General features: G+C 43.0%; 1 protein-coding gene across 1 annotated transcript; it reads left to right on the top strand.

Annotated features, from left to right (window-relative positions):
* Window positions 1-35665: 35665 nt before the first annotated feature.
* LOC140896201 (galanin receptor type 1) lies at window positions 35666-70466 on the top strand. The gene is made up of 3 exons (XM_073307578.1): window positions 35666-36367; window positions 38170-38235; window positions 70103-70466. The coding sequence occupies exons 1-3, from the start codon at window positions 35666-35668 to the stop codon at window positions 70418-70420; spliced, it is 1086 nt and encodes a 361-aa protein (XP_073163679.1). The 3' UTR covers window positions 70421-70466.
* The last annotated feature ends 540 nt before the right edge of the window (window positions 70467-71006 follow it).

Genomic DNA, 71006 nt, shown 5'->3' with positions numbered 1-71006 from the left:
TGTCAGCAACCCAAAAGGATCAAAGTTTAGAGATTAGGGTTTAAGAACTGGTAGGAAAATACTAATACAATGAACTAACTTACTGAGAGCAACTCACCACTCTGCTGTTCAGGCCCTGATCCCATTTAGAGACTTGTGTTTGTTAATGAAAATTTTCCTTCAAAATGAATAGAAGGTGATATAGGACAATATGCATTTTAAAATCAGTTGATTAATCTGTGGTGTCAACTTTAACGGTCTCACTGATTTTCAGATTGAATTGGGCTATGTAGCCAAAGGGTGTCATCATATTACTTTGAGAGGAGCCAGGAGACATTTTTACTGGACCTGACAGTTACCCTACTATAGATTGAGTAATTTACAAACAAAATTAGGCTCTTTGGGTAACCCTTAGCTTCTCTTTGGGACAGGGCCTGTGCCTACCTGTGTGAAGCCTATGGCACAATGTTGTAGTCTGTCATGTTAATTTAGAGTTTGAAGCAACTTCTTAGGTAAAGCCCTTGTTACTGTATGTACTATGTTTTTAAGCCAAATGTACAGCACATGCTCGTAACTGTCAAAATCCTTAAACTAAACGGCCAGAGTTTTAAAGGTATTTGGGCATGTAAAGATTGAGATTAACCCCCAAGTAGGATTTTTTAAAAGCTCCCGAGCACCTAACTTTCATTTTGGAGAGTTAGGTATCTTGGTGCTTCTGAAAAATCTTACTAGGCACCTATCTGCATCTTTTTTCATCTAAATGCCTTAAAAATCTGGCCTTTAAATCTCATTGAAAGTCAATTTAAGGTTCAAATGTTCTAATGACACAGGCTTTCTTTGACTGCAATAGCTCTTCATTTTGAGTTTATATTTAATAATGCCTGTAATGTAGCAAGATGTACTTCTTGTCTACAAGCTCCTCTGTCTGGCAGAGCTCTGCTCTTTTTTAAAATAAATTACAATTGAAAAGATATCTGCACAGCTGCGCCCAATCAAAGCAATCCCCACTGGTATTATTTTCTGGAAATTTCCAAGCAAGTTGAGAAGATGTAAACTGACCGCTGCAATTGTATCACATAACTATAATCACTTGCTTTCAGGACACAGATTCTGATGTAACAGCAGACATTTAGACTTTGTTTATGCTACAAAAGCCTGTACCTGTAATTCAGCTATCTTCAGCACACAGCAGCTACACTGGTTTTAGTAAAAGTATTAGTGTAGCCAGCATTCAAGCATTTTTAACCACTGTACCATAAAACTGGGTTTAGTGCCAGAGTTCAAGCATTTTTACCACTGACTTCACTAGCACCTAGGGCAAGTTCAATTGCACCATTATTAGAATATAGGTCCAAGTTTTTCTTATAGAAATGCACCCAATGACAGCAGTTTTAAACTTCGCATTTACTCAACTTCTGTAATAACCCTATGCTTTGCCAGCTTAATGTATCCTCCACCCTGCTCACTAGTACTTCAACATTCTGTTATCAGGTCAGTCAGGCTTAGGCCCCTGTGGCTATGAAGGAACTTAAGATTGAAGCACATTTGTATAGTGTTATGAAGTCTGCGTTGTTGCTGCCTGGACTGCATGTTCTGTGAAAGGATTTCTGACTCTAGGGCTGTCAATCCAGTGCTGAAGCCAACTTTTAAAAAATGTGAATCATTGCATGCAAAGACTGGATTGAGGAAAACAGATTTACAAAAGTTGAACACGTAATGTAAGAAATACAGTGATATTGGCAGTCTACAAAAAGCTGTTGTTCATTGCTGTTTGGTGGAACATCAAAGCTACAAGCAATTCCTTTTACTGAGCTCCAAGTCATTTCTAATTCATGAAATGAAATTGACTTTGTTTAGACTCACTTGCCAAGTCTATAAACGCCAAGTTCTGGACACTATAGATAATTCAAGCATTAAAGTTTTTCCACTTCTCCCAGTGTTCTTAAAGAATTGCATTATTCCTTTAAAAAAAGGAAATAGAACTCCATTTTCCTGATGCTCTTACTAGGTGTTGCAGTGAAACTTTTGATACTTTAAGGCTTCTACGTTTTTCATATAAATATCCCATTTCAATGGTACATTCTTTGAGCTCCCAAAGGAGATGTTCAACCATTTCCTGGACCTTGCACATCCTACATAATCCATCTGTATGCTTATTAGAAACAAATTACTATTTAAACTGCAATGGCCAGTTAAAATTCTAGATAGAGCCACTTCACTCTCTCTCTCAGGGCCTTGGAGTATATCAGCACTTCGGACTATGATATATTTCATGGAATCTTCCCCCCACCCCCTCGTTTCTTTTGCCCGTATTTATTCCTGCCATTCCTCTCTCACATTCTTAGATTTTTAAACTCCAGTTTACTTAAAGAAATTTTGAAATCAACTTGCTCATTTTTAACAGCATCTTTTGCCTGTTTGTCTGCCAACTCATTGCCCACTACCCCTACATGAGCTGGGATCCGTGCAATGAGCTTTTCAGTGGAGGTCTCCCATTTAAGTATTGGCCAAGTCTCATGAAATCCAAACAGACCATGAACCAAGTTAGTCAAACGCTTTGTCTACAGAGTTAGCCTTGATTCCCCAATCCGTGTAACTGCAACAATTAGCATGACTCCAAGTTGACAGGAGTAAGCTCAGCTAGTGTAATTTCCTATTTTCTTTGTCTACTTGTGGTACAGTATAGTCACAGTTTCGCTGGCAGCAGGCCACCAACTGCTGAAGATAAACAGGAAAAAAGGCTGAAGCTAGGTATTTCTTATCTCCTACATAATCAGAAGCACGCAGCTGTTTTTATTTTTCTTGTTCTGAACACAATATCTTTGTGGAACATCTTAAAGTGCCACAGAACCTTTGCCGTCAACAGAAAGAAAGTGACAATTGAGTCAAAATAAATCACACTTAACTTCTAGGCTTCTGCCATGGTATTCAATCATGGCATCTGTTGAAGGAACAGCATGGAGATCTGAAAAGATAAAATGGGTTGATACAGATGGTGCTTCCTCTTTCTGAAATAGGCTTTCTGCCAATATTTATCTGTTGAGGCTGATCACATCCAAGTGCTGAAGCAAACCTGACAAAGGTGCTGCTCCTCCATGATTTTTGTTCGCTTAATTATAAATGTGGTCTACAACGGACAATTCTGACACTAAAAAGCAAAACGTGACATTGCTATTTAAATGTTTGAGATCGTTTCTAAAGTTTTTTCTGCTTCTTATACTTAAGAATATGGAGTGTCCAGCCTGGTCTTCCCTGTTTTCTAGAGATCCTCCTGGATGTCTCAGAGTATGCATGTCATGAGCTCTCCCTCCTCAAAGGGTCAGGAGTATTGAATCTTCAGCAAATACATTTTCTCTTTACAATGTTTTAATCACTGAAGTTAAAAGGTTAAAAACAGAAAAGTTTTAAACTCAGTCTTTCCCTCAGCTTTCGCGAGGCCAGAGTTTTCTTGTGAAGGCAAAACCTGAATTTCCAATGCAAACATTAAGCAAGAAGAGCTTTTTAAAAACTTGAGCTGTTCTTTGTTCATTATAAATCATCAAAAAATGTACATAACTAATTCCTCCACATAACATCCTTTTACAGGGGAATTCATTTGCTTAGTGCAATGTTCAAAGGGTAAGCAGATAGTGTGTCATCACAAATTGAATTACATTTGACACTAAGCCAAGCAATTGAATATTTCATGGAAGCAACCATAATCCTGAAAGGTTTCAGAGTAACAGCCGTGTTAGTCTGTATTTGCAAAAAGAAAGGAGTACTTGTGGCTCACGAAAGCTGATGCTCAAATAAATTGGTTAGTCTCTAAGGTGCCACAAGTACTCCTTTTCTTTTTGCAATCCTGAAAGTGACTTCAATAGCAATACAGACACAGTGAAAGGTCAGAGGTATTAAGCCAGTTTCCATAATGCTTTAGCTGTGGTTCTGCTCTGAGGAACTGTTTCTGGAATCGAATACTTTATTCAACAGAGTACTTTATGCAACAACATACAAAATAAAAACAAGAGAGTTGTGCAGTCAGTAAAAGTTGCCACAAGGTGGAAGTAGCTTCCCAGTTAGAAGCTTGATCTAGCAAGATGATTTTATTTTTTTAAAACCTCTTAAGGAATTATGCACCCTTCTTATCAGCCTATAAAAATACATGTGTGAACGGAGTAAGAATTTTTATTTTTGTAAACCTAATCATTAAGCAATGCAAAATATTTGCTGTTCTGCATAATATGTGTATTTAAGTCAATAATATGTAAAATCAGGAATAATGGAATTAAAGGTCAGATCTACTCTGAAATGTCATTAAGAGGGGCATAACAAAGTTCACTATTTCAATGCAGGAAGAGGTTTTTGTTTTATTGCCAGCCCTGCAAATTCACCCTAGGATTAGAAAAATCAAAGGATTTTGTTGTGGTTGTTCTGGATACTAAGTCATCACCAGTAAGAAAAATTTGGTTGGATACATGTCATCTGTGTCTATCTAGGTACTTTGATGGGCTTCATCAGTATAGTGTCCGAGTGCTTCAGTTTGTGGATTCTGTCCTCACAACACCCATGTGAGGTAGGGAAGTATTACCTCATTTTATAGACAGGAAATGGAGGCACAGGGTAGATTAAATCAAGTGCTTAAGGCCACACTGAATCTATGGCAGAGTCAAGAACTGGACCCAGGTATTCCAAGTCCCAGTCCAGTGCCTTAACCATGAGGCTATTTTTTGCTTTTAGTTATAGCAGGGGAGAGGTGTGCACAGCTACCCCACTCACCCACCCCCCAATGCCTTCAATGGGCTGGGGAAGTGTAGCCAAGCACGCAATTTGCTTATCAATTCTCTTTCTGAAGTGAGACCAAATAGAATGTAGCTCCCCCTCCTACAGGTGTGATGGCTCTGCAGTGTTAACAGGCATACATGGAATTGCGTCACTGAAGATAGTCCCGAATACACATAGGTGATTAAAGGTGACATTTTTACACAGTCACTTTGCAGAGTAATCCTGTACTTTGGAACATTGTACCTCTTGTGAAGTTTCTGAAAACTGTTTGGCCACTTGCTAGAAATTCAACAGATATTTAACAGTTTCTCTTTGTGAGGTGTCTTTGGCAAATAACACTCAGCTGTTTCGAGACAGAACGGCGGGTTGTAAATTGAGACATACAAATGGAAAAGAAATGCACACCACACTTGCATGTGCGGTTACTGCAAGTCCAGAACATTTAAACATTCAAAACCCATACCTGGTGTGTACACCTATGCTTCTCAAAAGTCAAGTCCAGAGCAACAGTTCACTACTAAAGGGACCATCAGCTTCACATGAAAAAGTAGTTTTGAATACTAACCAAAAATTGGCTGCTCAGTGGAACGGTGATGGGATTCAATGTGTCTCACCCTTTGGTCACTGCTTCAAATCCAACCTGTGTCGATACTGTGCACAAACAGCTAACATACCTGGTAGTTAATGAAAGAGAAGATGGCCTCCGTCTCAGTGGACAGGTATCATCCCCACCATCACAGCTAGTGCTCACCGTTAGTGCATGGAGGAAAATGAACTCCATTTCAGAGAAGGCATATCTCAGAATGAGGACACGCCTGTATTCATGGGACATGCTCTACCTGTTCTATGATGAGAGGATTCCAATATAGCATCTTTCAACAACAACATTAAATTTACTTTTAAAAAGATAACGCGGCTTCTTTGCAAGTATCACTGGATGGCTGTGGCAGGCTTCTCCCTTCACTTTCAATCTTCGGATGCGATCAAGAGTAAGAAACCAAGTGGAGAAGGGAAGAGATCAGCACACACATTTTCCTTTTCAGAGTAGGAGTGGAGCAGAATATTGAGCGTACCATGAATCAATGGCTCTCTGTCCGCTGTCCTTGATAAGATGCCCTGCTGTTTCTTCAGAAAACAATTTGAAGTGGTATGTGATTTCATGCATGAGACCTCTCGCATCTCATTCTGAACACACTGGACAGGGCTAGTTTTCAGAGACTTATTTTAACTAGTGTGTTTCTGGCATGTGGGAGTTTTAACATATTGAAGTGTATTTAAGGCCACATTTTCAGAAGAGCTCAGTGTCCACAATAGGGGTCAGGTTTGAAGGAGTGCTCAGCACCTGGCGGTTCACATGGTGACACATAAGCCCAGACTGGTAGACGAGCTCAGAACCCAACATGATGAGCCTCTTGAAAAGTCTTACCACTTATTTTAGTACCTAAAAGGGTCCCAGGCTTCCCATTCCGGGCTCTTCAGGTCTCCTTATCCACAAGGAAGGTAAACGCAGGTGGGCAGCGCAAAATACTGCTCTGCCTCTAAATGTCAATCCAGCCTTAAGTGGCTGCCATTATGGATGAAATGGCAGTTTAGCCTTTGTGTATGCTCAGTTTTGATTCATCTGCTGAGATTACCAGCATGGGTGCCAGTGACAGCCATGGCTGGAGGAAGCCTTACAGAAGGCATGTTGCCAGGAGGAAGACATTTAGGCTATATAGGGTTTATTAATGAGCTGTAGACCTGCAGCCCTCCTCCCCCAGTAAACTAATTCCAATCCATGGCTGGCAGGGCTTAAAAAAGGGAAAAAAAAGTTTAAGTATATTAGGAACAAAGAAGAAGAAGCAGGATGATCTACTTGTACCACCTGATGATGACAAAGTACTTGCAAGTCTATTAAACATCCTCTATTAAACATCCTCTGTTTATCGGACTAAAATCCTGTTAGCTCAGAGACTACTTTACTATTTGCAGCCAAGTGTCTTACAATTTCTCTAGTTCTGTTTTGTAACTGGGCTTGTTGTAAAGGGCTGGTATTAGGCTAGAGCTAGGTGTCACCCCACTTTTTCCTCTACACATCTTCTTACCCTCTCCATGCTGAAGAATCCGAGAAAGAATTGAAAACTGTGGTTCAATTCACACTGAAATCTATAAAAAACATTCAGACTTAAAAACACAAAAGAATCTGAGTACATCAGAATGAGTGAGATTTGAGTTTCAATGCGACATTGCAAAATCCACCATCCCAAAGAGGGAGGAAGAGCCTTTTAAAATCTATGTTCAATGAATCCAAAATGAGCAAGACTTATAGATCATTGTCTCATAGAAACAGCCTCACCTAAGTGTTTTTCCTTTTAGTTTTCCAGATTAGAAACTAAACTTTTGCAAGAAACCTTAAATAACCCTGTGCTGTACAACAAGCATCTCTCAAAACAAATGTACATGTTGTTCAATGCTAAGTAGAGTCTGTGAGGACTAAATGTAACCTCACAGCATTACCCTGGCTTCCAAGGGGTCCAAGAATTTGGTCTTATAAAGCAGACTGGTTCCAGGGTAGTAGAGAAGTGAATAGACAGATGGTATCTGCACTTGATTTGCAAGGACACAGTTTTACACATTACCTGAGCATCTTTTGGGTGCTACTTCAAGTATACAGCTAATGTTCTCAACTGAAGGGTTAACCTTTAAACTAATAGAGAATTGTTGGGGAAGATGCATGGGCAGCGGAAGCTTTTCTGCTGGCTTGGAATTTCCTTCAAACTATAAGTATCACTTCTATACTCTCCTAGCTGGCTGTCCAATTCAGTTGGTACACTAATAAGTGGAGAATAAGATTATTACCACTAAGAATGCAGAGACTATCAGTGAAACAGTCTTTCGAGTTGTTCAGGGTCATTGGCATTTTAGCTCAACACACACCCCATTTCTTTTTGGTTTCATGTGAAATTTGTTTGGCATTTTCACTTGAAGTCTATGGCCAAACTGATTTACCTGCGAGTTTCTGATTTGTTAGCATCTAATCTCTGATAATATGGTTAATGGCAGAAAGTTTATCATCTAAATAGTTGATAGTGAAATACGCCAAATGAGACCATAACAAGTTCTGCACTGAGCAGGCTCAGATCAGTTTCTATAAACTCTTTGAAATACTGCATTCAAAGCTTAGGACATGTCTACATGGAGACTTGGTGTAGATTTACCCTTAGTGTGCAACAAGCCAGGTGTGAATCTACAGTGTACCAGCTTGCTGCACGCTAAGGGCTTGTCTATCACTTATACCACAGGAAGCTTGGGTGTGAAGCTATCCTACTCTAGTCTCCCACGCTCTAAGTGCCCCTGGGCACCCTGCCGACACACATTAACAATTCACTAATGCACTTCGAGCCAGTCCTGTTTCAAAGAGGACTAGCTCAAAGCGCATTAACAAACAGTTAATGTACGTCAGTAGGGCACACAGGGACGGTAACAGTACAGCAGGCTGGTCAGGGGTAGATTTACACCCTAGCTTGCCACAGGGCAACTGTTCATGTAGACAAGCCCGAAGTCACCACAGGGACCCTGGAACCGTGAACTAAAAGTTCCCCTAGTGTGCTTTGAAGTACTTCTGTTTCAAACACAGCCAGTTAGCACGTGGCAGGCTGGCGAGCTATAGATTCACACCTAGCTTGCTGACCCTAAGGGTACATTTACACTACAAAAAAGGCCCACAGCAGTGATTCTTGGAGCACAGGTCAATTGACTCAGGCTTGCACCACAGGGCTAAAAATAGTAGTCTAGACATTTCCACTCTGACTGGAACCTGGGCTCTCAGACCTGGCAGTGGAGGACAGTTCTCAGAGCCCAGGTTCCAGCCTAAGTGGGAACGTCTACACTGATCTGATCCTGGTCAATGTCTACACTGCTATTTTTAGCCCCATAGCGAAAGACCAAGTCAGCTGATCTGGGCTCAGACTCTCTGCTATGTGTTCTGAAACTCCATCCCACTACAAAGGAACATTTCGCTCTCTTTGAAGTGCCATTCTACTCTGGAAAAGAAAAAAAAAGTGTGAAAATGACATGGTCTTCCCCAAGGAACTGGTTCCCTGCTGGTATTCGGAATCTGATCTGCAGACTTTAGTAACAAAGAGTACATTTGTACTAGTCCTTGTGTTGGATCTGGGTGCACTAGGATTCAGGGAGCTGAATTTTATTCTTCCATGTATGTCAGATTAGGTTTATGAAGTTGCAGTTGCCTGTGCAAACCAATTGAAAGGCAATGGCATTAAAAGGGTGTATTTTTCAGTGAGGTGCTGGTTTTAGCAAGTTGCTCCACTAATAAATCAGGGAGATGAAATTAAAGAGGACTTTGAAATGGTTGAGAAACTGAGACAAATTAATTGCTCATGAGCAAAAGGATTAATAGATTCCAAGGCCAGAAGGGACCATTGTGATCTAGTCTGACCTCCTGTATAACACAGGCCATAGAACTTCCCCCAAATAATTTCTAGAGCAGATCTTTTAGAAAAACCTCCAATCTTGATTTAAAAATGGCCAATTATGAAGAATCCACCACAGCCCCACATAAACTGTTCCAGTGATTAACTACCCTACTGTTCAAAATGTATGCCTTATTTCCAGCCTAAATTTGTCTAGCTTCAACTTCCAGCCATTCGTTCATGTTAGCTCTTTATCGGCCATAATGAAGAGCTCATTATTAAATATTTGTTCTCAATGTAGGTTCTTGTAGAGTGTGTTCAATTCACCCCTTAACCTACCCTTTGTTAAGGTAAATAAATTGAGCTCCTTGAGACAATCACAATCAGGTACAGACACATATATGTTTGACAATGAGGAAGTAATGAAAACCTCTAACCAAAGCTATGGATAAAGAGCAGGTAAGGGAATTCTGGAAAATGTGAACATAAGCAAATTAGCAAACATACATGACATGCATCTTAATCTATTAAGCAAATTGGCAAACAAACTTACCAAATCACAGGCAATTGTTTTGAATGATGTAGTAGAAGAATAGATAAAGACAAACATGGTACCAGTTTTCAAAGAAGCAAGAGTGATGTTTACCAGGCATCAACACTAGTGAAATAATGGAATAAAACATTAAGAACATCATCATCAAGCATCTGAAGGATAAAGGAACCACGAGCAATAAGCAGCAAGCGTTTAATCAATAATGGATCATCAAGGACAAAATAGGGGAGCTCACCGAGAAGAAGAATGTGGAGTCACAATTCATATTACTTTCACACACGTTGGATTTTCTTGGCATAATGCTGGAGAAGGTCTCAGTGGAACTGTTGGCTGTGGCAATGGCTTGTTAGCATCCTTGACTTTCCTGCTCTGAGCTTCTCTGCCAGTTACAGGACTGGAGATTCTGACATGTCAGAGGCAATGAATGCAGCTCATTGAATTCTACCAAGCTCTGCTCTAGGTCAACTTACGTTGCTAGTGAAGACATGCCGTAAGTGAGCTCATTTCATGAGACACCCACAGACTTAGGCAAGCCAGTAATATGTCCCTAAATTTAAAAAACAACATCAACTTCTAACAGTTTGGGTGCTCTTCTAGCGCTTGTAATTTGTGTATATTAATATTAGTGTAAAATAACTTGTTACGAGGTGTATGAACTGGATGGAATGCCAGGGCTGTTTTCCTGTGATCTGTCTTTTTATGGTTTGGAACTGTGCTGAGGTCAACGACACACAGTTCTGGGGAGCACGATGTCCAGGAACAAGCTCCAGCAGTGGGGCGAGTGCAGCCTCTGTGAGTTGATGATGACAAAAGTTTTAAGAAAATGCATCATCTTAAAATAGCACCTGGGTCTGTAACACTATCACAGAAAATGCATTCAAATCCATTTCCATCAAAGAGCTTCTCAGAATTGTGGATGGTCCAGTTATTATCACCTTGAAATCGATATCTGGTTTCGGTTGTTCATACTAAGCAAGTTATTACAATACGCCATCTAGGTCTGGCTGCTCACAAGACTGGCAAATTGAATGTGCACAACCTTTGATATTATTATATTATTTTTCTGCATGGAAGTGTATTTAAGAACTGTAATTTTTACACATAGGGAAAAAACTTTAGAGACTGCATCCAGGAATTACTGTACTACAGGGGGTGAAATAATCATACCAACCCTTCCCCAAATTTGTTGAATTTGAGAGACAAGTCGGGCTTAGACAGGAAGGTTAAAGACAAAGATGCCATATGAGAAGACACTGCAGTATTTCTAACCCAGCAAGAAAGAAGAATTAGAATGAGAGACTTTTCAAATGAGACTTCTAGCCTACTTTTAGGATCAAAACTTGCTCAGTATATATCCCATACTTAACCGATGTTTTCTGTAGTTTTCCTTCAGTAACTGGCAGCATAAAGATTGATTTCACAGAGATGGTCATGCAAGCTGCACTTTAAGATGCTGGTTGTCAAGACATGAAGACAAAAATGACTGTTCTATTCAAGTAACAGTTCTTTATGTAAAAAGCAAAACAAAAAACAAAAATCCAGAACACTTCTACAAATCTTTCACATTATGCCAACTAAAATTTCTGTTCTTAATGTGGCAAGTTGAAGAAACTTGTTTAATATGTAGAAGTGTTTAATATGTATAAAAACAGCTGTTTGGGGGGAGTAAACATATTCATTTCCATTAAGTGCTTAGTCTCGGTAAGCTATGAAATGATGGTAATAGACAGGACTGGCAAATAAGTTGTATGCACAACAGGAAATCAGCACCGATTATGTAGGTGCAAAAAAGTTGGCAGAGTAATCAGAATACCTTTGATATAAATCATCCAGTTGAGAAAAGGACACAATTATTACAACATGAGACTTAACTAAGTTATGAGTGCACAATTCTTAGTGGATAAAGGTGATTGCTATGAAATACCAGCCTTGATGTAAAAAAAGGATTGTACTTAATTTAAGTGTGGTAAAACATTTTGGGGTTTTCAGGTGTCTATCCCTTTAGTCCCTACTACTCAAAAGTGGGCCATGTCTATCGTTTTTGACTGGTTGTCACTCATGGGTCACCAGTGAGAATACAAAATTCAGGACAAAATGCTCACAAATAAGGCTGATACATCCCCAAACTGGTGGTTATTCTCCCATAAGATATAACAAACCAGCAACAAAAGCAAACTTCTGTTTCACCACACTGGCTAACAAGAAATCAGAAAAGCAGGTTCCTTAGGTATTCCAGTCCTTGTATCACCACCAAAAACACTAGACTTAAAGATAAGTGGTTCTTTAAAACCAATTTAGTCAAATAAAAGGTTCTTCTGATGCCAAAGGACAAGAAGCACACCCAGATCAATATACAACTCAGATCCTACCCAATAATCATGCTGTTGCCAATCCTTTAGTGAAAGACAGAAAGACAGGTAGCAAGATGGTTTGCTGCCGCTATTCCTACCTACCTGCCTCCAGCTTTCATCCAGACCACACCACACGATCCATTGTCTACAGCCAAGCTCTACAATACAACCGCATTTGCTCCAACCCCTCAGACAGAGACAAACACCTTCAAGATCTCTATCAAGTGTTCTCACAACTACAATACCTACCTGCTGAAGTGAAGAAACAGATTGGATCTACAACCTATCCTGAAGGATGACCCATCACTCTCACAGATCTTGGGAGACAGACCAGTCCTTGCTTACAGACAGACCCCCAACCTGAAGCAAATATTCACCATCAACCACACACCACATAACAAAAACACTAACCCAGGAACCTATATTTGCAACAAAGCCCGTTGCCAACTGTGTCCACATATCTATTCAGGGGACACCATCATAGGGCCTAATCACATCAGCCATACCATCAGAGGCTCGTTCACCTGCACATCCACCAATGTGATATATGCCATCATGTGCCAGCAATGCCCCTCTGCCATGTACATTGGCCAAACTGGACAGTCTCTACGTAAAAGAATAAATGGACACAAATCAGACGTCAAGAATTATAACATTCAAAAACCAGTCGGAGAACACTTCAATCTCTTTGGTCACTCGATTACAGACCTAAAAGTGGCAATTCTTCAACAAAAAAACTTCAAAAACAGACTCCAACGAGAGACTGCTGAATGCATCCGATGAAGTGAGCTGTAGCTCACAGAAGCTTATGCTCAAATACATTTGTTAGTCTCTAAGGTGCCAAAAGTACTCCTTTTCTTTTTACGGATACAGACTAAACACAGCTGCTACTCTGAACTCTAATCCTAATAAAAAGAAAAGGAGTACTTGTGGCACCTTAGAGACGAACAAATGTATTTGTGCATAAGCTTTCGTGAGCTACAGGTCGCTTCATCGGATGGATTCAGTGGAAAATACAGTGGGGAGATTTATATACACAGAGAACATGAAACAATGGGTGTTACCATAGAGACTGTAACGAGAGTGATCAGGTAAGGTGAACTATTACCAGCAGGAGAGCGGGGCGGGGGTGGGAGGGACCTTTTGTAGTGATAATCAAGGTGGGCCATTTCCAGCACTTTACAAGAACAGTAGGAGGGGAAATAAACAAGGGGAAATAGTTTTACTTTGTGTAATGACACATCCACTCCCAGTCTTTATTCAACCCTATCCAGTTTGCAAATTAATTCCAATTCAGCAGTTTCTCGTTGAAGTCTCGCTGGTTTTTGAATGTTATAATTCTTGACGTCTGATTTGTGTCCATTTATTCTTTTACGTAGAGACTGTCCAGTTTGGCCAATGTACATGGCAGAGGGGCATTGCTGGCACATGATGGGTTCCTGGGTTAGTGTTTTTGTTGTGTGGTGTCTGGTTGATGGTGAGTATTTGCTTCAGGTTGAGGGGCTGTCTGTAAGCAAGACTGGCCTGTCTCCCAAGATCTGTGAGAGTGATGGGTCATCCTTCAGGATAGGTTGTAGATCCTTGATGATGCGCTGGAGAGGTTTTAGTTGGGGGCTGAAGGTGACGGCTAGTGGCGTTCTGTTATTTTCTTTGTTGGGCCTGTCCTGTGTATTAGGTGACTTCTGGGTACTCTTCTGGCTCTGTCAATCTGTTTCTTCACTTCAGCAGGTGGGTATTGTAGTTGTGAGAGTGCTTGATAGAGATCTTGTAGGTGTTTGTCTCTGTCTGAGGGGTTGGGGCAAATGCGGTTGTATCTTAGAGCTTGGCTGTAGACAATGGATCGTGTGGTGTACTCTGGATGAAAGCTGGAGGCAAGTAGGTAAGTATAGCGGTCAGTAGGTTTCCGGTATAGGGTGGTGGTTATGTGACCATTGCTTATTAGCACAGTAGTGTCCAGGAAGTGGATCTCTTGTGTGGACTGGTCCAGGCTGAGGTTGATGGTGGGATGGAAATTGTTGAAATCATGGTGGAATTCCTCAAGGGCTTCTTTTACATGGGTCCAGATGATGAAGATGTCATCAATGTAGCACAAGTAGAGTAGGGGCATTAGGGGATGAGAGCTGAGGAAGCGTTGTTCTAAGTCAGCCATAAAAATGTTGGAATACTGTGGGGCCATGCGGGTACCCATAGCAGTGCCGCTGACTTGAAGGTACACGTTGTTCCCAAATGTGAAATAGTTATGGGTGAGGACAAAGTCACAAAGTTCAGCCACCAGGTTTGCCATGACATTATTGGGGATAGTGTTCCTGACAGCTTGTAGTCCATCTTTGTGTGGAATGTTGGTGTAGAGGGCTTCTACATCCATAGTGGCCAGGATGGTGTTTTCAGGAAGATCACCGATGGATTGTAGTTTCCTCAGGAAGTCAGTGGTGTCTTGAAGATAGTTGGGAGTGCTGGTAGCGTAGGGCCTGTGGAGGGAATCTACATAGCCAGACAGACAATCCTGCTGTCAGGCTGCCAATGCCAGAGATGATGGGGAATCCAGGATTTCCAGGTTTATGGATCTTGGGTAGCAGATAGAATACCCCTGGTCGGGGTTCTAGGGGTGTGTCTGTGCAGATTTGTTCTTGTGCTTTTTCAGGAAGTTTCTTGAGCAGATGGTGTAGTTTCTTTTGGTAACCCTCAGTGGGATCAGAAGGTAATGGCTTGTAGAAAGTGGTGTTGGAGAGCTGCCTAGCAGCCTCTTGTTCATATTCTGACCTATTCATGATGAAGACAGCACCTCCTTTGTCAGCCTTTTTGATTATGATGTCAGAGTTGTTTCTGAGGCTGTGGATGGCATTGTGTTCTGCACGGCTGAGGTAATGGGGCAAGTGATATTGCTTTTCCACGATTTCAGCCCGTGCACATCGGCAGAAGCACTCTATATAGAAGTCCAGTCTGTTGTTTCGACCTCCAGGAGGAGTCCACCCATAATTCTTCTTTTTGTAGTGTTGGTAGGAAGGTCTCTGTGGGTTAGTATGTTGTTCAGAGGTGTGTTGGAAATATTCCTTGACGTGCACGGGCTGTAAAGTGCTGGAAATGGCCCACCTTGATTATCACTACAAAAGGTTCCACCCACCCCAAGCCCCGGCTCCCCTGCTGGTAATAGATCATCTTTCCTGGTCACTCTTGTTCCAGTCTGTATGGTAACACCCATTGTTTCATGTTCTCTGTGTATATAAAATCTCCCCACTATATTTTCCACTGTATGCATCCGATGAAGTGAGCTGTAGCTCACGAAAGCTTATGCTGTACTAAATTTGTTCGTCTCTGAGGTGCCACAAGTCCTCCTGTTCTTTTTAGGATTAGAGTGTTTACTTATAACGGCTGCAATGGTGTTTCAAAACTCACTACCATATGCTGTTTCACAGCATATACGACTAACTCTGAAGCCTGATTCACATTGGAAGCAGAGTAATAAAAACAGTAATGAAAAAATACAAACCTGAATAATTTGCCTTTTTCATTCTCCACCTAGGCAGAGACATTCAGCACATTCACTATGCCTGCAAAACACGGCTTGAGGAAACCTGCTGCATTTAGTTAAGTGAAACTGAACATTATCCATAAGCCCTAAAACCAAGAACTGGATAATGAGATGAAGTATGGTGACAGAAAACACTCACCTCCTCAAGACCAGGAACGGAAGCCAATCAATACTTTATTTGCAACAACCCAGAGGCCTCTCAGCAACTCAAGTGAATCAAAATTGAAAAGTCACACACATCCCAGTGAACACAATCTGTTTAGTTTTGCACAGGTCTAGCTGAGGACCCAAAAATGATGGAACTGAACAACATTACAAATATATTTGCAAAGTTCAAGATTTCATTTAGCATGTTTTACTGTACTCAGAGCTATACACAGAAGCTCAACCCCTTGAATGATTTGTAATAGTTAATGAGTGTCTCAATTATCTACTACTTGTACCTTGTTTTGAAGCTGTAAAGCACTGTAAATGCTAAAATTTAGGGATTGACTACACTAGAAAGTTTTGATGCTTTAACTATACTGATACAGCTAAAGCAGCAAAACCCTTCTTGCGTGGACATTGCTAGTTTAGACATAGCCTGAGTTTTTGCGCTCTCGGTTTCAACGGTGATAGCGAGCCAGTGAAAGAAAAGCGCTGGTTTGTGTACGCACTTACTTCCACAGGCGTCAGAGAGAGTTTACATTAGCAGCACTTCCATCCTGGATGAGAGCAGTGCTCTAGAGCAGCTATCCCACGGTGCAGCTCTCTCCAGTTTGATGATGGGTCTTGTGGGAAGGGGGGGGGTGTGTGTGATCACAGGGCACCCTGGGTCCCTGCACAGCCTCCTCTCCCCAAACACTGATCAGCTCCAGTAGCTCAGCATTGCTCCAAGCAGGGGATCCTTTGCTCCGTGGAGGAACCATTGTCACCTGGCCAGATGATAAGTGAGCACTTGCCAAGAAAACAGGAAGGGGAGTTTCAAAGTTGCTGGGGCTTTACAGGGGGCAGGGTGTATGTCTGTTTACTTGGCATCAGAGCAGCAGAGCTGCTGGCCAGAGTGGTCACCTCGGCACTGTGGGAGATCCTGCGGAAGCTAAAAACTCTGTAAACAGGAAGAACGTGTCTTCACTTGCACATCACTGCAAAGCATTACCGGTAAGAGCTGTACGCCTCTTGTGGAGGTGGTTTTCTTTTTGAAGTGAAACTTCTGAGTTTCACTGCAAAAAGTTATTGGCAAGTATAGACGCTCCCATGGTTTTTGCGCAAAAAAGGGATTTTTTTTCTGCTTTAAATGGCAAGTGTAGACATGTCCACAGTTATACTGATATAAGAGTGCTTATAGCACTATAGTTCATTCCAGTACAGGAACCAAAACAATTCTGGTACAATATAACTACATCCACACTGCGGCTTTTACTGGTATAACCATACTAACAAATAAATTATTAATATACATCTCTAACAGAGAGGTATATTGGTAAAACTTCTAAGTATAGACTAGCCTTTATTTCCCTTGGTGGGCTTGCAGTTCTTACTGCTGCAAAATTCTACATCACAGGACTATGTTGGCTACTGCTTGCCATTGCTTTTATTTTACTAGGTCAGACTGAACTGTTCTGGTGTGAAGAGGTACATGAAGGCCCACATGAGCCCCTTGGGCAACACATTGTGATAACAAGCCAACAAACAATCTGTTAGCTTTCAGAGCCATAAGTTCCGTTTCCTCGTCTGGGTCCTCAAGGATGTTGAGTTGCCAAAAGCCACAGGCCATGCAGCTGCCAAGAACCATCTTCACTTTGCTCTGAAACCCAGACAGGCCAGTAGGCATGTTGCTCCTGGCTACTGCCCTTTCCACAGTGCTCTGAAACTCCTGAGAGGTGAAGAGCAGAGTATGTGGGGCAGTTAATGCCCTTCAAGCATCTTGAACCTTCCACAGCTTCTTAGCCCTGGTCTACACTAGGACTTTAGGTTGAATTTAGCAGCGTTAAATCGATGTAAACCTGCACCTGTCCACACGATGAAGCCCTTTATTTCGACTTAAAGGGCTCTTAAAATCGATTTCCTTACTCCACCCCTGACAAGTGGATTAGCGCTTAAATCGGCCTTGCTGGGTTGAATTTGGGGTACTGTGGACACAATTTGACAGTATTGGCCTCCGGGAGCTATCCCAGAGTGCTCCATTGTGACTGCTCTGGACAGCACTCTCAACTCAGATGCACGATTGTTTGCCGTTCCTCTGACGCAGGGAGGGGCGACTGATGACACAGCTTACAGGGTTGGCTTACAGGGAGCTAAAATCAACAAAGGGGGTGGCTTTACATCAAGGAGTATTTCAGGCAGGACTTCACAGAGGGTTCCAATAAGAAATGGTGCACCTAAGTTATTGTTCTTATTGGAACAAGGAGGTTAGTCTGGCTCTGATTGATACATGGCTAGATTTACCTCATTGCACCTTCTCTGTGAGTGACTGCAGTGTGACCTAGAGGAATGAGTCCCCTAGACGGGGGAGAGGGGGTTTGCAAATGAGTACAAAACAAATCTGGTCTATTTCTTGTTTTGATACACTCCATCTACCTTTTACATCTTTGGCTGGCAGCAGACGGTGCAGAAGGACTGCATGCCATCCACATCTAATGGCTGCTCGGCAGAAGATGGTACAATAGGACTGCTAGCCATCCTCATCTCTTGCCTGCCCGGCAGAAGATGATGCAATAGGACTGCTAGCAATCCGTATCACCTGCCTGCTCACCATAAGATGGTTCGATAGGACTGACTGCAGGACTAAAGAGAATGACTTGATCAAGTCACTCCAAATTTAGTCCCTGCGCCCATGTCTGCCCAGGTGCTCCTGATCGACCTCACACAGGCAACCAGGAGCACTTCGGACATGACGATGATGGCTACCAGTCCTATTGCACCGTCTGCTGCCACAAGGCAATGGGTTGCTGCTGCTGTGTAGCAATGCAGTACCGCATCTGCCAGTACCCAGGAGACATACGGTGACGGTTACCTGAGTGGGCTCCATGCTTGCCGTGGTATGGCGTCTGCACAGGTAACTCAGGAAAAAAGGCACGAAACGGTTGTCTGCCCTTGCTTTCATGGAGGGAGGGAGGGAGGGAACGGGGGCCTGACGATATGTACCCAAAACCACCCGCGACAATGTTTTAGCCCCATCAGGCATTGGGATCTCAACCCAGAATTCCAATGGGCAGCAGAGACTGCGGGAACTGTGGGATAGCTACCCACAGTGCAACGCTCCAGAAATCGACTCTAGCCTCGGTACTGTGGACACACTCTGCCGAGTTAATGCACTTAGAGCATTTTCTGTGGGGACACACACACTCGAATATATAAAACCGATTTCTAAAAAAACGACTTCTATAAATTCAACCTAATTTCGTAGTGTAGACATACCCTTACACTCATTCTTCCACAGTTCTTGAGAGAGAGCCTTTCGCTTAGAGCAGCTCCTTTTCTCCATCCCACCTTGGCAGTGCCCTGTTTCACCCAGCCATGGGTTGCTTTTTTGTGGAGAAAGAAAATACATCTGCTCAGACAGCATACTGTGTTATCATTCCCCTCATCTTCCAGACCCCCAAATGACCGTCTGATGTTATGCATCCTTTCACACTACCTGGTGCCAGCAATGGTCCCTGCAGCTTTCAGTTAAGAGAAAGAGCCAGACAAACGGGATGAAGTTTTGAAAGTCAGTAGACAAAAGACAGACAGAGATAATCTCCTTATGGTTCTCCAGATTGCATTTAATGCCAAAAAGTCAGTCACTCTTCCAACAATGGGAGACAGACAGAAAGCAATGAGCCATTTCCTTTAGCTTCCCTCCAGAAGAGAATTCTTACGCAATCTCTCAATTCCATGCCTCCTCTAGCACCTTGACAGAAGTGGATCTGAGACTTGTACCTACACCAATCAAGACAATCACGTATGAGCTGGCAACCAGGCCTCAAGTCTTTACAAATGTGCAGCCTCAGATGCAAGGATCCTCAAGTGGTAAGACAGGAATTTGTTTTTAATCTTGACCTTGATAAAGAGAAAATATTTCCAAAGCGTAAGGGTTTTGTTGTTGTTGTTTGGGTTTTTTTGCAGCCTTCCCAGTAATCTTCTCCAAACGTCTGATTTTAAATGTATTTTTGTTACTTGCAAAGAAGTCCTACATGCTTGCTATGCAATCAGTTAACAGTGAGCAAAGAGGGTTCCTTTGGTAGGATTCTTCCCCGTAGGAAAGAAAGAGAGGTCTAAGGAGTTTAAAAGTAAATTTATTCATGCTACTGCATACAGACCAGACTCTACAGTTCTTTGACTCTCCAGATTCCAGAGAACACATAACTTGTGCTGCCTAATGTCACCACATAGGGCCATCCTAAATGCTGACCTGAACAAATCAGACATGAAAGGCACTACAATCCTATATGCCAACAGCTAGCCACACCAAAATCATGTTCATGTTAGCATTGCCTGTGTGCTAGAATAAGTGCATATAAAAGCCAGGTTCTCACAAACCAACTGGGGGAACTACAGTAAAATAGAGTCATGACTAATAAAATAAGGAAAGTTCTTTTACCAAAAATGTAAACAATTTCCTCTTGTGAAGGATATGGGAATTTAATAATGTTGCCGGCACCCAGTGCCGAGAGGCTGAACAACAGCTTGAGTTGGTTCGTTACCCGGTGTGCTGCACCCAATAATCACAACGGGGTGGAGAAGCAGAAAAGTTTATTTGAAGCTTCAAAAAGGTACAGGGAGATTTGAATCTCAAATCCTGTACAACAGAGCAGGAAGTTACACAGGCTTTTATACATCCTTTTTCCCAGCATACTTATCCAATAGCAAGCTGCCCCAAGTATCCAGCCAGCCAATCCAGTTCCCAGCTAGTTCCCTGATTCTCTGTATCATTTGTTAAACTATACATAAAGCTGCTTTATTCAGCATTGTTCTTCCATATCTGCCCTGTTTGGCCTTGCTTAGTTTCAGGCAGTCTGACTTCGCAGCATATTGTTGCAGATCCTCAGCATAACTGCTATGTGTGCCTCCAGGCAGGGGGGCCAAGGACACTTGGGCCTAGTACGCAGAGCTGCTGCGAGTGCCTCCAGGTGGGAGGGGGGGCCAAGGACACCTGGGCCTAGTACGAGGGGGCTTCATCGCCACTCGTGGTCTTCCATCCCCTCGAGTTACCTAGTGGCCATGCCCCAGTGTCCCCAACAATAAGCAGAAAACCACTTGAAGTTATAAGAGCAAGAAATATCTGTTTGTACTGATCATGGTAACTGAGTGAATTTTATAACCTTTTTTGAGGCATTTGATTTAGTACTACGTGTCATTCTGATTAAAAAATTTGCACTATAAAATACCAATACAGCACAAGCTAAACGGATGAAGAGTTGGTTAACTGACCAATCTGACAATAGTCAGGGGTGGAGGGGATGTTTCCACACATTCGTACTAAGTCTAACACTTTTCAACATTTTCATCAACGATCTGGAAGTAAATATAAAATCATTGCTAATAAAATCTGTGGAAGACACAAAGATTGATGGAGTCGTAAATGATGAGGACAGGGCAATCATAAAGAGTGATCTGGTTCACTTAGTAAGCTGGACTTATTCAAAGCAAATGTGTTCCAATAAAGTCAAATGCAAAGTTATGCATTTAGGAACAAGGAATGCAAGCTATACCTACAGAATGCAGAACTGTATCCCGGAACACAGTGATTCTGAAAATAATTTAGGGGTCACAATGGAAAAGCAACTCAACAGGTGCTCTCAGTGCAATGTTGAGGCAAAAAGGACATGCAATTCTTGAATGAGGAGAGAAGTGAAAAATTGTCAGGAGGTGATTTTACCTCTGTATATGGCACTGATGAGAACCAATACTGGAATACTGAGTCTAATTCTGATGTCTGCATTTTAAAAAGCATGTCGGAAAAACTGGAGAGGGAAAAGGAAAGAGCCACAAAATTATTTGAGGACTGGAAAAAATGCCATACAGTGAAATACCTTAAGAGCTCAATCTGTTTAGTTTATCAAAAAGATTGAGAGGTGACAGATTACAGTGTACACGAAGCTTCATGGGAAGAAAACACTGAATACTAAGTTTCAGAGTAACAGCCGTGTTAGTCTGTATTCGCAAAAAGAAAAGGAGTACTTGTGGCACCTTAGAGACTAACCAATTTATTTGAGCATAAGCTTTCGTGAGCTACAGCTCACTCGAGAGTGTAGCTCATGAAAGCTTATGCTCAAATAAATTGGTTAGTCTCTAGAGTGCCATAAGTACTCCTTTTCTTTTTGCTGAATACTAAGTGGTTCTTTAATCTCATGGAGAAAGGCATAACAAGAACCATGGCTAGAAGCTGAAGCCAGACAAATTCAAATTGGAAATAAGGCTCAAATGATTAAGTATTGGAACAAATTTCCAAGGGAAGTGATGAATTCTCCATCTCTTAATGCCCTTCTGAAAGATATACTTGAGTCAAACACAAGTTATCAGGTTCAGTACAGAGGAAACTAGGTGAAATGTAATGGCTTTAGCCTCGGTGAGTCTATGGTGGACATATGAGGAGCCATGAGTTTCCATCTTCCTTCCTATTCTTACAGTCATTCCTCACCCTACCTTTACTCCAATGTAAAAAAATTAACAAAACCCCAAAACATGTAAATTTGGTACCAATGCATTTGTATGTTATATCCTCTTCCCCTTCCCAGAATTAGTTCTGAATCAGACTAAGCTTCCAGGAACCAATTCTGAAGCACTTGGAGGAGAGGAAAGTGATCAGGAACAGTCAGCATGGATTCATCAAGGGCAAGTCATGCCAGACTCATCTAATTGCCTTCTATGACGAGATAACTGGCTCTGTGGATGAGGAGAAAGTAGTGGACGTGTTATTCCTTGACTTTAGCAAAGCTTTTGATACGATCTACCACAGTATTCTTGCCAGCAAGTTAAGGAGGTGTGGGCTGGATGAATGGACTATAAGGTGCATAGAAAGCTGGCTAGATCGTTGGGCTCAATGGGTAGTGATCAATAGCTCCATATCTAGTTGGCAGTCGGTATCAAGCGGAGTGCCCCAAGGGTCAGTCCTGGGGGCGGTTTTGTTCAATATCTTATTAATGATCGGGAGGATGGCATGGATTGCACCCTCCACAAGTTTGCAGATGACACTAAACTGGGAGGAGAGGTAGATACTGTGGAGGGTAGCGATAGGATACAGAGGGACCTAGACAAATTAGAGGATTGGGCCAAAAGAAATCTGATGAGGTTCAACAAGGACAAGTGCAGAGTCCTGCACTTAGGATGGAAAAATCCCATGCATTGCTACAGACTAGGGACCAAATGGCTAGGCAGCATTCTGCAGAAGAGGACCTAGGGGTTACAGTGGACGAGAAGCTGGATATGAGTCAACAGTCTGCCCTTGTTGCCAAGAAGGCTAACGGCATTTTGGGCTGTATAAGTAGGGGCATTGCCAGAAGATCGAGGGACGTGATCATTCCCCTCTATTCGGCATTGGTGAGGCCTCATCTGGAGTACTGTGTCCAGTTTTGGGCCCCACACTACAAGAAGGATGTGGAAAAATTGGAAAGTGTCCAGCGGAGGGCAACAAAAATGATTAGGGGACTGGAACACATGACTTATGAGGAGAGGCTGAGGGAACTGGGATTGTTTAGTTTGCAGAAGAGAAGAATGAGGGGTGATTTGATAGCTGCTTTCAACTACCTGAAAGGGGGTTCCAAAGAGGATGGATCTAGACTGTTCTCAGTGATAGAGGTTTTCAAGGTCAGGCTTGACAAAGCCCTGGCTGGATTGATTTAGTTGGGGATTGGTCCTGCTTTGAGCAGGGGGTTGGACTAGATGACCTCCTGAGGTCCCTTCCAACGCTGATATTCTATGATTCTATGATTCCAGGGACAGGGATTGTTTCATCTTTATTTGTAAGGCTCCAAGCACAAAGGGGCTCCCAAACCGAGTTGAAGCCTTTGAACTACTGTATATTGTAATATAAATGTTTACTAATAATCTAATGCAGCATGGCACAGACTCATTAAGCCAGGAGTAGAAGCTCCCATAGGAGCTTATTCCCATATTTGTAGCAGGTTACAAGATGTAACAGAGAACACTAGCAAACTAAAAACCTCACCTGAATCAAATGTAGCCCAGGACTTGAGTTACAGAAGCTGCAATGTTGTTTACACTATCAAGGCAAAAGAGAGTCAGCTGAACAGAGAGTTGTTTCACTTCTCTAGTGCCCGATTCTGTGAGATGGTGAGGGCACTTAATTCCCATGGACTGTGACAGAAGTTAAGGGGGTTCAGACTCTTTAGGATCTAGCCTGGATAATTTTATCACGGAGAAAGTTATCGTGGCTGATGATTCTTATGGAAAGATTTATTCATAATTATCAAATTATTTGATAATTCAGAATAAGAAACTATTCCTAATTGGTCAGAGTAAGTTCAAGAACCAGGGCACAATATCAAACCTAAGTGTGATTAACTAGAAAATGCAGGCGCTGCTATTTGTCACAGAGCAGTGAATATGCAGAAGTTAATACTATAAGGAACATAAAACCCAGTGGTATCAGTTTAAGAAATTGAGCTAATGCATTTCATAGGATTTGGAGTGGAAAGAACATAGTAAGGATAAAACAAAACGGATTTCCCTTATTTGGCCAGATCACTATCAAAAACTACGAAGTATTATTTATATTTGGTTGTGACCCACAAAATGACATGATATAGCAAAAACATCAGGCAAATCCTCCATTTAGGAATATATTCTTACTGGATTATTTCACAGCTGTTCATGAACGGTCATTCAATTTCCACATTATTCATTGGTTTCATGTTGGTACCATTTGATTAGCTATTCACACAAGTTTTTCACACAGGTGTTTGGGAAATGGCTGGTCTTTACACTGATTCCAATACCTTCATGCAAACAAAGGTATTTGTGCGGGAAGCCATTTGTTATTCTTCTATTTAGAAAGTTTCATTGACTGAATCAGGGAGCTGGAATGGCGTGACAAGTCACACCATGATTTATAGCCTGCAGCACATAAGGTAAAAATTTGTCATAAACTCAAAGTTATTCATCCAATTCAGGGTAAAATTCAGACAACTCACAGAGAAAAGTCAGGAAGCTCTGATAGCTACTGTTCCAAACATTACATGAAACAGACCTGTGCTCTTAGCATGGGAATTATGTATAAAAAGGGTTAATGTGCATTATGTGGGAGTTTTTCACAACAGCACAGTTAAGATTGTGTTACAGATTTCAGACTTTAAAACACTTAAATTTATGATTATGTGTGTTTGTGGGGAGGGGGTGGGTCTTTTTTGGGTCAACGAAATTCACCGCTATGCAGTGTCTACATTACTTCTGAGGTACCTCATCATCTGTGCATTATCTAGTAATGTATAGAAACAGGTTACTTTACTCGCCAGTAACATGAATAGGAAAATGGATAGAAAATTGCAGTGGGTCCATTGTAAGCAAAGCTCCCTCTTAAATGTAGCAGAGATAATCACCATGGTAACTTTTCAGTGCAGAAGCCATTAAACCACAGCGTGACCACTTATATCTGTATCTTTTTGCCTTAAGTGGCGTATTGTAGTATTATCTAGAAAAACTGAATAAAAGGATTAGTTACATGGTAAAAGCCTGTCACTTATTTAGTGGAGTTAGTACAGAATTTTTTGATGTTTTAAAGACAGACAGTTGCCAGGATATATCCTGTTGCAAGAAAGGGAAGTTTTAACAGAGGAATAGGATAGCGGACGCTCTTGGGTACCATATATTAATGTTAGTACTATGCCTAACTCAATATATGCACTTAGTTTCATGATTTCCAAATTAATCCAGGAATGGAAGCCCAGAACACAAGCAAGAAAGATTTTTTTGCTCACACTGTAGCTATATGAATAGCAAAAAAAATACACCTGACAAATTACCACAAAAACTTGCAACCTTTTGCCGTGGCTGTCTCAACTAAAGCAGATGTTATGGACCCGCGGTGGTTTTCATCACTGCTGAAGCTATCTGAAAAAGTCCGTGTATTCTACTACTTCTATTTATCTAGGCATCAGATTGCCGACTCATCGCCGCGGCACCTCCTGCTGGTCGTCCAGGAATTAGCTCAATTCCAGCCTCAGAGCGCCTCCTGCTGGCCGGTGTCTCTCCTGCCTCAGGCCCTGTATCCCTCCCAGACTTTAGTGCCCCTTTCCCTTGGGGTTCTGCCCACCACAGTACCCCCACACTCTGGGTCTCCCCTCCCAGGGGAACCCCCAACCCTCTAGGCCCACCTCACCTCAGTGGCTACTGCCACTCATCATCTAGCCCCCTTTCTTTGGTGCAAACTGCAGTCTGTGATGGCCACTCATCACTGGCAAGGGGGTTGGACCAGCTGCCTCTGCTTATCCCCAGGCTGCACCTCTGCAGCCCCAGGACCTGCTTAGGCCTTAAACAAGGTCTTAGCCTGGGGAGTTGCTAGACTGGAGCTCCCCAGCTCCTCTTGCCCTTCCCCAGCACTTTACACCGATTCCAATACCTTCATGCAAACAAGGGTATTTGCTCTGCCCCAGGTACCCTGTGCTCCCAGGCAGCTAGGTCCTTCTCACTCCATGACTGGAGTGAGACTGACCTGCCTTCTGGCCCCGCAGGTCTTTTATAGGGGCCGCCTGGCCCTGAGTGGCTACCTCCCAGCCTTTTCCTATTGGCTTTCAGCCCCAGCCCTCTGCCAGGGCTGGCTTTTAACCTTTTCATGGCTGGGGTGACTGCCCCACTACAGTCCCGCTCTAGAGTCAATACTGACTAAGCCGGAGCCTCCCCTTCAAGCACAAGTGCACCTGCACTGACCAAAGGGCGACATTCAGGACAGGCCACGCCAGGAAGCTGGTGCACACCTCAGAATCACAAATGAAGGGAGAACCTCAGCACTTTAAGTGAAACTTTAATAGCATCACTACTTCTATTTATCGGGGCATCTATGCTGCTCACACCAGCACAGTACCTGGGCATCTAACAAAAGGATTATCAGATCGCCAGTCTTAAGTTTGCCTCCAACTTCCACAACTCAACATAGTTCCTGAAAAATCTAAGCAAACATTTGCTTCCACCTTGTGCTGAATCAAATTAATAATAATAATAATAATAATAAAATAATAATAATAATACCCAACTAGTTGAGATATACATTAACAAATATTTTAGATGCAAGGTATGTGTGTGTAGTCTGTCAGTTCAACGATAACGTTTTCATGCTCTCTCTTTTCGTAGATTCTGGAGTGACTGACGTCCAAACCATGACATGCATGCTCATGAGCAAACGGGGCAGACAAAGTCATGGGTGAGCATCTTGGTAGTTATAGCAGTAGTATGACTGCTTTTCCCTTGCAGCTAACAATCGATTACTTGTGTCCTCTTCAAAGGCTTGGAAAGCTCTGAGTGTTGTGCATAGCCATGCTGATCTATGTAATGCAGCCTTCTCAAGATCATCCGGTTTTATTGCACCAAAGTGTATGCTGTTCTTGATGCTGTCCTTGGAGCGCTTTCTGGGGTGGCCTTGATTCTGGTGTCCTTGCACCAATTCTCCTTGTTTGACTCCATTTGAAATAGGAAAGGAGTCAGTGAGATCTCCATTTAAAAGTGCCTGGCCTTGCATCCCCTCATGAAAATAAATGAATGATCTTTACCAGTTTTGGTGGGCAACCAAGTTTTCTGAGAATCATTCATAATCCTTCTCTATCGACTGTATCAAATGCTTTTATCAGATCAATGAAAACACTGAAAAGACTCATGGTTTTGTTAAATACATTTTTCTTGTATTTGCCTGATACTGAAAAGCATGTCTATGGTGCTACAACCAGGGATCCAGGGTTTCCCTCTGTTCCCGGCGTGCCTGGGAGGCAGACACGACCGGGGCCACTGCCGTTTTTGCGTCCCCCCCCCCGCCCCCACGTGCCATCCCGGCCGCACACCCATGTTGAGCTCCCCAAAGCTCCCATTGGCTGTGGTTCCCAGCCAATGGGAGCTGCAGGGGATGGTGCCTGCAGGCTTGGGCAGCACACGGAGCCCTCTGCTCCCCACCCACCCCCAGAGGCTGCAGGGATGTGGTGCCGGCCACTCCCAACAGTGGCCTGGGACCAGGGCCTTAGCCCCACTGTGCCACTGGGCTGGCAATCCCGTGGGCCGGATTGAAAGCCCTAATAGCTTGGATCCAGCCCATGGGCCATAGTTTTCCCTCCCCTGGGTTAGACAAACACCTGGCAGGGATGGTCTAGATAATACTTAGTCCTGCCATGAGTGCAGGGGACTGGACTAAATGACTTCTCAAGGTCCCTTCCAGTCCTATGTGATGAGAATTTTGAACCAATTAGTGGTGAAATAGGCAAAGCAGGGAATAGATTTTACAATATGATTAATCTCCTTGAAAAATGAGAAATTTATGCAAATGAGATTTGCATTTTGCCTTGACTAATTACTGATTTTCCCCTGAGAAAACAAACCAATTTTACATGTTTTAAATTAGAAGTTTTAAATCAGAAGATTTAGTCTTTAAAATTAACTGCTTGTAGCTGACTGGGTACTTTAAGTAACCAGCAGTCAATTGGTGGAATTAATTAATTATAGCAGAGGGTCACGGTCAACCACTTTAGCAGAATTTAGGGACTGACTCATTTCCATGATCAATTTGTGTTTATGCAAATAACAGTATACACATGACAAGCATAGTTAAATCATGGTTCTAGGTAAAGTTCATCTGCATTAAGAGCTGGAGGCCCCCAGGGTCAATCAGCAGGGTAGATCAGAACCTTCACACAACTATTAATGATTCTTCTTGTAGAACTACAGACAGGGGGGTACAAGCCTAAAAGGTGGTTCGTCACAAGGCTTGAAAGTCTGGACAGCCTGTCAGATCTCTAAGACGGTTACAGGACAGTTACCTCCCCTAACCCATGAAAATTCAGTGTGCAGAGAGGACAACGGATTGACATGCTAAGGCCTCTTTATATGTGTAATTAGAGGATTCAGCAATGCAGGAAGACGGAAGAGCAAAGAGTAATAATTGTGCAAAGATGTAGCTGAGAAATTAGAGTTCAGGTCAGATCTCATTGAAAAGATTAAGTTTTTTCCCCCCTCACAAAGTTTTAGTTCTTAGGCACATATAAAAACTTGTATAAAATAGTTACTCAGAACTTAAGTTTCTCCTACCTCATCCAGGTTTAACTTACTGGCTCATGACTTGTTATTGAAGCCCTAACACCTGACATTGCAACCACTACACACTGTTATTAGTCCTACTCACATGAGAGCCCCCCCCCAAACTGAATGATAATACTAATAAATAAGGTTTACAGGATCTATGAGTTTAGGGCCAAAACTTACATTTGGCTTCCACTTTAGGTTCTGATTCTGCAATCCCTTGACTACAATGGTACATGCATGAGCTAATGAGGGTTGGCAGGAAGCGCCTACAAGATTGGGCACTTAAAACATGCATTCCACTGAAATGATGGGCTTGTTACAGAGTGCTGTAATTAGTCACTTCCAAGTTTGGAAGTCTAATGAGATTTATTTATACAGTAATTGAGGGAAGACTATTTGCTTCAGTTAATGCATCAATAAATTCCAGGCATAATTTAATGTATTCAGGCAATGGCTGTCTTGCTAATTTGATGGCACTGATAGCTCTCATTTCCCTACAGTCTGGTGTTTAATTCTCAGTGACCTTACTTAGCACTGAAGCTAGCTCAGTGACTGGATGGTGACACATTACTATCTTTTCTACAATAAAGCTGAATAGTGCATAAAAGGCTGTCGCTCAGTCCCAAACAATACTGGCTCTGTTCTTTCATCGAACAATCAACACTCAACAGTTGCAGACACTTGGAATTAGGCAAAAGCAGGGACATGATTTTACAAGTGGAATGAAAATATTTGACTAAAAATCAGTATCTAATTGTGACCGCTCTTGTTCAGTCAACGTTACATTTTTAGCAAAAAAAAAAAAAAAACATTAAGAAGATAGAAAGTATTTTTCAATGAAGTCCAGTTGACACTTTGAAACCAGTTTTACACTTTATGAAGTCACTAGTGTTTTTTAAAAAACCTGTATGTTACCAAGTGTTCAAGCAAACAGTCCATCTGGTTCTCCACTATCACATAATCCCTTTTCAGAGTGGTAGCCGTGTTAGTCTGATTCAGCAAAAATAACGAGGAGTCCTTGTGGCACCTGGACTCCTCATTATTTTTACATAATCCCTTATAATTCACCAGGCCCACAGCTCCCAACAACAAGCCTTTATTAATTGTTATTATTACTACATCCTTTCCATACCAATGTTGACACAAAGGGCAGACACTACTCTTCCATAACTAGAGTTCTTATGATAATTACTTTTAGCACTTGCTGCTTCTAAGCTAGTTCCTTGTTTCTCAAGTTCAGACTGATCTGATATTTGTATAGCCGTGCATAGAGTTAAGTCTGTGTTTTATTGTTGTTGCTGTGAAAGGTTCTTGTCTACAAGACCCGTAATTAACCTTTACAATTTTAGCTTTACAAAGTAGCCTTTACAATTAACTTTACAAAGTAACATTTACAAATTTGCAAATGACCACAAATATCAATTTTGGTAGAACTGTGTATTTCATGCTGGTGAAAGTTGTCATATTGAGGCTCTATTTCTCTTTCAGGGCTTTCCAGAGCAATAGGAGCAGGTGAAGGGAGGCAGAACCTTATCTCTTGCATCCTACAGATGGGATAACCAGGGGAGGCTGAGGGGATAGTTACTGGACGGGGAAGCATACTAGGGTTGCCAAAGGCCGGCATTAGCCCCATCAGCCCAAGTCCTCTTAGGCCAGCTGTGCTCTCTGGGGCAATGAAGATCACAACACCGCGGATCAGAGGTGGTGCTAGCCCAGTGGGGGCCCCATTCAAGAATATTATTGGGACCCCTCTGACCTTCACCCCCGCCCCCAATACACTAATTGCATTATTTCCACAAACCAAAAAATATGCTAACCCACCTGTTAAAATATCCACATTAAACAAGATGAATGGTATTTGGGGGGTAATACTACATCGGAGGCTCATTGAGCAGCTTGGGTCCCTAAGCCATTGCTTAGTCTGCTTATGTCTGGCACCACCATTGCTCAGGATGAAGGATGTGAGCTGGGGCAAAGTGTTCTCAGTCAAGTGGATGGGCTACAGATCCAACTTGCAGAGGAGATGAGAAGAATCCAGAGCCTGATCATCTTTAGGAACCTTGCAGAGCCATCCTGTCTGAGAAAGCCTTTCCACCATAAGTGACACTCATGATATGAGCAGCCCTTTTATTCCCCCCTCTCCAAAAAAAAAAACCCCAAATCTTAAAAACCTACCTCAAGCAGAGTTCCGACTCCATAAAGAGAGAAGTGCTGGAGACTCAGTGAAGGCACTGGGGAGCTAGCTCCTGATGCTGATTTTACATGGGAGAACCCAGATACTATGATGATGGGCAGCAGGATAAATCCTTAGACAGAGGAGAGATAAACAGATTAGCTCTGTCCTATCAACCCCAGGCAGCTCCCCAAAAGCCCCAGCTCTCCCAGCACCCCCACCTCCTGGGTTGGGCACTAAGTCTGACACTCCCCACCTCACCCCCCGACGCACACAGACACACACAGTTCCTCCATGTGGCTGAGTGAGAACCAGCATTGGGGTGGAGGGAAGGGGTAGAGAATAGGCACCGGTGGAGGCAGAGGCTGCAGGCTCAGCAGATGCCACAGCTGCCTGTGGTGGCCGCCAGGAGACACTACAGCTGGCATCCTGCTGCTGGTACCAAGCCCAGCTGGATGAATGACATCCAATCACAATGGGCCGTGGAGCTGCGAGTGACACTCTGCTGCCTCCCCCACGGTCCAGAATGTTGCGTAACTTAGATCGATTCCCCCCCACCCCCATGTAGACCAGGCCTTCCAGTGCTTCTGTGGCTGGCTGGTGCTTCCTTCTCTCCGCTTCTCTGGGCTTTCTGCCTCACCTTCACTACCACAAACCTTCACACAACAATACCCAGAGAAACCCCTCATCCTCCATGCGCACTGCATAGGACATTGTTTTGGGCAGTAACATTTGCCTGTGTACGGAGTGGAGGATGTTGTTGTTTCAGCTAGGTGGTTCCACGAAGGAGTTTAACTGTTTCTTAATCTATCCCAAATGAAGGGTGGCTGTTCTACCCATCAGTTTCAGTGAGAATTAACCCAAACCATAACACTACACAATAAATAGGCAAGTATTTTGCCCTGCATGTGTGGATATAGTAAGACTTGCCATCTGCCAATATCTCCTACAGTGCATAAGCAACTCAAAGGGTACACACTGCAGCTGGGAGCATGCCTTCTACCCCCCATGGACAGGCTCCAGCTAGCATGCTAAAAATAGTCATGTGGACATTACAGCTCAGGAAGCAGCTCTGGCTCTCAAGACAACCCATTCTCTTGGGTCTGAGTTTGGGTGGCTAGCCTGAGTCTGTGGCAGAATCGCAATGTCCACATTGCTCTTTTAAGTGCGCTAGCTCAAGCCAAGCTATCAGAAGTCTGTCTACCCAGTGTGGGAGCCGGAGGCTTGTTCCCAGCTGCTGTGTAAACATATCCAAACAAACAGCCAATGCAAAATACATTTATTTCAATTCCATAATCAGCTGTACTATTAATGAAACTTCATGCCAGTGTCTGATTAACTTAACAGTTTGAGAAAAGATGGACCAAGTTTGATGACTTCAGTAAAAAAATAAAATTACTGTCACTCAGAGGCAATACTGTCTCAGCTCTGCTGTCTTACCTCGCCCTTGTATGATAACCTCTTGCAATAATTGGTGGGAGGGGAAATCAATTCTACTGCCAATTGTCATTAATAAAAAGCTTGAAGGGTTGAAATCTCAGCAATTTTTCCTAATTTAAAACCCCTTTCTTAAAACTAGATTTTAAATTAAATAACCCCTTAGCAGGACTAGGGGGAATTTATCAAGGCTCTTTAATAGGGATTTATCTTTCCCAGAGAAAACAAGTAAGAGTATAACAGAGAGGACAATAGCTTGTCATTATATTACAAGTGTTTTTCCAAGAGTCTGGAGGCTTAAAGTGCTAATGTTCAGCCATCAATTTAACCACAGCCATCAATGTAAGAAGTGGTTTGTTAGGTACCTCATATTCCATGTAATTAGGAGATGTTACTCTTATTAACATTCACATACTAGGAAAATGATTCTGTACTTTTATTCACAGGCTGCCTGAATGCTACCAATATGATCTCAACTTTTACTACTTTTTAAACACAGGCATGCTGCTTTCCCCCTTCTTAATGTTGTATGCATTGTTATGACTGGGGGGCAGGGTATAGGTGCTGGAAGTAGGATTGCTGGGGGTGCTGCACTCCTTGGCTTGAAGTGGTTTCCATCATATACAAGATTTACAGTTTGGTTCAATGGCTCTCAGCACCCCCACTGTACAAAGTGTTCCAGCACCCCTCAAGTCCCCTCCAGCATGCCTTTTCTTGTTTTTAAAGCATCTTTCTCCAAAAGCTTTGTTCCTACTGCTAAAACAAACACATCTTTTGTTTTAAGACAGCTGTCTGATCTCCGAGTACCACTGGTCCGGCTCCCAGAGGAGAGAATCACAGATTTCCAAACTCATTTGGACCTGCAGGGTAAGAATTGTGGATGCCCCCGGACCAGTCTAGAAGTGGGAAATTGCAAAATTCCATTAAGATGGGCCTTATGCCTTTACATAACACCTGAGGAGATGCACTCAACCCAGAATGGGGTGCAGTTACCCCTGTAACTGTGACAGATGGGATGAAATCGAACAAAAAAACCTCTGAGGAATTATCAGAAAAATATCCGAGCAAAATCATCTTTTATTCTGAAGAGAAGCAGAAAGCCTCGCTCTTGGGTGATTTAAAATTAGAATGGACAAAGCCATTAAATACAAAAGGGAACAATCCAATAGAATAGACTACAGGACAAGTAACTTGAGGTCTTTTCCATGTCTGATTTACTCACCTTCAAAACATCCCTTGTATCAGGTATCCAGCTCCTAGGAAATGATTGCAAGGTTTAAATCTGCTGAACTGAAGACCCTTCATCCTAAAAACAAACATCAATTGCTTTAGCGCCCATTTAAAATTTCTCTTGTACAATAAATGCTAATATTAGCATCAACCACCTTTCATAATTAAGAAATCGTTTACTCTATTGTAGTGCTGCTAAGGAGCGCACCCCTTTACAGATTGCTCAGAAAAGCATTGTCGGATGGGGTCCTTCATGCTGAAACTCAAGATTTGTTACACACTTATGGAAATCAATGCATGGGAAAAACTGCACCACTCAAATTAAACACAGTCACTTTTTGAGGAGTTTCATTCACATAGCTGAACTGCCTCATAGCTGCTCAGGCATTTACCTCTCCTCATGTATACACTTGAGAATAAACTGCTTCTCAACTCCCTGTAACCTATATTGCTATTCTGATTCTAACAGTGTGCCCCAAAAGATAGCAGGACTATGCCATGGGCTGCCACTGTTAGTTGATCCTTCAGTGCAGTGGCGTTTTGCAGAACTCCATATCTGCTTCTCTGGCATAGATACTCCTTTGAGGGAAACTCATACTAATCCTGGACTCTTCCCATTGCTATTAAGGATAAGGAACAAGTTTCCCTGGTTCCGAATAACACCAATTAAATGTCACTGGGAACTTAATTCCTGATTGATCCAGAAAGGGAAGGGGATGCCAGCATTTCAGTGTGGGGTCACCAGGTTTCCCAATATGAGCTCAGTAATTCATTAGAGACAAGCCAGCAAAGCAAGTCAGTTCTAAACTGCAACAGTAACACGCCTAGAAACTAAGGGACCACATCCTTCTCCCAGTGAAATCAAGTTGCCATTAACTCCAGCACGAGCCTACCATGCTGGCACGTCTGTGTTGCATTGTGCAGGAGATCCTGTAGGTACTATCCATGGGGTGCAGGCAACGCTGGATCCTAACGGACAGAACAAAAATTTTAACCGCAATTTCCACTGCCTATATGGAGAACCAGAATTTGGTCCACCCAAGAAAAGGCGCTCCATGCTTCCAGACTTTTGTGACCCTGTTGCACTGAGGTCTGAATTTGTTTGCACTAGTAGCAGTTATGCCTATGCTCTATTTAGGTGTTTAGAATTTTGTGAGCATCCAAGAACTGTCAGAAGCCAGCTGCTCATTCTGGGTTTTTGCTGCACTTCTGCCAGGATGCAGCAAGGTCCAGCTAGTTTGTGCACTGGCATCAGGTAAATCCCTTCCCTTTTGATAGTGCAATTTAAGGGCTGGCAGAATCCAGGTTTTACAGCTATAAAATCCTGCTCTTACCTCTTTCTCTGTCCTTGCAACAGGTGTTCCCCAGCTCTACTCCTTGGGAGGGCCGTACAGATTTTCCCTGGGCAGCTGCTGATGGATCAGCCTCTTTAAATCAGAACTCATCTTTGCTGTCCTCCCCCTTCCTCACGTGCATGCCTGCTGGGGTGGAGGAGACCGGGGCTTCTCCTCTAAAGGAATCAGGGCCCGGGCAGCTCCCCGGTTAACTTAGCTCCATTGCTGTGAGCGCAGCTGGGGATGGGAGGGGGGGCGGCAGCTGGATAAGTGTGGGTGGAGAAGGGAGGCGTGGAGCAGAGGAGCTGGAGCAGCGCGGATTGCACTCAAAGCTCCCAGTGCATACGCAGCCCCTCTGGCATGTGCTCCATTCTCTAGTCCCTCTGCTTCTGGCACATCACCACCACCGCCAGCTGCTGCTGAGCCCCCTGCACTGTCAACAGCACCCAGGAGCGGGGTCAGAGAGCCTGAACAGAGCCCCAGAGAAGAAGCCCCCCAGGAGCCCAAACCCTGCAACTGGAGGAACCTACATTCTCTTCACCCCCTGCAGAAAGAGTCCAGGCAGAAACACCCCAGAAGGAGGGAGCTCTTTGAAGCAGGGCCACTGAGCACCAAATATCTCAGACAGACCACCGCTGTGGGCACTGGGAGTGGCCCCGAGCAGGCACCCCCAAGGATCCAGTCTCTCCCCTGTACCTACCCTGGCTCCATGGAGGAGGAGGAGGCTGTACTGTCTCCTGGGGCTAACAGCACTGAGTGCGGCGTCGGGGCTAACTGGACAGGCACCCCAGTGTGTTGGCTGCAAGTGTCGGGGGGTGGCCCCGCGGTCGTGATTGTGCCTGTGCTCTTCGGGCTGATCTTCATGCTGGGCATGGTGGGGAACACGCTGGTGTTAGTGGTGCTGGGGCGAATCCAATCTGGGGGGCGCCCTTCACGCAGCGCCACCAACATCTTCATCCTCAACCTGAGCATTGCAGATTTCTCATTCCTGCTCTTCTGCGTCCCCTTCCAAGCCACCATCTACTCCCTGCCCGAGTGGGTCTTCGGCGCCTTCTTCTGCAAGTGGGTTCACTACCTGGCCATGGCCACCATGCTCGTCAGCATCTTCACCCTGGTGGCCATGTCTGTGGACAGATACATCGCCGTGGTGCACGCCAAGCGCTCGCCCTGCATCCGCAGCAAACGCAACGCCTCCCTGGGCGTGGGCATCATCTGGCTGCTGTCACTGCTCATTGCCATCCCTGTGGCCCAGCACCAGGCCCTCATGAGTGGCCACCAGCAGGCACCCAACAGCTCCTTCTGCTGGGAGCAGTGGGCTGATGATTCAGCTGCCAAGCAAATCTACAAGGTGACCATCCTGGTGGTGGGGTACCTGCTGCCCCTGGTGCTCATTACCTGCTGCTATGCCAAGGTGGGTGAAGGGAGAGGAGGGGGAGGTAGGTGGCGGTCTTATAAGGGGTTCCAAAATTGCCAGTTTCCCTTACTTCCTACGCCAGGACTCATGATCAATCTATCCTCCCCATATTCCCGACGGATGGAAATAACCCCCACCACTCCTTGTTCCTTTCCTAAAGCTGAGGCTATCAATTCCACACCAGAGTAGGAGTGGGTGAAAAGAGGGGAGTGGGCAAAATTGGGGTAACATAACAGATCTCCAAATATTTATTTGCCTATTCCCTCCCCAGGATTGATGGGTGAGGGCACTGAAACAATCCCCATGTATGCCTTCTCCAGGATTGACAGAGACTTACCCCTTACCAGCCACCCCAACTCCCATGCTGATTTTTGTAGCTTTACAATCGTTTTCCTACTTTTGTAAAATGTTCCTCCCTGTGTTGCTGGGCGAGACCCACAAAAAAGGGAAATACTGTTAAGAGACTTTTTCTCAGACCGTTAAGCTACAGTATTAGGTAATGCTTCCAATTAAAGTGACTTAAGTTGCTGTCCCTTTAAGATTAACTGAATATTCTACCAGTATAACAAATCATCTTTTAAAGTGTATGCTTGAAATTTCAGTAATAGGATTTACATTAGAAAGAGGCCTTAACTCTTCTACTGTGTTTATACTGAAATCTCTAATCTCTGTCCCTGTGTGTGTGAGGGAAAAAAAGCCCTAATATACAATCTTTCAATAAAGAGCTTAGCTTCCCCTATGGTAGCTTAAATTGATGCTGGTTTCTTTCCAGTTCATTGCTTATGGTGTGTGTACTGGCAAATGGCATGCGAATGACATTTAATAGATGGATTTTCTTATAAATAATTGATTTAGGTACATTAGTCTCCTGGCTCCAATAGCCAGAGTATAATAATTGCCTGGTTACAGCACTGCTGTAATTGTGTTTTTAAAGGTTAATTTAAATTCTGTTAGCGCACTGAATAGAAATTATCTTCTTAATAGTTTGTTGGTTTGTTTTGTTTTTTATAGTCCTGCATCTCTTTGAAGTCAGAACCTACAGGTATGTCTACACTTAAAATGCTACAGCTGCCGTAGCCGTTCAGTGTAGACTCTACCTACACCAACGAGAGGGGTTCTCCCCTCAGGGTAGGTAATCCACCGCTCCAAGAGGCAATAGCTAGGTCAATGGATGAATTCTTCCATTGACCTAGCACTATCTGCATGGGGACTTAAATCGGCCTAACAACGCAGCTCAGGGGTGTGGATTTTTCACACCCCGACCGACATAGTGAAACTGACCTAATTTTCTAGTGTAGACCAGACCTAGATAAGTAACTTTAAATTCAAGTTTCAGAGTGCCCAGTTCATAGTTATGCAGTAAGTGCCCTATACTGACTGGATGCAGAACTGACAGTGAGGTACTGACCATGTTACATCTTTATGGGACTTATAAATGTAGTTGAGTTAACCTGATCCAAAGTCCACCAAAGCTGCCATGGACTTCAACAAGCTTTGGATCACGCTGTTTATGTATAATGAGCAACTCCTTGTCCAATCTTAGCTTTTTTCATAATTTTCCCCGGGAAACAAGCTTTTAGAAGAAACCTTAAGAGTTAAAATCTGGAGCTGAAAATTTCAAAATGTATTTAACAAAGCATTGAAATAGACTTTTGTTGAACTCTAACATCTTCGCAAATCAGTTCTTTTCATTCTTAAATGTTTCTACAAGCTGCAAGGCCATAGACAAACACACACAGCCTGTAATAGCATTTGTGCATGTGGTGTCTACTGCTAAATTATTATTATTTTTTTTTTAGGTTTTATATCATCTTCATAAAAAAGTGAAGAACATTTCCAAGAAGTCAAAGAGATCAAAGAAAAAGGTAAAATAAAAGTACTTCCTTAAGTCTGTGGAAGCAATTAATTATAAACTTTACTTCTAGCATATCCTGAATATAATGTACTGCATATGACAGATCTTTAAACTGACTAATGGCTCTATATGCTATACCTGTGATTAGACTGGGGGCAGTCCAGGAGCACAGGTGAGAAAAGAGTGGAAGGGGCAGGAGCAGAGAAGTTCAGCGCTCCACCCACTGAAGTGACACTGTCAGCATTTATGTAGGTGAATGGGATGCTCAGCCGCCTCACTGCTGGGCTATACACAGTGCAAGACTATGGCTTTACTTGCCTCCCTCCTTCCTGGAATTCCGTGAACAGGCAGTAGCAGGAGTCAAGCTCTCTTAATTTGCTGGGAAGCTGAAAGGAGAAATGAATGCGTGGCCCATCCTACCCCGGGGTTCCTGGAGAGGATTGCAAGGAGCAGCAGAGTTGCAGACCTGATAGGGCTCTGTCCCTCTCTTTCCTTCTGAATTCATTGGTGCTGCAGCAGCAGGAAACAGGCTTCGTTCTCCTGTCAGAAAGTTGAGGATGCAGTGAGTGGGAGATCCATTCTGCTTGGAGGAGCACAGGAACCCATACTGATAATTATATTAAAAATAATTCCTTATAGGATATATCCCTGGAAACTACGTGGGAGGCCTTTAAATCAGAATAAGGGGACACATTATCTCATAAGAAAAGAAAGACATAAGCAAAAACAGGTAGACTTTTAGGAGCCAATTTATTAGTTGGCAGAAGCAATATTATTTGACTAATAATGCAAATTTACTCCAAGAGATGAAGAATGCAAAAAGAGGATTTAAAAGCACTGATAACAGGAAAGAAAAACAGACAGCTCTCTTATTTGCCGACCAAAGGCTTTATGAATGAGGGAACAAATCTGGCAGACTACTAGTCAGACCAATTTCCAACAGAAAATCCAGAACAGCCTTAAGGACAAAAAATGGAATATTCCAAAAAACAAGGGTTCTTAACAAAGTGCTAGTGGAATATTGCTGAGAGAGAAATACTAGCAAATATGCAAACATGGAAGAACTGGGAGCATGTACTGCAGGATTTTAAAATGCCCAGACTGACACATAATGACAGAGTAGTACTACATGGCACAACAACACAGGAAAAAATAAAGATGGTAGTCTCACTACTAAAATCAGGGGGGAAATCCTGGACCAGATAGAGTCATGTTGAATTCTATAAAATGTTTAAAACATGGGTAACTCCATTGTTAGCAAATGTATTTCAGTCTTCCTGAGCAACAGAGTGCTTACCAAATATCTTCTATCAAGCAGATACAGTTTTGATACCTAAACAAAATAAGGGCTTATCAGATCAAGCATTTTACAGGTCCATTTCTTTAAATATAGGTAGTACTATTTTAACTAAAATATTAGCATCCAGATTAGAGACAATAATGCCTAAATTAGTACACCAAAGCAAAACTGCCTTTATAGAAAAGGAAGAAGCCCTTTAAATAACATAGAAAATTCCTATGTGGTATAGGGTTCCAAGAGTGCTAATAAAGAAGCCTGCACTCTAACTATGGATGCAGAAAAGGCTTTTAACTTGGTAGAACACCCATTTTTGTTTAGAAATATGATTTTGGGGAACACTTTCAGAAGTGGATTGAAATCTACAAAAAATCCTATAGCATATATGTGGGGAAATATCAAAAAGGCTGCATTGATACCATTCTACAGAGAAACAAGACAAGGGTGTCCCTTATCACTCTTATTATTTGAGGGACATTGAAGAAATTCAGGCAATCAGTGTTCTGGGAACAGAAAACAAAATTTCATTATCCTTATGCTTGTTATACAAGATATAAATAAAAGTTGGCTAGTATCACAAGAAATAATCAAAGCTTTTGGTTAGGAATCGACACAGACTAAACTATTCCAGATCAGATACTATTCCTGGGCTTCAGAAGATACCCAATAAATGATAAATCCCCACAGAAAAGTAGTGGATGATACTTTAATGACTAAATATGTAATTTTAATCACCATAAGTGTGGGGGTGGGGACTAAATATTGAGTCATTAATGAAAATTATTTAAAAAGACTTGAAAGGTAGGCATTACCATTGACTTTTACAGGTAGAATTGTGTATTTTAAATGAATATCTTGCCCAGGGTCTTGTCTCTTTTTTCCATGGTTCCCTTTACACTTCCCAAAAATTAGTCAGGAATTTTTTTAAAAAACCTATTCGAAGATTCCTGTGGTCAAACTGGAAATCAAGAATCAAAACAGAATGGTGGGAATGTCCTGGTGCTATCAGACTTCAAGAGATATTATAGGGTGACACACATTAGACTGGTACAAGAATGGATTTCTCAGAGAAAATCCATCACAAATACAGATAGAACAGAAAATGGCAAAACCCAATCGCATATAATTGTGTGCTGGACTCTTATCCCAAAATTCTGGCACCAATGAAATATCGCCCACTACTTAAAAGTGCACTGACTGGTTGGGCATATGTGAGGTACTTGACCAAACAAAAATAAATATAATAAATAAAATAAATAATAAATAAAAAATAGAGCTTTCAAAGCCATGTTGAATAAGGAAGATTTTAGATATTGGGGCAAAAATCTCTATAATAAGTGGAAGGATTTCTTTATGGATGGACAACCCTTAAAAACAAACAGATGTCACTGAAATATTTTCTGAAAAAGAATGTGCAATCAGAGGGGTATGGAGGGCGGGAGGGGGTTCAGGGCTGGGGCAGAGGGTTGGGGTTCAGGAGGGGTCATGGGTGCAGGCTCCATGCAGTGCTTACCTCAAACAGCTCTCAGAAGCAATGGCATGTCCCTGCTCCGGCTCCTATGCAGAAGCATAGCCAGGAGGCTCTGTGTGCTGCCCCGGCTGCAGGCGCCGCCCCTGCAGCTCCCATTTGCCAGCAAGTTGCCAGCCAATTGGAGCTGTGGGGGCAGTGTGCAGATCCTCCTGGCTGCCCCTATGCGGAGGAGGAACATGGCACTGCTTCCGGGAGCCATGCGAAGCCCTGGCATGCACTGAGCGGGGCAAGCCCTCAACCCCACTCCCTGGCTGGAGCCTGAGGGTTGGATTAAAACCTCTGAAGGGCCGGATGTAGCCCCCGGGCCATAGTTTGCCCACCCCTGCATTAACCTGTATGTCTTGGCCAAAAGCTCATTTGGATAGCTACATGCTGTTTTATCATGAAAATATCCCTGCCACGTCAATTGAATAGCTTCCTGCCCTAAACTGTCTAACCCAGGAGGTGGTTGCAGTGCAGTGGTGTAGGTGACCTGATTTCTCTGTATTATGTGCATTAAGTTAAACTCTGGGATTCATCAGGCGGAAAGTTGATGTTAGGAATACAGCAATCATGTTTAAGTGTCTCAGGCAACAAAAATCAGGCAATTCAGAGGCAAGATTGAACCATTGTTCAACCTGCACTTACTACATAATATTCCATTGTGTGGAGCAGAATATGTGAAATTATTCTGTACAGTGATTCTGGAGCTAATCTAAAGTCCACTATCTACACCATTTTTGGATCTGTGTGTGCTCCCAGTAGTGAATCCTTTATTGATCTTACCTAACCGGACGGAGAGACTGCCGAGACTCATCAAACCCTCGGATCGCTACCCCTTCCTGCTTCTCCACGTGGGCACCAATGATACTACCAAGAATGACCTTGAGTGGATCACTGCGGACTACGTGGCTCTGGGAAGAAGGATAAAGGAGTTTGAGGTGCAAGTGGTGTTCTCGTCCATCCTCCCCGTAGAAGGAAAAGGCCTGGGTAGGGACCATCGAATCGTGGAAGTCAACGAATGGCTACGCAGGTGGTGTCGGAGAGAAGGCTTTGGATTCTTTGACCATGGATGGTGTTCCATGAAGGAGGAGTGCTGGGCAGAGACAGGCTCCATCTTACGAAGAGAGGGAAGAGCATCTTTGCGAGCAGGCTGGCTAACCTAGTGAGGAGGGCTTTAAACTTTAAACGGGGGAAGGAGACCAAAGCCCTGAGGTAAGTGGGAAAGCGGGATACCGGGAGGAAGCACAGGCAGGAACGTTGAGGGGAGGGCTCCTGCCTCATACTGAGAACGAGGAGCAATCAGCAGGTTATCTCAAGTGCTTATATACGAAAGCACAAAGCCTTGGAAACAAGCAGGGAGAACTGGAGGTCCCGGTGATGTCAAGGAATTATGACGTGATTGGAATAACAGAGACTTGGTGGGATAACTCACATGACTGGAGTACTGTCAGGGATGGTTATAAACTGTTCAGGAAGGACAGGCAGGGCAGAAAAGGTGGGGGAGTAGCACTGTATGTAAGGGAGCAGTATGACTGCTCAGAGCTCCGGTACGAAACTGCAGAAAAACCTGAGTGTCTCTGGATTAAGTTTAGAAGTGTGAGCAACAAGAGTGATGTAGTGGTGGGAGTCTGCTATAGACCACCGGACCAGGGGGATGAGGTGGATGAGGCTTTCTTCCGGCACCTTGCAGAAGCTACTAGGATCGCACGCCCTGGTTCTCATGGGTGACTTTAATTTTCCTGATATCTGCTGGGAGAGCAATACAGCGGTGCACAGACAATCCAGGAAGTTTTTGGAAAGCGTAGGGGACAATTTCCTGGTGCAAGTGCTAGAGGAGCCAACTAGGGGGGGAGCTTTTCTTCACCTGCTGCTCACAAACCGGGAAGAATTAGTGGGGGAAGCAAAAGTGGATGGGAATCTGGGAGGCAGTGACCATGAGTTGGTTGAGTTCAGGATCCTGACACAGGGAAGAAAGGTAAGCAGCAGGATACGGACCCTGGACTTCAGGAAAGCAGACTTCGACTCCCTCAGGAAACAGATGGGTAGGATCCCCTGGGGGACTAACATGAAGGGGAAAGGAGTCCAGGAGAGCTGGCTGTATTTCAAGGAATCCCTGTTGAGGTTACAGAGACAAACCATCCCGATGAGTCGAAAGAATAGTAAATATGGCAGGCGACCAGCTTGGCTTAACGGTGAAATCCTAGCGGATCTTAAACATAAAAAAGAAGCTTACAAGAAGTGGAAGGTTAGACATATGACCAGGGAAGAGTATAAAAATATTGCTCGGGCATGTAGGAATGAAATCAGGAGGGCCAAATCGCACCTGGAGCTGCAGCTAGCAAGAGATGTCAAGAGTAACAAGAAGGGTTTCTTCAGGTATATTGGCAACAAGAAGAAAGCCAAGGAAAGTGTGGGCCCCTTACTGAATGAGGGAGGCAACCTAGTGACAGAGGATGTGGAAAAAGCTAATGTACTGAATGCTTTTTTTGCCTCTGTCTTCACGAACAAGGTCAGCTCCCAGACTGCTGCGCTGGGCATCACAACATGGGGAGTAGATGGCCAGCCCTCTGTGGAGAAAGAGGTGGTTAGGGACTATTTAGAAAAGCTGGACGTGCACAAGTCCATGGGGCCGGATGAGTTGCATCCGAGAGTGCTAAAGGGATTGGCGGCTGTGATTGCAGAGCCATTGGCCATTATCTTTGAAAACTCGTGGCGAACGGGGGAAGTCCCAGGTGACTGGAAAAAGGCTAATGTAGTGCCAATCTTTAAAAAAGGGAAGAAGGAGGATCCCGGGAACTACAGGCCAGTCAGCCTCACCTCAGTCCCCGGAAAAATCGTGGAGCAGGTCCTCAAAGAATCAATCCTGAAGCACTTACATGAGAGGAAAGTGATCAGGAACAGTCAGCATGGATTCACCAAGGGAAGGTCATGCCTGACTAATCTAATCGCCTTCTCTGATGAGATTACTGGTTCTGTGGATGAAGGGAAAGCAGTGGATGTATTGTTCCTTGACTTTAGCAAAGCTTTTGACACGGTCTCCCATAGTATTCTTGTCAGCAAGTTAAGGAAGTATGGGTTGGATGAATGCACTATAAGGTGGGTAGAAAGCTGGCTAAATTGTCGGGCTCAACGGGTAGTGATCAATGGCTCCATGTCTAGTTGGCAGCCGGTGTCAAGTGGAGTGCCCCAGGGGTCAGTCCAATATCTTCATAAATGATCTGGAGGATGGTGTGGATTGCACTCTCAGCAAATTTGCGGATGATACTAAACTAGGAGGAGTGGTAGATACGCTGGAGGGCAGGGATAGGATACAGAGGGACCTAGACAAATTGGAGGATTGGGCCAAAAGAAATCTGATGAGGTTCAAGAAGGATAAGTGCAGGACCCTGCACTTAGAACGGAAGAACCCAATGCACAGCTACAGACTAGGGACCGAATGGCTAGGCAGCAGTTCTGCAGAAAAGGACCTAGGGGTGACAGTGGACGAGAAGCTGGATATGAGTCAGCAGTGTGCCCTTGTTGCCAAGAAGGCCAATGGCATTTTGGGATGTATAAGTAGGGGCATAGCGAGCAGATCGAGGGACGTGATTGTTCCCCTCTATTCGACATTGGTGAGGCCTCATCTGGAGTACTGTGTCCAGTTTTGGGCCCCACACTAGAAGAAGGATGTGGATAAATTGGAGAGAGTCCAGCGAAGGGCAACAAAAATGATTAGGGGTCTGGAACACATGACTTATGAGGAGAGGCTGAGGGAACTGGGATTGTTTAGTCTGCAGAAGGGAAGAATGAGGGGGGATTTGATAGCTGCTTTCAACTACCTGAGAGGTGGTTCCAAAGAGGATGGTTCTAGACTATTCTCAGTGGTAGAAGATGAGAGGATAAGGAGTAATGGTCTCAAGTTGCAGTGGGGGAGGTTTAGGTTGGATATTAGGAAAAACTTTTTCACTAGGAGGGTGGTGAAACACTGGATTGCGTTACCTAGGGAGGTGGTAGAATCTCCTTCCTTAGAAGTTTTTAAGGTCAGGCTTGACAAAGCCCTGGCTGGGATGATTTAATTGGGGATTGGTCCTGCTTTGAGCAGGGTGTTGGACTAGATGACCTCCTGAGGTCCCTTCCAACCCTGATATTCTATGATTCTATGATTTTAACCCTGCCTCAAATTAATCTCTGCTGAACTGTTCACCCATGCTTTAATATTTACCCATGAGTATCTCAGCTACTTTGTGGAATTGCCCACCTACAGGAGACAGGACCAGATCCAAAATTTTATGAGGAGCTCACTAGAACTCAATGATTTTGTTACCTATTTTGAATAACTAAAGGCAGTTCACTGTAGCTTATACAAGATGATAAGAAAATCAAATTAAGGTACTTTTCCAAGACGTTCCTCCATCTCTTTGTACTTCTAATACTTTCCACCACAATATTGTCTTTCTCTAGCCAGTAATGCAGGCATTATTGTCCAATTTATTAGCTCACTACAAGTTACTATTATCAGAATACAGAGACAATGACCTAAGCTAAAGTGCTGCGGCTATAGCAATAAATACTGTGGCAGTATTAGAATCCAGCAAAAGCAGTTCTCCAAACATTTGTTTAATATCATTAAATTTAACATCCCTGTGGTGGGGAAAACACCACAGCAGCCCAACACTGTCACATTTAATTTCAGAAAGGGGGACTATGCAAAAATGAGGAAGTTAATTAAACAGAAACTAAAAGGTTCAGTGCCAAAAATGAAATCCTTGTAAGCTGCATGGAAACTTTTTAAAGACACCATAATAGAGCCTCAACTTAAATGTATACCCCAAATTAAAAAACATAGTAATAAAACCAAAAAAGTGCCACCGTGGCTAAACAACAAAATAAAAGAAGCAGTGAGAGACAAAAAAGGCATCCTTTAAAAGTGAAAGTTGAATCCTAGTGAGGAAAATAGGAACATAAACTCTGGCAAGTGAAGTGTAAAAATATAATTAGGAAGGCCAAAAAAAGAATTTGAAGAACAGCTAGCCAAAGACCCAAAAAGTAATAGAAAAAAAATGTATAAGTACATCAGAAGCAGGAAGCCTGCTAAACAACCAGTGGGGCCACTGGACAATTGAGATGCTAAAGGAGCATTCAAGGATGATAAGGCCATTGTGGAGAAACTAAATGAATTCTTTGCATCAGTCTTCACAGCTGAGGATGTAAAGGAGTTTCCCAAACCTGAGCCATTCTTTTTAGGTGATAAATCTGAGGAACTGTCCCAGATTGAGGTGTCATTAAAGGAGGTTTTGGAACAAATTGATAAACTAAACGGTAATAAGTCACGAGAACCAGATGGTATTCACCCAAGTGTTCTGAAGGAACGCAAATGTGAAATTGCAGAACTACTAACTGTAATTTGTAACCTCTCATTTAAATCAGCTTCTGTACCAAATGACTGGAGGATAGCTAATGTGACACCAATTTTTAAAAAGGGCTGCAGAGGTGATCTGGCAATTACAGGCCAGTAAGCCTGACTTCAGTACCGGGTAAACAGGTTGAAACTATAGTAAAGAACAAAACTGTCAGATGCATAAATGAACATAATTTATTGGGGAAGAGTTGCAGATGATACAAAACTACTCAAGACAGTTAAGTTCCAAACAGACTGTGAAGAGCTACAAAAGGATCTCACAAAACTGGGTGACTGGGCAACAAAATGGCAGATGAAATTCAATGTTGATAAATGGAAAGTAATGCACTTTGGAAAATAACATCCCAACTGTACGTATAAAATGATGGGGTCTAAAATAACTGTTACCACTCAAGAAAGAGATCTTGGAGTTGCGGATAGTTCTCTGAAATCATCCACTCAATGTGCAGCGGCAGTCAAAAAAGCTAACACAGTGTCGGGAATCATTAAGAAAGGAATAGAGAATAAGATAGAAAATATCATATTGACTCTATATAAATCCATGGTATGCCCACATCTTGAATGCTGCATGCAGATGTGGTCTCCCCATCTCAAAAAAGATATATTGGAATTGGAAAAGGTTCAGAAAAGGATAACAAAAATGATTAAGAATATGGAATGGCTTCTGTATGAGGAGAGATTAATAAAACTGGGACTTTTCAGTTTGGAAAAGAGACAATTAAGAGGGGATATGATAGAGGACTATAAAATCATGACTGGTGTGGAGAAAGTAAAAAAGAAAGTGTTATTTCCTCCTTCTCATAACACACCATCTAGGGATCACCAAATGAAATTAATAGGCAGTAGGTTTAAAACAAACAAAAGAAAGTATTTTCTCACACAATGCACAGTCAACCTGTGGAACTCCCTGCCAGAGGATTTTGTGAAGGCCAAGACTATAACAGGGTTCAAAAAAGAGCTAAATAAGTTCATGGAAGATAGGTCCATCAATGGCTATTAGCCAGGATGGGCAGGGATGGTGTCCCTACCCTCTGTTTGCCAGAAGCTGGGAATGAGTGACAGATAACTTGATGATTACCTATTCTGTTCATTCCCTCTGGGACACCTGGCATTGGCCACTGTTGGAAGACAGGATACTGGTCTAGATGGACCTTTGGTCTGACCCAGTATGGCTGTTCTTGTGTTCCTATAGTCAATCCCTAGCCCTTTATCAGATGTGTTTTTTCAAGTCACCTGATGTTTTGTCAATAGGCACCACAAGTGCTGGCAGAGCAGGTGTCACTACCCCACAGAGGTGCCCCAACACTGACTTGGAGGTGCCACCTTCTGGGATGATGGGGTCCTGCAAACAAGTATTCCAGGTGGTGTTAATGTTGGTGGTTGTTGCTAAGGAACTGGATCATTTACTTCAGAGACCACTGCACAACCAGCAGATGGTAAGGTAACAGAATTTAGGGACCTATTTTACCATTCTTATTCAAGTAAATCTTCCATTGATTTCCATGGAAAATGAGCCTCAGTAAAGAGTGTAAGATCAGGTCCATAGTCGATACAGGTTCAGGGTATTGAAAAGCTAGTGTCCTGGCTATGAAACGCCATCACTCATGAGCAGTCCCTGCACCTTAATATTGCATAAAATTTATCAAGTATTGTCCATGGTATTCAGTGCTTGCCAACACAGGTCTCTTCCAGTGGATCTACTTGTTCAAAAGCAGATTCAGTTTTAAATGATGGGCTAACACAGCAATACATCATTTGATGACACTGGTATAGTTATAGTGGAAACTCCAAGTTTATGAAGGCTTAAAACAACATTCTAGTTGAGTTTTAGACCTGTAACTCAGCATTTCTGCTGATTCAGACAGCAAAACCAGCTGCTGACTCACCAGTACATAATTTAAAGCTATTGCAGAGATTCTGCCAGTCTTTTATGTGAATAAATTGTTGAGTTGGGGCTTTAATACATAATCATCATAACCATTTTCATTTAACTATATGTAGCACTTATTATTTCCATTATATATAATATATATGGTTTTCCATATATTGTATTCAGTAGCAAACTCACCCAGTGTAGCTAGGTGCTGTACGTACATGATCCCTGCCCCGAACAGTTGACAATCCAAGTCTTAGTAAGTTACTTGTGTAGACTTTTACCTCTGTTATGTGTGAAATTGTGCAGATTTGAAGGGGTACCAACTGCAGCCAGGTTTGAAAATGTAATGCTGAGTATAAAATGACTTGTAAACATATCCTCTAGAAGTACTGTAATATACACAACCAGTTTTCTGGGAATTCTGTTTACCTACTGCTCGGTAATGAGAAACTAGCTTAATTTTCCAAAAGTGAAGCTAAGGAAGATCAGAAACTATATTAGAATAATTCTCCTTGGGATCTTTTCCCCCTCATAATTAGCTTTTAATAGCTGCATTAAATTGCTCATTTCAGATGCAAGCTATTTTCCCACTATTAGAAATATACTGCTAACTGCATTGTATTATCCATTCTATCTTAGAATTAGGTATTTGTTCTAATAGTGCTTTTATAGCCAGTCCTGTCTAGGTATTCAGGAACTTTCTTACTTACAAAAGTGAACTATGGTGGCAAGTGTAACAGTGACTGGACAAGTTTCTGACTTGAGGTATAGTTCCACCATTTAAAAGCTAAAAGACTCTTTCTTTTACTCTGACCATGAGTCTCTTCTCCTTACCCTAAATTTACTGCTCCACTCATCAGTCATAGCTTTGAAAGCTGAATCAGAAACATGAGTAAACAGATGCTATTCAGTAGGTGCCGAGGAAATACACAAATCACCTTGCCAATACTCTTTTTTATCCTACTCCTCTCTCCTCTGCTTTCTTACCTTTTGTCAACAGGGCTTCCATTTGCCATGCTATCATGGCAATTTGAAAAGGCTCATAGGACCGAATGAGGCTGGTTATTCTGAAGTTTCAAACAGTGACTGATTAAACTACATGTAGTGTGAAGAGTGGAACAAATAGCAAAGATAGGGTGTAGCAAATAGCAAAGACAGCAGTAAAATGCTCAGAGAGGCACACAAGTGTGGTAACGTCTCACTCTAAAAATGTGTGCCATACCACGGAGTGGCAGCAGTAGCTGCTATAGAAAGTCGTGGTGTGATTGCAGCGTACATCTTCTTGGTTATCCATCACTGAGGGAGCAAAAAGGACAGTGCTTTTGTACCCGTGAATGGTGGATCCCAGCCATGCGGGTTTGTGATGCTGGAAGATCGCTTTAGGTAAGAAACTACTTTAGACAAGGATTTTAGCCTGGCAAAGCTAAATTGAGACTCTAAAAAGCGTGTTTTGCTTTTGTTTCAGATGTAACTATTTCTGTTGCCACTATTAGCCCTACTCAATATCTCTTACCCTTTGATAATAAACTCACTAACTGTATGTCAATGCTCTGATGTGATAAAAGGACCTGATCCCAAATTGTACCAATCAAACGGTGTGTGTTCCATTCCCTTGGAAATAGCGAACCTGATAGGTCTTGTGAGTGTCCAGTGACAGGGGCTGAATATTACAGGGGACACTTCAGAGGTGCCTGAGGACTGGGGCACAACAAGTGTAAACCTGCAAGGCAAAGGAAGGGCTAGCAGATCCCTGAGGAGATGGTTTAGGTGGCTAACAGACTGAAAGTGTCAGGGAGCTGACACCCAGGTTAGCATCAGCAAGTGTCTCTCTCACAATGTGTGGGGGGGGGGGGGCGGGGCGCGGAAACAGTGACATACAGTCCTGGGCACCTTGAAAAAAAGTGTCACAAAGTGATCACCCATTTTTATGTTATTAGTACTTAACATGAAATCAAACTTACTCTTCAGTGTGAGTCCTGTCTTGTGGTATGACACCTTTTACTTTCTCATTTTGGTACTCTTCACTCAGCAAGTGCTCTCACATCTCCCTTCTTTTCACAAGCAGGATTGGATTGTCATTTTCTTTCCCAGTTTGATTCAGCCATTCATTTCCCCTCATAAGCAGTCTCTACTAGGCAGTTCTCTCAGGCGTTCTCAATTCTTGCATGTTCTTTCAAAATGTATTTAAAACATGTGGAGTGTCAGCCACTGGCACAGTAGGTATTGCAAAGAACACTTCACAACAGGCCTTGACAGAAATTGAATTACTTCTTGTAGTTTTTATTAAACTACCTTCCCTCTTATATAACTAATTGGTCTGGTAGAGCGACAAGCAGATTTATTACAAACCTGGTCTTAAAAAAAAGCAACAACTCTAAAAGATGAACAGCTTTCACTTTACTATTTTGTTTCAAGCTGTCTGCACAAAGCTGCTTGCTTCATGTCTGAAAGTCTAAGAATAATTTGGAAGCTGCAGAACCTCTAGTTCTCTAAAATATGCTTATAATTTCACAGTGATCAAAGCATAATTGCCTTAATTTATCAAATGTAAAATTAGCATAAAAACATGGTCTCTTTGAATGAGGTGACAGTTTTATGTCTAGACTTGATTTGTATCTTCCGCTAGCACATTGAGATGGAAAACAAAGTGCAGTCATCTTAACTCCATGGTTAGTGGTTCAATCATCACTCCCTTCTGCCTTGCTGCCTGACTACCATAATTTCGGCCATTATTAGCTAGAGTGGTTTTGTTCAATGTTTTTTCCTCCCCTGTGCAGAACCAGCAAAAATAAAATAAAATAAATAATTTTTAAAATCCAACCATCCCTTTTGATTTTATGGGAAAACAAAGGGTTGGCTTTGTGAACCTTTACCCATGCAAGTCTCACTAACTTCAGTGAGTCCAGACATGATTAAGGGCTTCAGGATCAGGCCTAAAACCTTGCCATACTTACTAGAGCAAATCTTCACCTGAAGTGGTCAGGGCATAGTAGCCTGCATTACTGTTTAAAACAAAACTCATTGCTAAGTGTCAAGTTCCAATAGTTTACTTAAATGAGATGTTTAAACACTGTTAATCTTATCAATGTTTTGGACTCCAATGTCAGTGGATTCCATATGTAATATTCTTTCAGATTAGGAACACACTGAGGGCAGGATACAGCCAATATACCATAAAAGCACACTAAGGAAGATAAACATAAGGGATGTAAGGAGGGAAGCAGGTACCAATGGACACCACTCAGAGCACTTACCAGTGGAACTCCAGTCATTGCTGCCAGGAGCTCAGTGCTGGGTCAGAGACTCCCCTCTATGCTTTTCAGGGGCATTATCTAGCAGCCTGAAAATATCTGCAGCTGTCAGTGACCTTAGTGGAATTTGTGTTCATCATCCCTGAAAAGAAGGCAAGGAGATCAAGGAGAAGAGGCTTAGGCGGGATAGCTGCCTCCATCTCTAACAAAGGATCAGCCCCCTGCTTTGACTTAATAAGTTCATGTGCATGAATGTGTGCAGGAGGGGAACACTTCAAAGCTACCTAAAAACTGGGTCCTGAGCTGTTAAACTTGGCTCTCTAGCCAAACGACCTGAAAGATCAGAAAGGAGTTGAGATTTGGCCTCAGATCTCAGCTGGGCCTCGCCAGTGAAATTCAGATCACTATCTAAATCCAGATAGAGCAAATGTACACAAATCAGAATGGGAGAAGGTGTTTGATCTAGGGTAATTTTTAATAGAGACATTAAACAATTGATAAAATGGTTATTCATAAAATGCTGCTCATATTCTTCAAATAGGCAAGTAAATACTTGACTTTCTTTATTTTTTTTTACACCAGCTTGATAAACATCTTATGTAATAATGGAATTAAGTTGATATCAGTTGTGAAGTACAATGATAGTGCTGGACACTTATATCAGTGCAGACCAGCCTTCTCCCTCCACTATCACTTAAACAATGCAGATGGTTGTAGCAGTATATATCAATGTCCTTTAGAAAAATTCTACTTTTCCCTTTAGAAACTTTCTGGCACAGTCAATATCGCTAAATGTTTGTTGCTCATCCAACATATGCTGCCTCTTTCTGTTCTAGAGATTCTCCATCTGCTGTTTTGGCACCTTTCCTGAGTTCTTCCTCCATTACTTTGTTATTTGTTCTCCCCACACAATATGAAGTTCCATGGTCTTCTTGCGTCTGCTTCTTCACTGCTGCTCTTTGAATTGATTCTCTTCTTTGACATCTTGCCTATTATGTGCAATCTGCATCATAGCGGAGGAATAGTACCCGATATTTGGGCAAAGCTGTGCACAGCGGCAAATGTGCATTAGTTATATAGTTAGGGTTTATTTTTAGACTCTGAGATCATTTGAAAAACTAAAACTAAAATTGCTGCATACTTGAGGGCAGCTTTGATGCAAACCCTCTCTGTCTCCAGATTTATGCTTTATTTGCCTCATTGAAGGGTCTCTGACGTATACTGTTCATACAGCATTTTTGCCAACTCCTAACATTCAAAGAGCTAGAATCCTTTATGTCAATGTAGTAGAGAGCTATACGTAATATGAAGTACTCTGAACAAAAAATGGATCCTTATTGTACAAAGCTTGTTCATCATCCTCTATTCCATTTAGCTTCCAAAATGATTAGTGCATGCTCCCACTCATCAAATCATGAAGTAATTGAGAGAAGTTTTCAAATGTAATATTTATGAGCACTCTTTCAATTCACGTTGATGTTCAGGGTGTACTGCTGAAGACAAACTGTTTACTCAAACACCTTGAACCAAATATACTGAGATTGAGCTGGGTGGGAAGGCCTATGGAAAGCATGCAAAGCAGCAAAAGAGAAGTGGAGGCTGTGCTGAGTCCCTATCAGTTATCTACTAGTAGTGAGAGGAAAGACAAGGTTAAAAACAAAGGGTGAGGTGCAGAAGGTATTACTAGGTTTAGTTGTTTAAAAAAAAAAACCTACTTAGGTGACCTCATGTTCTCAGAGCGGGCAATGCCTGGATTGGGCGTGCCAGAGGGAGCACTGGGCTTCCCATTCAGAGCTGTATCCATTCTGCCAGTCAGAGTTGGCAGCAACAAGGGCCAGGTTCATTATCTAGGGGTTCCTTTTCAACAATACAACACAAAACCGGCTCAAACCCCCACCCAGTGACCTGGGACAATTACACACCACCCCCTGGGAACCTCTAAGAAGCAATACTTCCCCTCTTGTAAGCACGGAGTCTGAGTATAGCAAAAAACTTTTAATGAAAGGAGGGAAGTAACTCAGCATTAATTTGGGAAAACACCGAACTAGGGCTCAAACACAAACCATGAACAAAAGACCCATCCCCAAGTAAGTTGGGCAGTGTCCTTTTTCCCTCAGGTCCTTAAGTCCAGCAACCCAAAAGTCCCTTCTCTGCACCCCACTCACAGTTGCTGTCCTTGGTCAGTGCAGACTGAGAGTTCAGAGGTTCATCCGCAGAGTTCACCTCCCACCCTGGGTATAGGGGGAGTGGGTAAGGAGGTACCTTACATGCTCTGCTACTCGGGCACTCACTCGCTGCCCCTCTCCGCCAGCCAATTGCCATGCCTCTCTGTAGGGCTCTGTTCAGGCCCTCTCCACTGCTCACTGAGATGTCTTCAGGGCCCACCACTTTACAAAGCTCTTAGTGATTTCAGCTTTCAGTGGGGGAACCTCACTGCTGGTGCACACTGGGCAGCCTCTTGCATCAGAGACACTGTCCCACAGAAGGTCTAATGCTTTGTCCTCGATATCAGTGATTTCAGCTCTGCAGCCTGTAACAAGACTCTCAATTGAGTCTAAATTAGCTCTTTTATTACACAGTGGAGAGAGGAAGGGTCAAGTGGTGCCTATGACCCTTAAGCAGGGCCCACACCACCAGGTTCAAGTACCTATCCCCACCCTCTCTCAACTCACTAGGCTTTGGAACCCATGTCCCCTGCCTAGCAAGTGCCATTTAGTTGACGGTGAGTCCCTCCATAGGGATATGCCAAAACCAGTTCTGTTGCCCTCCAGCCAAGAATTTGTCATCCCGACAAATCACACTCCATATTATACCAAATTCATTAGTTCCCCCAAAGGGCCTCAGGAAACCCACTATGGCTTTCACAAGCCTGTGAGCTAAGTGTATTGGTTCTTCACTAGTCACCCCAGGTGCATCATAAGTTAACCATCTTACTGGCCTTATAACCCTGTCTCGCCTATGGAGAGAATGGAACAAACTAAAACTGATTCAGAGAGTGATGTACTGAATTACCACTGACTCTTTACAAAAGCAACGAACGCAATTAGTGCTACCAAAAGAGTACAGAACCCTGGTCATGAAGGCCCTGCATGATGATTTTGGACATTTAGGAATGGAGCGGACCCTGGAACTTATTCGTAGTAGGTTCTATTGGCCCTGGATGAGACATAAAACTGGGCTACTCAGCTATCCTATTTATGGTATTTCTATGGCCTCCATTACCATAGTAGTCAAGAGCCTCACAATCTTTAACACATTTAAACTCACAACATCCCTGTGAGGTAGGGCAGTGCTACTACCCCTATTTTACTGATGGGGAACTTTCTTTCCCCAAAAGACAAGCAACTTTTTCCACTTCAGCAAACTGTGCAAAGTCCCAGCACCGCCAGACTTTAGAACTTTGCAAGGTATTTGCAGCACTATTCTACCAACTCACCCTTAGAATCTAGCTTCGAGAGAGCTTGAGCATCTCTCTGGGGAAGGGAAAGCAATAAAGAGGGACTTGGAAGAAAAGCCATTTTATGTTCGTAAGTACAGTCGTATCAGAGGGCATAGCTATTGTTTTGAAAGGATAATACCAAGTTTGGATAATACCATGTTGTTGTGTATGGTATGTATAGGAACTCCCCCATTTACACAATTCTTTGTTTAAGTAGAGCAGTTCCACTTCATTATTTCCATTCATCTAACTGGATTTAGTATTTTGGTTAAACTGGTCACCAGAGCTGTAAATGCTCTACACATCTTACTGCTATTAAATCTACATTTTTCTTCATTAGTTTTAATTAGATTCCTTTCATAACCGTCGGGATTGACATTGTTCAAATATTTATCTCCAATTATCCATCCACCAAAACAAGTTCTTTGGGAATTCACTTTATTTGCCTGACCTATACTTGAAGGACTGCTCTAGAATTCAAGACAGTTGTCAGGTTATGATTATGTTGGAGTTTCATTCATATCTGAGTTTCTGAAGGTGCACACAGTATTAATACAGTCGCTGTGCTTTTCTGATCTGTGTTGCTTCCACCAACACTCACATAATTGAAACTGAAACATTCTAAACCTCTTAACGGTTCATAAATTTAACGTCTGTTTAATTCCCCACAACTGAAGTGTTTTAAACAGTGAATAAAAATCCCCTTCTCCTCAAAGGCTTAGTTTTTGGTCTTGATTTGCAAAGTCATAATTGCACTTGTTCTTCAGGGCCAGCAAGACCCAACTTTTTAAACATAAAAGACAAGCAAGAAAGTTTTTACACATCATGAAGCAGCAAAATCGGCATGAACCTTTTTTCCCCACCCAGTAAAAGGTATTTGTGAAAACCTGATCATGTTCCTGAAGGACAGAACATTCTCCAGAAAGTGATAGTAATGTATTATTGTAACCATCCTGACTGAATGAGGTCAAACTCAAATATAAGTCAGGTCTGATAACAGCAGCTTATTGTAAAATGTATTCTTTCCTTTACTTCTGGAGACTTTAGCTGTGGATCTTGCTGATTGTCAGAAAGTCCCTTTCCAGCTGCCCTCCTGCAGAACGCAAGTAAATCCTACAACTCTGTAACAACATATATCTATTATTCAGACCATGACAAGTCACTGTCTGTTCACCACCAAGTGGTCTGATTAGCAAATTGTGTGCTTGATTCTGCACAATCTCCATGTACATGTGTGTTGTACTCCCACCGAGTGCTTAGAGTAAGGGTCTTGTATCCAGTTCCAACTTTACTTTGAAACTAGCCCAGAGATGTGTTTCATACTGAATACTTGAGCTCAGCATACTTGACAGCATAAGTCCATCCATGGCTATAATGTAAGAGATACATCTCAAGGTTTTTCTATTCAGATACTTCATTTCAAACTTAGGGCACGGGGGAAACTTTGAAGGGTCTCACATGATGGATATTAGTCACTTTACAGTATTGATTTTCAAGTGTTTTCAGTCTCCTATTCCAAAAGGCAGCCCTCAAGCAGCAGTAGGGAGTCTCTGAGAAGTCACTCTCCTGTTTCATTTGGTGGCACAACCTGGTCCCAGCAAAAAAATAAAAGTCGAGGATCTCAGTTCAGTATGTTAATTTGCAAGTATCTTGAGCAGAGTAGTTTCACAGATCCACAGGGTCTGGTCTATGCCCCAGCCTGTAACCAGGCCCTTGGGAGTTACTCCCCTCCCCGGTTATTGTGCCAAACCCCAACGTTCACACAGCTCTACTGGGGCATGCCTGTGGCCTCCAAGACTGAGCCTAGGGGCTGTAGTACTCTGGCTTCACACCTTGAGCTCTGCCCAGTGGGTTCAACTGACACAGACTCCTGGTCAGAGGCTTTTACATTCTTCAGGGACCAATGAACCTCAGCAAGTATTTTCAAAACAGAATAGGATTTAGTCAACGGGAGCACTGCATCGGAAGGCCTTAGGTTAGCACAGAGAAATAAAGGTTAAGACATAATCCATTCTGGGCAAGCCACTGCAAGCAGCCATCCAAGCTGCCATGGACTCCATTTCAGGCTCTGTCTCTGTCTTTGTCAGTCCAAGGCGAGAACTCTGTGTCTCTCTAGAGGGAAGCATTTAACCGCACCATCAGACACCTTCCCCTTTCTTCTCAAGCTGGGACCTCAGTTCAGTTTCCTTGTGGAGAGGTGTGGGGGTGTAGGAGGGAGATCTCTTTCCACTTGGTTGCTAGATATGAGTGCTCTGGCCATTGTGGCTTCTGCTGTCTTTTTGGATTCTCCATTGACATGGGTCAGTTTTGAGCCAGTTGTTTAATGATCCATTCAGCCTGCCTGTGACAGTTACATGACAACAACTCTGTCTCCTGTTCAGCCCCAAGAGCAGATTTATCCCGTTTGCACTGACTAGGTAGCAATGCTAAGTACAGAGAGAAACTGAGGCACATACGGGCATAATAAATATTACAGAAAATTCTCACTTTGTCACAATAAGGAAAGCTCGGCCTCATGAAAGTTGGACTGCTCTTGATAACTACGTTTTCCAACACTTCCTGTTGAAGTATGTGATTTTTTAGGACTTATTGCTGCTGCTATATTAGTCTGCTTGAAACTGCAGATCTGCTTTCCAAATGCTATTGCTGCCCAAGAGAAAAGGAAGCCTCACCTCATTCATTATGGTTTGTTGACTAAGTGTTGTATCTGTTTTCCACCACATGTGACGAATACACCAATGCCTTGTATAGAAAACTAGCAGGATTCCTACAGATGCACCTTTAGTGTTTCTACCATTAGGCTTCTTCTCCCAGTATGGCTGGCCTTCCTTGGCGTCAGACACCTCGTGCTCAAGGATTCCGTTGTCTCTCTTCTATAGCTCTGTAAGCGGAGTCTGAATGAGCTCTCTGCTGACATCTAGTGATGAGCTGTGGAGGAGGACTTCAGGAGGTGATCCTGTTTGCATGGGCACACCCACCCTGCCTAGGTGCTCAGCATGATGGCATTGCTTGCCCAAATGATCACTTTTGGCTGGTGTTGGATCCCCAGTCTCCTTGTTGGGTGAACTGAGAGCAGCAGAACTGTACTTGGCATAAAACTTTCTTACAGACAGTATTATGGGTATCTGACTCCACATCCTTGTTCAGGAACAACAAAATATATACCAGTTAGTGTTCTATCAAAGTATTAATGGTTGCATCTTGCCAAAAATACCGCATTAATTTCTCTACTTTTTTGTAAGAAGGAACAGGTTCTGATGAGGATTTTTCTTAGCCGGTCTACAAATAGAGCTGTGCAGATTACCAATAAATCCTTCAATTTTACCTCTATTTTTCATTTAGCAAAGTACAGATGTGTTAGAGCTTCCAGACCAAATGCAATATCATTGCTCAGTTCAGTGTGTAGCAAGTAGGTGAGTGTTTTAGTAGCTCATTGTGGTAGGCACACAAATCCAGCAACTGTCATCCCTGTTTCAAAGAGCTTAGAATCAATCTCCACGGAAGATATACAACTGTCTCAGCCATGCAGTTGGTTTATGTGCATGTGTCACATAGCTACAGGGTTAAACTGACCTTGAGTGAAATGTCTAGAATCTGCACCAAAATGTTCATTGCTATTGTGAATTACCAGATGACATTCTAGCAAATGGAGCAAGCTTGAGATAGTTTCAGACTGCATCAGTCAAAAATAAGGGTAAAGAACAAGAACAAGGGAGGAGGGATAGCTCATGGGGGGAGGGATAGCTCAGTGGTTTGAGCATTGGCCTGCTAAACCCAGGGTTGTGAGCTCAATCCTTGAAGGGGCCATTTAGGGATCTGGGGCAAAAATTGGGGATTAATCCTGCTTTGAGCAGGGGGTTGGACTAGATGACCTTCTGAGGTCCCTTCCAACCCTGATATTCTATGATCCAGAATCACAACAACCTTGATAAACCTGCGTATCCTACAGTGCTTAGCTCCTAACATTGTCACTTAGGAAAGGCAGAACATGAAAGGCTTGATCTAACTCCCCAGCTACCTCCATGAAATGATGAGCAGTAGTCTGGGATTTAACAAAAGGATGCATGTACTCCCATTCTGAACATACCAGAGCATAGTAGGTTTCTGGGGACTTGAGTGATCTGTTCTGCATATTTAATACAAGTTTTATTTAATGGGATACATCTGTTTGGTTTACATTCTTTGCTCTTTTGTCAGTTTGACGGGAGAGCTCTCCCGTCAGCTTAATAACTCCTGCCTCCATGAGAAACGGTAGCTATGTCAGTGGGAGGAGATCGATGGGGGACCAGGTAACAGTCTTCAAATATGTGAATATCCGTTATAAAGAGGACTATGACCAATTGTTCTCCATATCCACTGAAGGTAGGACAAGAAGTAATGGGCTTAATTTGCAGCAAGGGAGATTTTGGTTTGATATTAGAGAAAAAAATTCTAACTATAAAGATAGTTAAGCACTGGAACACACATCCAAGGCAGGTTGTGGTATCCCCATCACTGAAGGTTTTTAAGAACAGATTGGAACAACACCTGTCAGTAATGGTCTAGATTTACATCAGCACAGGAGGCTGGACTTGATGACATCTGGAGGTTCTTTCCAGCCCTGCATTTCTATGATTCCAGGTTCCTTCTGTGCCTCAGCTTCCCAATCTGTGAAATGGGGATAATGATACTGGCCTCCTTTAAGTGCTTTGAGATCTATAATTATGATATTATTTTCCTTGAAATGTATATCCAGAGCTAATCCAGATTTTCATCAGTAAATAGAAAAATCTGGTTCTTTGTCTTTTTCCTGGAGCCTGATACCTGCCCAGCCAAAGAATCCATTCCATGTTTTTCCCAAGACCTTGCTAGGCCAGGACTTGAGTTTCAGTGATTGATGTGGGCATTCAACCATGGTGGACGTGGTCAAATCTGACAATTCATTACATTAATAAATACTTCTTACAGTACTAATGGCTACCAGTGAGCTGGCGTACAACAGCCACATCCTTCCTAGTCCTGCTATCCTGACGTCAGACAGTCTAGGTAGGAGCAGGGAGGGTTTCAGAAAATTAAAATATGGCCATTGGCCTGCTGGATGACCTATGGATTTTACTAGTTCCACCAGTCTTGACTGAAACCATGATCAAGTCACCATTTGTAAAATGGGTGTCCAGCGCACATCACCTGAGTGACTGCCCTGTAGGAAGACTCCTTGAGAGTTGAGATTACCTTGAGTTCCTGCGAAAGGCTCACTCCTGTGGGAGGCAAGTAACGCTTGAACAACATGGACTGTAGTACACACAGTGCCTCAGACTTAGTGAGGCTTATTTAATGACTTTGTGACTTTGCACTTCTATCGCAGCTCTCAACAAAGGGGATCTCAAAATATTATGTTACCAAATTACATTGAATATTGCAGGATGGTGAAAGGCTCAAGGTTGACATTGGAATGCCACAGTCTCTCAGATCTCATCTATATGTGGACACAGTTTCATGACATGATTCCTTCCACTTAAATCTTCAGGAGAGCTAGTGCATGTGGGTGTGAGGAGGTCTACCCCTATGTGCCACGGAGCCCAAATCTGGGTGTAGACCTGCCACTACCTAGATCTTCTGCCATTGCCCCTTGTTCTAGTGTGGGTGGTAAGAACAGCTGTAGCAGCCAAGACCTTGGGGAAGAATCCTTTTGATCCCCCACAAAATCTCCCTGTGCCAAGTCCACCTATTGGAGCTTGGCACTGATTTGAACTTCTGGCAGGAGAGGAACTATTCCACCCTTATGTCCTTTCAATTCGGTTTAAGAGGTCAATTACTTTCTTTTTTCTTTTTTTTAAAAACACCACTATAAATTTGCTGTTAGGAACACGCTTGTCAGAGTTAAGTGTGAGAGCAGTTAGCAGTCACTTTCCCCACTACCACCATGTGTGTTCCTCTCTCTGGACAGACTGACACCTGTGCTGCGTCCCACTGCTCCCAGCATACTTGTAAATATAACAGTTGTGTTGGTTAGCAATAGGAGGTGTTCATGCGACAGGCCCTCGACAACTTTTTTGGACAACACAGTGCTATAGTCCCTCTCTTATCAAGTGTTGTAATCACGAAGCACAACGTTAATAGTCGGAGAGTAGTGCTGGGAGCTCAATAGGAAATTCCGTGGTCTCATCACAAGAATGAAATTGGAAGTCTTGCTTGCTTTCCCAGAAAGGCAGACCAGGGTGGGTTAAATGCTACTAAGGCTATGTCTACACTGGCAGAGTTACATCGCAGCAGTTACAGCGCTGCTCAGAGAGCGCTGAAGGGAAACTGCTGTTGTGTGTTCACAGTGAGCTGCCTGCGCAACAGTGTGTTCACATTTGCAGCACTTGGATGGGTATTCGGAGCGGTGCCCTCTGGCTAGCTATCCCACAGAGCACCTCTTCCTCTTTGGCCGCTAAGAGTTGTGGGAAGGTTGAGGGGGTCTTGTCCCAGTGCCCTGTGATGCATTGCTTCGCATCCCAGCAATCCCTGTGCTTCCATCTGCATTTGGTGTCATCTTTCAACGGTTTGTGTATTGCGTGCTCTGCCTCTTTGGTCTACAGGAATGGATCCCGTATTGTTGACCAATATGCTGCTTGCTCTCACTAACACGTCACGAGTGGCAGTGAAGTTATTCCTTAAACTACAAAGGCAGGAGGAGTTCGACATTGATCTCGCCACATGTAGTAGCTACGACACAAGATTGCTTGTGCATTCATGGAGATGCTGACCACAGTGGAACACTGCTTTTGGGCTCGGGAAACAAGCACTGAGTGGTGGGATCACATCGTCATGCATGTCTGGGATGACGAGCAGTGGCCACAGAACTTTTGGATGAGGAAAGCCACATTCATGGGACTGTGTGAAGAGCTTGCCCCAGCCCTGCAGCGCAAGGACACGAGAATGAGAGCCCTGTCATTGAAGAATCACATGGCAATTGCACTGTGAAAGCTGGCTACTCCAGACAGCTACCAATCGGTCGCTGATCAGTTCAGACTGGGAAAGTCGACTGTTGGACTCATATTGATGGAAGTGCGCAGGGCCATTAATTGCATCCTGCTCCGAAAGACCGTGACTCCGGGCAACGTGGGTGACATTGTGGATGGCTTTGCACAAATGGGCTTCCATAACTGCAGAGGGGCGATAGATGGCATGGATATTCCAATCCTGGCACCAGACCACCAACTACATTAAGCGGAAGGAGTATTTCTCTAGGGTTCTCCAGGCACTTGTGGATCACCATGGCCGTTTCACAGACGTTAATGCAGGCTGGTCCAGAAAGGTGCATGACAAGCATCTTTGGAACACTGGCCTGTTCAGGAAGCTGCAAGCAGGGACTTTCTTCCTGGACCAGAAGATCACCATAGGGGAAGTTGAAATGCCCACTGTGATCCTGGGAGACCCTGCCTACCCCTTAATGCCTTGGCTTATGAAGCCATACACAGGGCACCTTGACAGCAGCAAGGAGCAGTTCAACAACAGGATGAGAAAGTGCAGAATGACTGTGGAGTGTGCTTTTGGCCATTTAAAGGCCTGCTGGTGCTGCCTATATGGGAGACCGGACCTGGCTGATGACAATATTCCTATGCTTATAGCCATGTGCTGTATGCTCCATAATATTTGTGAAGGGAAGGGTGAAAGCTTCACTCAAGGCTGGACTGCAGACGTTCAGCGCCTGGAGGCTGAATTTAAACATCCAGAGACCAGGGCTATTAGAGGGGTGCAGCGTGGGGCCATAAGGATCAGGGATGCCTTGAGGCAGCACCCATGGAGGTGGGGTCGCTCTAATACAGAGTATTTCAGTGGAGTTTAAAGGTCTGGCTCCTTTTTGTCTCCTCAAATATTTCTATTTAAAGATTTCAAATAATGGCAGGAACATAATAAGCCCCTGCCAATTTCACGTGAAATACTAGAGATTATAGTGATGCTGCTCCAGTGCGCTGAGGAACCGCTAGATATACTAGTACAAGTGGTGTCATTAAATCAGTTCACTAGAAAATTATCCCCTTTCTAGGAAAATAATTACATGTAATCCACTTGAACACATAATAAGGATCTGTGTTAACAAAGAACAGTGAAACTGGATATTGAAGTTGCATCAGGCCAGTGCATTAAATATTATCAAGCCAAAACGAAGGCTTGGGTTTACCTGACCTGGCTTTTTAACCAGCATTGTTTTGCTGCTACATCATTTTTTGTGCTCTTATGACAACTCAATGTCTGTCTGTATATAAACAATGTTGCATAAAGGTATTAAGGTGGTTTAAAAAGTGTAAATAATTATAGAATACTAAAATTATGCATTTGGAGGGGAAGATGCCCTCCATTTCCCTTTATGGGTTAAAAAAATTGGTTACTTTAACTTAATTTAGACAGCATGTGGTAGAAGGACTGTGGTGCTTTGGGGGTTCACCCAGACTGGTTTGGGGTTCTGTCACCGCCTGCCTTGTAACCCTGGGTGCTGTGCAGCTTTGGCTCAGAGCCCTGACACCAGCAGCCTGCTCACAGCATCCTCACACTGACTTCCACCACCTTGGCTATTCCTTGCAGGGTGACACCAACAACCCTTCCTGTCCCAAGCCGCCCCAAAACGGTCTCCCCTGCAGTGTCCATGCCCAAGAAGTTAAGTTTGCTTCCTCCAAAGTGACAGCACACATCAGCCTGTTAACATAGGACTTGAGTACCCAGAAAGATAATAGAGAAAATAATGAAGCGATTTGCAAACACCTAGAAGATAGTACGGTGATAAGTAACAGTCAGCATAGATTTGTCAAGAAGAAATTATGTCAAACCAACCTAATAGTTTTGGGTTTTTTACAGGGTAACAAGCCTTCTAGATAGAAGTGCTCAGTGTGGTATATCTTGACTCTAGTAAGGCTTTTTAAACCATCTTGCATACCTGCCCATAAACAAACTAGGGAGATATAGGCTAGATCAGTGTTTCTCAAATGCAGCCACCATGGCTGCATGCAGCCCCCGGGGCTTTTCTTGCGGCCACAGCCTCCTGGTTGGTGATGGGGGAGAAATGGAGGCTGCAAGGTGGATTTGGCTCTGCCTCCCCCCCCCACTTGAGCCACTAATGTAGGAGGCGGTGGGGCTCAGGCTTCCCGCCTCAGCCCTGGTGTGGCAAGCAGCAGGCTCTGGCCACACGGTGGCAGGCTCTGGCCAGGAGCTCCGACCATGGGGCTTTGGCTACACAGCAGTGTGCTCCATCCCCCGGCCCCTGGCCTTCAGGCTCACACACCCCCTTATCGCCCCTGGCCCCCGCTGCCATCCTTGGCCCCTCACCATCCATCCCATCACCCTGCCCCCACTGTCTTCCTTCCCACCTCCCATCCAACACTTAATTTGTCCCCCAGCTTGCCAGGGCTAAGTAAGTCTGCTATGAAAAGTGATATTTGTGTAGTTGTTAATATCACTTTTCACTGCCTCCCAGCTAGCTAGCTAGCCTCTGCTGTGAAAAGTGATATTAACATACAAATATCACTTTTCACAGAAGCAAACTTACTAGCTAGCAAGTCTACAAAAAACAAACAAACCCCACAACCAAAAAAGCAAAAGAAACAACAACAAAAAGACAAGAACATGCAAAGCACCTTATTTGTGTTTCTATTCTGTTTAGGGCCAGTAAAGAATGGAGACAACTTTACGTTATTACTGAGACTGCAAAAACACCCCTATATAAATTACTGTGATTGGACATTTGTTTTCCCTAAAGTTAAATTAACTATTTTAGGAAAAAATTGTCAAAGCGTCCACCAGTGAGAGTCGGTGGCTGCACTCTGAGGCCACCAAAAATTTTGTTGTGAGAACCCCTGGCCTAGATGGAGCTACGGCAAGGTGGGTGCATAACTGGTTGGAAAATGGTTTGCAGAGACTAGTTAGCAGTAGTTCACAGTCAAGCTGGAAGGGGACAGAAAATGGGGTCCCATAGGGATCAGTCCTGGGTCCAGCTCTGTTCAATATCTTTATTAATGATTTAGATAATGGCATAGAGAGTATACAAAAAAAGTTTGTGGATGATACCAAGCTGGGAGAAGTTGTAAATGCTTTGGAGGATAGGATTAAAACTCAAAATGACCTGGAGAAACGGTCTGAAGTACATAGGATGAAACTCAATAAAAGGACAAATGCAACGTACTTCACTTAGGAAGGAACAATCAATTGCATACATACAAAATGGGAAATGACTGCTTAGGAAGGAGTACTGCAGGAAGGGACCCAAGGGTTATAGTGACTCACAAGCTAAATATAAGTCAACAGTGTAACACTGTTTAAAAAAAAAAAAAAAAAAAGCAGCAAACATAATTCTGGGATGTATTAGCAGGAGTTTTGTAAGCAAGACACCAGATGTAATTCTTCCACTCTACTCCACACTGATAAGGTTCTGTCCAGTTCTGGGCTCCACATTTCAGGAAAGATGTGGACAAACTGGAGAAAGTCCAGAGAAAAGCAACAAAAATTATTAAAGGTCTAGAAAACATGAACTATGAGGAAAGATTGAGAAAATTGCATTTGTTATGCTGAAAAAGAGAAGGGGAACAACAGGATAAATTTTCAAGTACATAAAAGGTTGTTACAAGACCGAGTGACAAATTGTTCTTGTTAACCTCTCAGGATAGGACAAAAAACAATAGATGTAAATTACAGCAAGGGAGGTTTAGTTTAGCCATTAGGAAAAACTTAACTGTCAGGGTGGTTAAGCATTGGAACAAATTGCCCAGGGCAGCATCTCTCAAATTGGGGTCTGCGAGGGTACTCCAGGGGGGTATGCCAGCCCCGCTGATCAACTCCTCTTCCTCCCCAGTTACAATAAAACAAAACATGCTTTCTAGAGACTAAAACTTAACTTCAGCAAGTTACAATCTTTGTCTAAACAGTTGCTCGCTTATAGTCAGTTCCAGTTACTCTCTGGTTTTCCGGCCAAGAGGATCCACTTTTCATGAGCTCAAAGGGCACTGCTATCCCTTTGTTCTTTAGGTGATGGATGCCAAAATAGCTTTTTCTTTCTGCTTATATTTCACAGTCTGTCTGTTTCATGAGACAGGAAGGCTTCCTGGGAGTGTAAGCCCCATCTCCTCTTGTGATCATTAAGTGGTCTTCCTCCCCGTTCATTAACTTGATGGCTTTGTTTACCTTATATATAGATGTACTTTTCACCATTCTCTAAGGTATTACCTGGTTCAATTTACACTGAAAACACAGGGAAACAGGAGAAATGCATTCCTTTGCCTAGAACAGGCTGGGATTATACACTGCTTGCAAAATACCTATTAAGAACATATTTCCAGCACACATCTATAATTCTTTATTTACTACCCATACATACATCACTCAATAACATTAATGATCAGGGTATTATCAGTTTGTATATGATGCTGTATAGGACACCTTTTAGATACAGATTATAACAACAGTGTGTGGGGGGCAATGAATGTGTCAGGCCTAATGTGTCCTCTGCAGTTTGCACTGCAGAGCTCCCTGGGTCGCAAGGGCAAAAAACACACTCCTATATTTCTGCAAGTGTGAAATTCTTGTGGCTATGTTCTCACCACTGGTTGATGCAGTAGTGCAGCAATGACTGGAACAGATAACTGAAGATGGACATCATCGTGATCAATTTCTCAAACACCACTGCCCCTCCTATTTTTTTTTAAAAGACTCCTGAGGCCAGATTGACTGGCTCTGCGTAGGGGCTAATGGTAGGGAAAACACAAAGAGACCTCCCAATTCTCTGTACCCCTATACAGGAGTTGGCCATAATGTGGCTAGGGAGCAAAAAGCCTTCTGTTCCTTGCTAGCGTTCTCCATTTGTGCTTACCTCAGGATGCCAATAAAAGAGAAATGTGCCCTCCCCAGTCTGTCACCATCCCCATGCTCTGCTCCCTTTGCATAAGTCTGAGGAGCAGAGCTCCCTGCCTGTAGAACTCCAGGCTAAGAACTGGATGTGAAGAGATCAGGGTGTCATTCTCCTTCCAGTGGACCCCTTGAAGTCTGTGGGTACAGAGAATCCCCAGTAGTTTCAAAACCTTCTGGTGGAAAATTGTTTCCATTGACAAACTTCCCAAGTGAATGGATAGAGACTTGAGAGGGGTCTCTGCGCAGGGAAAAAGGGCTAGTAACTTTTTAAAATGTAAGCTTAGGCATCTATTGATGTGTTCCCCCTCTGCTTTCCAGAACAGTTCCATAGTGACGTTAAATTCAAAAGTTAACCAACTAAATTAGGCTCCTGGTTCTGAACATTCGATTGAAATTAAAGAGCAGTACAATTTTAACTCCTCCCCCTTATTCATGTATTTTTGCTGCAAAATGACAAAATAGGTAGCCTTAAATCACTAAACACCTCTCTTTGTGTCATTAATCACCTACTTATCAAACTCAGGTTTTCTAGAAAAACTCTACCTCAGTCCAAGATATAAGGATGTAATGGTCCCTTCTGATCTTAAATGCTGTAAAATTACAGTACAGCAGATAACTACAGTAAATTTTTTAGAGCATGCAGTATTGTAAAATTCAAAAGCTTAGTAGAATATTTGACAGTTCTCAGGGTAGCCAGGACTCTGAGTCACCTTGTTACCCCCCTTCTCCAGCAGCAGGCAGAATTGCCTGTGCTTAAGTGGGGGTCAGCTGCCCGTGGAGGCTTGGAGCTCCGGGGACAGACACAGGCGGTAGGGGTACCCTGCAGCTCCGTGCGGCAGGAGACAGCTCCTGACCACCGCAGGCTGAAGACATGGAGGTCGCTGGAAGTCATGGATTCCGTGACTTCTGCAACCTCCATGACTAAACTGTAGCCTTAATTATTAACAATATTGCATGATGTATGTATGGTTAGTGCACAAAGAGTTACATAAGTGTCCTGAAAATATGTTCCTTAAATATAGTCAAACTAAGCACTCTAAGTAGAGCGTATAAACAGGTTTGTGCTAGACAAAAAAAAGTGGATTCACCAGTCTACTGGGTCAAGCTTTGTAAGCCAAAGACAACGAAAACACATTTGCATCTAAGGTAAACAAAGTAATCACATCAGTAGGATGAGCTGGTTTTCAAGAAGATAACATGACCTCTGCACATCAGCATGGGAGAATTTTATCTGGTGACACACTTTAAAAGAATACATTTGAAAGGTTTACTGGACTATTAGAAGGGAAGAGAACCCCTCAGTTATCCATCACTTAAGGGGCAAGAGGCCAGCTCTCCTGCAATCCTTTAGCCAGGGTGGAGTGAAGATGCTGAGAATTGGTTGTAGATGAGAAACTGCCTGAGACCAGGATTGTAAACTGCTAAGTTTTAGACCCTAGAAAGCATTTTTTACTTTTGTTTTGTTTGTAAACATGTTTCTTTTTCTCTTGGTTAGTATCACTTAATATAGGATACTGTGAGCTAGTGAGGAAATATCTCCTTCTGCCCTGTCTTATTTGTAATTCAGAATAACCAACTTATTATCCATATCTTGTTTTCAGTGAGCTTAAGGATATTTCAAAGTTTTGGGGAGAAGTGGCTTACTGTACAGATCATTGCAGGCTGACATACCATATGAACTGCTATACTGAAACGGACCAATTCTCCTTGAAATCTAGTATTCTGTCTCTGACAGTGGCTTAAAGTAGATGTGTTTCTAGGAAAGCACCTTGTATGTTTTCTTGCATTTGTATGTAATAACCTGCCCATTAGGGCAGTAGGTTTCTTCCTAAGTTTATGTGGTTGGCTTATTTTATGATACAGGGTTGTATCACTTCAATTTTGATCCTACATAATGTAACTACAGATAGGATATTCCTGATGCTACAACTTATATAAAAGTCTCATCCTCTCAATCCTGCTAGGCCTTTGGCCTCTCACATGGCAGTTCCACAGGTTATGCATTGTGCAAATTATGTCTTCTCCTCAAGTCTTAATTTCTTGAGAATTTCATTGGGTGTTCATTGCCTCCGAGCAGCATGGGTGATGATCCTGCCAGATTTCACAGTAATTACTTAACACTTTTACAGCACCTTCACTGACACAGATCTCAAAACACTTCAGTTAGTTTATCCTGTGTCTTTGGAGTATTATTTCAACTTTTATAGACTGGTTCCTCATGTTATAGTTAAGTGACTGGCCTAAGACTGCATGGGAAGTTTGTGGCAGAACTGAAAACAGAATCTCTGTTACCCAAGTCCAAGTGTGTTTGGGCTAGAAGACCATCCTCCCTGTTTAAGGCTTTGTCTTCAATTCAAGTTTGTTTGTTTTTTATTTACAGTGAAAAAACACATAAGTGATAGAATTTTACAGTGAGCTAAGTGGAGACAACACACTGGAAGGGTTTACCTTGAGGTAGCTAAACAAGGTCAGCACCATACCTCTTTCTGGGCTTGACCTCATCTAGTTTACATGGCAGTAAAATACAAGTGCCTTGTCTTCTGTTTCCATAGAGGGCTAGCTAACACACAGTAATTATCAGCTGGTGCTAAAAAAACAAAAGCTCTGTTCCTGTCAGTGAGCCTTTACAAGTAGGAATGAAGATCCTGACAACTTATTTAGGAGGCAACCTGAAAGCATGAAGAAAGATGTGAGGGTGGTGGTCTATCAGGTTGCATTCTTCCTTCTGAGAATATATTGAACCAGAGTTCCAGCAGTGTATTAAGGGTTATGATGGCTTGAATTTCTTTCAGAGAATAAAAAAAAAATCCAAGGTCCTGACCTGAGGTAATTAAATCTCATTATTTAACCTGGGTCTGTTGGTCCACCTCAATTCCATTCCACCTATCCAAAATAGTGTTCCTGTGTTTCATTACACAGCTGCTGCATTTCAGTGATGGGTGAAGTGGTCCACTGCATACAATACCTATTAGTAAGCACTTCAGAGAGCTTTGAAAGGCAGGCACTATAGATCTGCATAGTGGTAACATTAATGCTCTGCAGAGTTCAAAGAAAAGCATGAAACAGAACTAAATGTGGTATTGTTTTTAGCATTTTGAAAGCATAGGATTTGTCCTACTGGATTTGATCACTGGTCCAGCAGTGGCCCGTGCTGCAGGCAAGGGGGAAAAGAAACCTTATAATTCATAGACAAAACAGCTCATCTCTAGCACTGGCTGTATCTAACATGTGGCTTTGTCTTTTCCAGACAGCGCAGACAGTGCTACTTGTGGTTGCTGTATTCTTGATTTCCTGGCTGCCGCACCACATTATCACCATGTGGGCAGAGTTTGGTCAGTTTCCCCTGAACAACATCTCCTTCACTTTTCGCATCATCTCTCACTGCTTAGCCTACGGGAATTCTTGCATTAACCCCATCATCTATGCTTTCCTCTCGGAGAACTTCCGCAAGGCCTGCCGGCAAGTCTTCACCTGCAAGTTCCTCCTGCGGCCAACTCCTGTTGAGAAGCTTGTGAGAATACGCCTGGAGAACTTTTCTACCACCCACTCAACGACTAATGTGTGACCTGGGCATAAAAAATGAAAATGCATTTCAGTAGAATGTACTGGAAAAACAGAGAAGATGGGGAGAAGGAGGACCCCACTTTTATAGATATGATTCTGGAGCAGAGTGCCTCAAGAGTGATTCATTCATCATGTCAATGGAATCATGAGCCATTCCCTAATGCAGCTGTTAGCATACTTCACACAGGAACAGCTGCTGCTAACCACTAGATTCTATATAGCAGAAGTGCTCAAACACACCACACAAGCTCCTAAATACTTCCAGATTCACACAAAGAGGCTGAGGCATAAGTTTAGATGGAAGGTGGAGTTTTATATCTTATAAGAAAATAATTCAGTTCTGTGTCCTGCAAAGAGCAGTCGAGCTGAACACAAACTGGGATGTGGTTTATTAATGATAAAAAGTATGGGGAGAGATGGCTTGAAGTAGTTAGGCAAATGTCTTGTTGCAAAGTCTCTAATGCTACTGTTGTATCTTAAATCACATCTGGATGTCAGTGTTTCTAGTGTATGTGAGCTGCATTTATTTTTAATTAATTTGCTGAGACTGGGTCTCCCTTCTTCATGACAGGTTTTCCTAGCCCTCT

The sequence above is a fragment of the Lepidochelys kempii genome, chromosome 12 (genome assembly GCF_965140285.1).
Source record: "Lepidochelys kempii isolate rLepKem1 chromosome 12, rLepKem1.hap1, whole genome shotgun sequence".
Classification (NCBI taxonomy): Eukaryota; Metazoa; Chordata; order Testudines; family Cheloniidae; genus Lepidochelys; species Lepidochelys kempii.
Note: the sequence above shows the minus strand (reverse complement) of the source record. Positions and strands in the feature narration are given on the sequence as shown.

Coding starts and splice junctions, on each gene's coding strand:
- LOC140896201 (XM_073307578.1), top strand. CDS start 35,666: ATGGAGGAGGAGGAGGCTGTACTGTCTCCTGGGGCTAACAGCACTGAG. Junction 36,368..38,169: donor TTACCTGCTGCTATGCCAAG/GTGGGTGAAGGG, acceptor TTTTTTTTTTAG/GTTTTATATCATCTTCATAA. Junction 38,236..70,102: donor CAAAGAGATCAAAGAAAAAG/GTAAAATAAAAG, acceptor TGTCTTTTCCAG/ACAGCGCAGACAGTGCTACT.